Below are 72,089 nucleotides of genomic sequence, written 5' to 3'. Positions count from 1 at the left end.
CCCATCATGTAACAATTCTCCCTCTAGGTGCTGTTTCTATAATCCAGACAGGAGGAAGAAGGGAAGGACAAGAGACTCCAGAGGCATGGCAACTAAATTTACCTACTTTAAAAAGACTTTTTCTAGAAGTCTCCAACAGTGTCTCTCATACATATGTTACAGATTCAAACTGAGTTACATAGCCACTTCTAGCTGCAAAAATACCTAGGAAATTGATTATTTTTAACACCACTGCAAAGAACAAACTCAAGTGTTTTGGTGGTAGTGATTGTTGTTGTTTTTGTGAAGAAAACAGAGAATCATTGTTAGGTGGCAATGAGCAGGTTCAGTATAATTACTTCCAAGATTTTTATGAAATAGTTTTGTAACACCATATCAACTGTAATTATTACAGTGTAAATCACAATAATGAGATTATTATTTTGCTGAAAATGAAAGCATATAAAAATCAACAATTCATTATAATTATTTAAAATATTTTAAAGCAGTAAGATATATACTAATAATTTGAACACCAATAAAAATTTTTATGTATTAGTAATATCCTTGTAGGAATCTGAAAGATAATAAAAATTTCATTCCCTATAATAAAAATAGAATAATGATAAAAGTGTAATGTATATAGAAAAATGAACATTCTTCATGGAGATTTCTAAAAGAAACTTGAATAAATTTAGAATCTATTACCCTCTGGTTAAGTACAAATGAAATAAAAATCTCAGTATCTTCTTGTTGTGGGGGAAGGGAGAAGAAACATTTTAAAACAAAATCATTCAAAAATAATCTGGAGTAAAAAACATGATAGAAAATAAAATGCCCAAATGTGTTAGTAATACTTAGCAGGTATACTACCAAATCTTATAATGCATTATAAAATATGGGGCACCTGGGTGGCTCAGTTAAGTGTCTGACTCTTGATTTCAGCTCAGGTCATGATCTCAGGATCATGAGGTTGAGCCTTGTATCAGGCTCTGCACATATTGGGGAGTCTGCTTGAGATTCTCTCTCTCTTTCCCTCTGCCCTTTCTCTGACTGGTGCACATGAATTCTTTCTCTCTCTCTCTCTCTCTCTCTGTCAAATAAATAATATTTTTTAAAGATTTATTTATTTATTTCAGGGAAGGGAAAGCAAAGGGAGAGAGAAACTAAAATAGGATTAGATAGGAGATAGGTCAACACAACACAATGGGGCAAAATAGAAGGAAGAAGTTAATATTTATCAAGTAAATATTGTTTGATAAATGCCTGATTTTAATTGAAGTACATATTTTAATTTTACTTTGTCCTTTTTCCAAAAATCTAAACATTTTAAATGCAGTTGTGACCCTCCAATTAATGTAAGTGTGTTTGTAGTTTATTTATATGGAGTTTCTTCTAATCTCTTATGATGTTTTAAGTTTTTTGCCCAAACGCTGCTCCCTTGGCACCTGTAAATTAATATATGGCAATTCCTAAAATGAGCAATAGTGGTGGCAGCTTTAGAATTGCTATATAGGGAGAGCAATCTTGTTGTAAGAAACAATCTAAAGAAGTGTTTGCATAGAACTTTATATAAAATTAATTTTAATACAATCAATTGCCCATATCAAAAAATGGAAATAGAACAATAAAGATTAAGGTAGAAGGAAGGCTAAAATCTTTCCTTCCTAAGATATCACTGTAGTGACACTTTCACTGCTGATTCAAACTCTCATTTACACAAATCGCAGTGCCTGGACTTCTGAATTCCAGATTGTTAAAATTAGGATTATTGACAACCCAACATGACCTTTCTTTTACCTGTATTGTGTCCCTCTGCTGCCCTCATCTGGTAAACAGTGATTCTTCCTCTGTATTGATCTACGGTTTATTTGGGGAGTAGAGAAGGAAACTGATATTCTGAATTTGGAGCATTTTTGTAATTTGTAACTTTTTAATCAGTGCATATTGAGTCTTTAGAAGTGATTTAAAAGGGTAGATTTTCTCAACATTCCTTGAAAGAAAAATATTTACAGGAAATGAACATAGCAATCGACAAAACATTTCTGCTCTTGTCCTGTGAACCAAGAACATCAAAACTATGACCCCCATTATATTGGCAGAAATAACTTTAGCCCAACTCTACTTTCTCTTGTGTATAAAAAAAGAGGATAAATTTAAGATGGATCAGTATCAATAGTACATTCTTATTTTCAAATTAAGTCTATATAGATATAAATGTCATAAGTTTTGTGATTCTAACTCATCCTCCTGGGCTTTAGTTTGATATGTTGAACAAATTTTGGATTTATTATGTTTCTTCTAAATTTTGACAAGAAATCCCATTTTCAATGAGATGAGTATCAATTAAATTTCATTACAGAAACATAAAGTATCCTCACTTGCCATATTTTTCTTTGCTTATGCATTTATTAATGATGACTATTTTGCATCAAAAATACAATCGTGGAAGATTTTAGTTCAGTCTATATCTTTGAAGTAGTTGGAATGAGAAGCTCAGGTTTCTTTGTGAAATTTGGTAGTTCAACTATTTAGTATCAGATGTTTAGCAATATCTCTGTGAAACCACTCATTGCTTTGGAGAAAATAAAACATCAGAATTTAAAATGTAGAAATATTTATATCCAAATATCTGGTAGACATTACTATTCTAGGCTTCATAGAAATAAAGTTTGAGAGATTCTACATTATACTATGTTTGAATTGTTAGGGGATCTGCATTATCTTTGGGATACTGTGCAGTTCACGCTTCAAAAAATATACATATTTTTTGGTTTATAATCCTAAGAAAAGGCAGACTGTCATCAACTTCTTCATTATCCTCAATTAATACTTTCCTAAGAGTTGCAAAAGTTACAGCCTCGCTCAACTTTAATAGGTTTCTACAGTAGTAGAGAATGGATTTGTTTTCCTAGCTTCAGTTTTAACATAATTACATTGGTCTACTAATACAATAAAAAAATCTTGAGCTTCTAAAATGCAATGGAATGCAATATATTTTGCATAATTTATCCAGATTTTCTTGTAGTGCCCACTGCAGATACTCAGAAACAGTAGAGAAAACAACCGAATCATAATGCCATAGTGAAGGATCTCAAGTTCTGATGTAGGAGAGACTGGTGGCACTGTCAGCTCCTTGAGAGACAAGCAAAGCACATTTTCCCAGGTAGGAAGGCATAGGAACGGGAGTCCAGTTTTGCAAATTGTGAAAACACATGTGTTGAAAGGTGAGTAGAAGCAGCAACCTACTTACATGACAAAGTCTGTAGAAATATTTATATCCAAATATCATGGAAATACGCTTGATGAAAAAGGGGCAGTGTTCAGTGAAGTAAGCTGCTGTACTAGGAACTGGGGCTGAGGGGCACCTGGGGTCTTGATGGTTAAACCTCTTAATCTTGATTTTGGCTCAGGTCATGATCTCAGGGTGATGAGATGGAGCCTGATGTCTGGCTCCACATTGGGTGTGGAGTCTACTTAAGATTCTCTCCCTCCCTCTCTCTCTGCCTCTCTTCCTACCCCTGCTTGCTCTCTCTCTCTCTCGTCTCTCAAATAAATAAATCTTTAAAACAAACAGAAAAAACTGAGACTGAAAGGGAGAGATCTTATCTACAGTGGACAAGGAAGTCAAACAGGTTAACGTAGGCTGACAGCAAATGTGAAAGCTGAAGAACTACAGGGGAATTCCCGAAGACTCTAGTGACTCCGCATAAGCCTTTTCCTGCGTATTTCTCAGGGGCAGTTTGGATTTTTTTGACTCTATTAGTTTCAGTCCTAATCTCTCTGCTTTGAAAATGGGCTTGCTACAGCTACCCAAGGCACAGTATATGTTCTAATAACTTTGGAAACTGTATGCATACCAATAAATAAATAATTTGTATTTTGCTTTGGTTTCTCCTCTTTTCTTTTTCCACCTCTTCTATTATCTTTGGATATAGGTATCTTCCCTCCCCTGCTTTTCTTCCCCTTTTATTTCCTTCTACCTCTCCTTCCTTTCTTCTTTCAACTAACCGATGCACATCTACTATGTCTATACTGACCCAGGTCCTAGTTTCCCTGCTGATCATATACTCCTCTGTAACCTCCTTTAACAATGTATCTTGCATCATCTCCTCACATTAAATTTACTACAATAATATTCTGGCCTTGTAAATTCATTTCCCAAAATACATTATGAGATAGTTTTATTACCTATTGAAAATATTTCTGAGATTTTGGACTTTCAAAAGCCTCAGCAATTTACCCTCAATTTGTTTTTCAGATAATCATTACTACCCTCTTGCATTTACTATATTTTAATGAAGTAAATATTTTATTATTCTCAAACCTTTCCATATATCAATGTTTCTAGAACTTTTCTTCAAAGTCCCACCAGTGACAGAATTAAGAAAGTACATATTCTTATTGTACTGAAGAGAATGAGAACATTTAGAAGACTTATGTTGTTTGTATTACAATTTACATTACATATATATGTAATACATATGTCTACATATATATATATCCATTTTTAAAATAAGAATTTTTTTTTGGTATCAGGAAAAAGGTAAAAATCTCAACACTTCTCATTGGTTAATGCAACAAATAGTTTTCTAAATCTATCAACTGTTGAAAAGGAGACTTAAAAAGTTGACTGTGATTGGTACAATATACCACTTATTTACATTCTTTGTGTGGTTAAAATATTTTGAGAACCACAATTCAGTTAAATCTCTGATTATTATTTTTATGTTATTTTTTCACTGTTTGACAAGTTGATAACTTGTCATTATCACAGGTACACAAAGTTCAGTAATATGTCAAAGATAAGGTATCCTGAAAATTAATCGAGCTACTGATAGTAGGAATCCCAAAAAGTGAAAGCTCCAAATGAAAGGTCCAAAAACATTTTATATGGCAGAATGATGGAATCTCTGACCATTAGTTTCTCTGACTCCCTTAGGGAGATCTTTGTCAAGTAATATTTAATTGCAAAAAGATGACTGATGATGGTTTCTATTTAACCACTGATACTGTTACTTTTATCACATGTAATTAAACTGTCGCAAATGACCACTAGTATCTATGATCTATTTTGTCTGCCAACTCATAATCTTCATCTTAATGACTTTGATGATGACATATAGCAAAACCATTAAAAGTGTTGATCCAAGGGTTTTAAACTGAACTTAACTTCTAGTGGAGTTTTTGAGCTATATAATAATATGCAATCTATGAATTAATTAATCTTATGTTCTGATTATCAATTTCAGCATAACAAAGCAGCCCAATGCTTAATGACTTTAAATAAAAGTTTACTCTTGTCTCTCATAGTTCTATAGATTGACTAGGCTCAGCTAAGCAGTTTTTAATTAAGATTTTCATAAAATTGCCAGCAGACAGTAGCTTTAGACATCTAGACCATGGCTGGCAGTTGATGCTGACTGTTGACCTAGACCTGAGTTAGATTTGCAAATGAGGTCCTATTAATGGTATTTGCATTGCCTTGTGTTTCTCAACATATTGTGAAAGAGCATCTCCAAATCAATATTCCAAAAGGCCCAGATAGAAACACAGCCTTGAAAGTAAAACAGCATAATCTCCGCTGCATTCTATTGCTAATAGCAGTCTTAGGGCCAACCCAGATTCAATGGTGTGGAGAGTTAGACTCTTCTTGTTTAGAGAATCGCAGGATCATTTTGCAGATTATGTATAATAGGATATCTTGTTAAATCCTCTTTGCAAAATGCAATCTGAAGCAGTCTTCCCTCTAACAGTAGCAACTCACATCTTTTTTACATTTAAAATACATTCAGTCTATCCTCCAGAAGATGATACCATTACATCAGCAGTTGAAGTTTAGGCATCAGCTAACAATCTAGGATCGCATGTTCTGTCGCGTCCAGGCACAGATGAGGCTCCTGGGGTTCAAATCTGCAATCCTATGGTCTCTTTTATCTGAAAACCTTTGGGCTAAAGAGACAAATTACCTGTGTCTCCTACCTTCACCATGTAATGATGAGGCAGGTGTATATTTGGGTATTCCCATTAGGAAACAGGAAGAATAGGAGGTAGCTGAAGTCACTGGTTCATTACGGTTCTGACATTCAGCCAGTTATATGTACCAGTCCCTTTAGTAAGTTCTAGTCCTTTACCTTGGGGTTGGTTTTCTATGGTTCTGGTTTTACCTTCTGCCACATGGTTCTGACTCTGAGTCATTTCTCCTTTTACGTTAGAAATAACCTCTGTTTGTAGCTGAAATTTTGCCGTCTGCATCCTAAGCATAGAAAGTTTAAGAAGAGACAACTCCTTTTGTTTTGAGCTGCTTTTGTCACTTTTATCACAACATAAAGGTGCATGTCCCAGTACAGTTCTCTATAAAACAATGTGGTTTTTGCATGTATGTGAATAATATTGAGACTTGGGCAAGAGGAACACCCTTAACTTTCTGTGAGACAGGCCACTCTCTGATAAGGAATGAGTCAGGGTCATACAGGGCAACTTCAGGATTTTTTTTTAAGATTTTATTTATTCATTTATGAGAGAGAGAGAGAGAGAGAGAGAGAGCGAGAGAGAGAGGCAGAGATATAGGGAGAAGCAGGCTCCCTGTGGGGATCCCAGTGTGGAACTCCATCCTAGGACCCTGGGATCATGAGCTGAGCCAAAAGCAGATGCTCAGCTGCTGAGGTACACAGTTGCCCCTAAGTTTAGGATCCTTAAGGCCTTTTGGTTTATCAGAGAAGGTCTAGAAGGCATTCCGTTACAAAATTTAGATATCTTTTTGTCTAGTTCAGGGTTAGAAACTGTGGTCCATGGATTAAGTTTGGCCTACCACCTATTTTCTGTATATATTTATATTGGAGAATAGCCATACCCATTCTTTCATGTATTGTCTGTGGCTGCTTTCTCTTGACAATAACAATTGAATGTTGCTGCAGAAATCATATGGCCAACAGCCTAAAATATTTTACCATCTGGTATTTGGGGAAGAAGAAAAAAAAGTTTGCTGACCCCCTGGCCTAGATGATATGGTCTACAAGGCGGTGCCTTAAATCTTTCTGATGTCTTAACAAAGGATTTACAATCCTCCTTCCCCCCCCACCCCCGGCCCTTGATGTCAATATTATCCTGAGATATGTTTTGGTAGCAGCATCCTGGAATTTACCTTTGCTCTGATGTTATTTCCCATCTTAAAAACTTTTTTTTCCCTGATTGGAAAGACATGCAGTGAATAACATTATTTTCTAGTTCAGCAAGTCTTGGTTCCCTTATATTTTGACTAAATTCTACTTACAGTGAAACATTTCAAACATTACCTTATCTCTCTCTATTCCTTGCTACCACACATAACTAAAATTCTGTTTGGAAATCTCCTTAAACTATCCACCAGATCTAAAGTAAAATTTCTGTTTTCCTCTATTAAACTTTTTGTTACACGTGTCATTTTTATTCCAGTTTCTTATAAGAACTTTTTCAGTGTCTTTCTTTTTTCAACTAACACTGTTCTTAATAACTTTCTGGCTTTTACCCACAGTATGGTCACAAAGCTGATGTTCTACTTCATGAATTCATGAATTCATCTAGATTTAGTACCTGTTTGTGAATTAATTAAGAAAAAAAATTTGGCCCATATTTTTTCCTGAGACACTTGAAAGAATCCATACTTATCAAAACATTGATTTCATATAGGTTTTAAAATATATGATTAAATATATAACATTTGTACCCTTTTTTCTGTTGTCCTTATTCTTATTGTGTTTTAAAATGATTCCTTAGAGACTCATACAAGAATTATATTTATTTTTTTAAACACAGTTCTTTGATTTCTCAAATTTGGTATATAGAAGAGGTGATTCAACTATTTAAGCTTTCAACTCTGTAAGTTCCCTTTTCCTATGTATGTTAGTTTACTTTTGTGTTTCCATGGTGTCCTAATTTAAATTCTGGATTCATTTATTTTTATTATTTTTTTTACTAAAATGTAACTGCTTTCATTTTATTCTACTGCCTCATTCAGCATTATGAAAGAGGATTTTAAGTATTCCTGAATAATATTTTAAGTGAATTACTGCTCAGTTTTTCTGGAAGAATAAATAGTAAGGTTTATGCCAATGTATCTCTCCATGATAATAAAATACATGATGCATTTTGAGGCATTTTTTAAATCTGTACTTTATTATTTGATTGATGCTGCTTAAGACAGATTCACTGGGCATAGTTTGGATAGTGCTTTGATCTTACTGTCATTTCATCATTGAGAACCTTAGGGACAATGCTGTTACTGTCAAAATTAGCATGATTTCAAGTTCCTATAATTTCCTTTCATTTAAAATCATTTTTAAAAGTCAAAAATGAAAGTAGTAGATACTAAAATTAAAAAAAAAACACTTCAATTATTTGTTATAGAAGAATACATAGCTAAGACTAAGCCTACACTTGTAAATTATTTAAACATACTTTCTAAAGGAAATTTAATGCATATTATTTGTATTTGTAATTTAAAATTTGAAAACTACAAGCAATGCAATGTAAAATGATACTTAAAAATATTACCATACGTGCTAGCCTGCTACCCTATGGGAACTCATCTCTCTGATTCTATATTTTGAAATACATGAACTCACTGCGTGATCTATATTTATACGTACACTACATGATTTCACACTAATATCACAAATTTCAGTGACGCATAATTTGTGTTACTTTTGCTTCTCCAAGCACAAACATCATGCTGGTCCATTTGATCAAGCTGAGTTCTACAAACTGTGCATATGCATGACAAAGCCTCTTAAGAAAACACAACTTCAGTGTTTTCCAAAATTGGCATCTTTTATTCTGACCTCTTGTCTGAATCCTGCTCTCATGAATGTGTATTGCCTGCTTCATGTGTGACTGCCACTGTTCTCAAACCCGTGGATATAACGTAGGACAAAAATACACCATAGGCTGATAAAGTCTTTGTGAGTTATTGTGAAAGGAGCCAGCCAGTAAATGCATAAATCTCTAATACTCTGCCAGGGGCAAACCTATGAAAAAAATGAAGCAGGGAGAAAGCTCTACTTCCAGAAATGGTAGAAAACATCTTTTTAACCAACTCTCTTGTTGAGATTGACTAGGAAAGCAAGAAAAATTGTTTTGAAATATCTATGTGAAGTACCAAGGGAGTAAGGATTGTGACACCAAGATCCCAGAGAGAATGGAAGTCCAGCACATGATCCCAATATTCAGTATGGCTTTCTCATCAAGACATTCGGAGAAGGACAAACAGTGTATGTTCTCATTCATTTGGGGAATATGAATAATAGTGAAAGGGAATATAAAGGAAGGGAAAAGAAATGTTGAGAAATATCAGGAAGGGAGACAGAACATAAAGACTCCTAACTCGGGGAAACGAACTAGGGGTGGTGGAAGGGGAGGAGGGCGGGTGTTGGAGGGGAATGGGTGACGGGCACTGAGGTGGACACTTGATGGGATGAGCACTGGGTGTTTTTCTGTATGTTGGTAAATTGAACACCAATAAAAATTAATTAAAAAAAAAAGACATTTGATGATTCCAAATCAGAGACTAGAAATCTAAAGAATGAATAAAGCTTTCAGCAAAATTGTGGGGCTGGAAAGCGAAAAATCGTGTTGATGGCCTATTAAAGATGATGGATCCTGAAAATCACCCAATATTTCAATTGGGCTATAAAGGGCTACAAAAAAGATAAAGGTTATTGAGGAATTGGCCAATCCTAAAAGACACTGAGGCCAAGTTCAACTTATTGCAAACTGTGTATGGATAAGCTTGTCCATGGCCAGCTGCCCTATAGGAGAAAAAAATATGTCCTCTTCGGAGAAAATATTACCTTGAGATTCTTTCATCAATGATATTATCTAAAAAAAAAAAAAAAAAGCCCCACATATACAAAAGACAATAATTGATCATAAAGCTTGTGCAATAGCAGACAATAGAAATAAATCCATAGTATATCCAAAAATATAATTAGGGGTTCCTAGGTGTTTCACTAGTTAGTTAAGTGCCCAACTCTTGATTTTAGCTCAGGTCATGATCTCAGAATCATGAGATCAAGCCCTGCATCAGGCTCCACACTGAATGTGAAGCCTACTTAAGATTCCCTCTACTTTTTCTTCTGCCCCTACCAGTGTGTGTGCTCCCTTGTTTGCTCTACCCCCCTCACTCCCTCTCTTAAAGAAAAGAAAATTAAAAAAATAAGATAAATATAATTAAGTTGTCAATAAATTAAATGACATGGCTGGGAATTTCAGGAAATAATCCAAAAGTATAACAAGCTCTAATGGAACATCTAGAAATTAAATAAATAAAAATTGAAATCGAAGCCTATCTGAATGATAAAGAATTAGCCAATGAGAAGGTAAGTCAGTAGAGAATGTATACACTATAGTGCAGGGCAGCCCGGGTGGATCAGTGGTTTAGTGCTGTCTTCAGCCCACGTGATCCTAGAGTCCTGGGATTGAGACCCACTTAGGGCTCCCTGCATGGAGCCTGCTTCTCCCTCTGCCTGTGTCTTTGAGCCTGTCTCTCTCTCTCTCTGTCTCTCATGAATAAATAAATAAAATCTTAAAAAAAAGAAAGAAAAAGAAAGTGCAGAAAGAAAAAAATGGAGGAAACATAGAGCATAGGAGACATTTGGATCAAAGAAAGCTTTAACATGTATACAATCAGAGCGCATAAGGAAAAGGGAATGAGAATGAGTTCAAAGGAACAAATGAAAAAATAATGGCTGAGAATTTTTCTGAATTGTCTAGAGCCCCAACCATGAAAAAAAAAAAAAGGGAAAAAAAATACCAGGAAAAAATGCAAAAAATCTAGGTACATTATAACAAGTCTACTGAAAACCAAAAGTCAAAGGAAATTATGATAGTATCCAAAGATTAAAACATATTATCATCAAAAGATTAAATCTAAGGTAAAAAGCTAATTTATTAAGAGAAACACAGGTAAGCCAGAAACTAAGGAATGATACTCTATTTAATAGAAAATAACTATCAAATTAGAATGCTACCTCAGAGGAGAGAGTTCTTTTTTGGGCAGGTGGAAAATCTAATGTTTCATATCAGAGATATAAGGAGAAATGAAGAAGTGTGAACTGATAAGCATGTGTGTGAAATAATTCCCTATTTGTGTAAAACAAAGCAATAACATTTTTTTACATGTTAAACATACAGAATTGAAATAGATTAACAAAATGCCAGAGGAAATTAACTTGAGTTATATGGCCTAAGATGCTACATTATTTGAGAAGTGATAAATATATCCTAAGGAACGAAAGCCTAAAAATAGAGAAAAAATGGAATTAAATGAATCTTAAGGAATTATTATTTTTTTTTTTTAAATAGAGGAGAAAGAACAAAGAAGAGGTACAAAATAACACAAAGTAAGTGGTAAGACTTGGCCTAAATTCCAACTCATCAGTATGTAACAGAACAAAAAATACAGCTAAAATATGAACTTTTTCATACAGGATAAAAATGAAATTGCATGCTACTTACAATAGTCACATGAAAATATATGAATATTTTCTAACACCAGTTTTAAATCTTTGTGACAGAAATCTGTAAAACTAAGAAGAAAAATAAATCTAAAACTGGTAGGGTATTTTAAAAACTACTCTCAGTAATTAATACAGCAGCATAAAAAATCTGTAAGGATATAGAGGATTTGAAAAGCATAATAAACAAAATTGTTTAATTGCCATATATAACAATTAAACTCAACAATTGCAGAGCATACATTCTTTTTAAGTGCCCATGAAACGCTGACAGAAATTATCCATATGGTGGGCCATAAGCAAGTCTCAATACATTTCAAAGCACTGATAAAATATGGAGTTTGTTCTCTGATCATAGTAAAATCAAGCTAGAAATTAATACAGAAAAACAAGCACAAATCCCCATATATTTAGAAATGAATACACTTTTAAAATTGTGCATGAAAGAAAAACAATGGAATGATAAAGTATTTTAAGTAAATGGAAAACAGTATATTAGGTATCAGAACTTAAAAGATGCCATTGAAAAAGTGCTTAAGGAGAAATACAGAGCTCAAAACGTATTTTATATACGAAGAAATGCTGAAAGTCAGGGATCTCTGCATCCACTTTAATGAGTTAAAGAACAAACTGCAAATTATGTTTATAAGAAGAAGGAAAGAAATAATAAAGATCACAATTACTGTAATAGAAAACAAACATAGAATAGAAAAAGCTAACAAATACAAAAGTTGATACTTTGAAAAGAGCAATTCAATTCTAAACTTGTAAGAAAGCTGCATAAAGAAAAAGAGAAGTACCGCATCTATGCTAGGAATGAATCAAGGACATCAGGACATCATAGAAGCAGTCCAGGATTTTCAAATATACCCTATTCTCATCCTATTAACTTCTTTAGTCTCAATTAGCATTACATTATTACGTTTGCAGAAGTTGAAAACAAGGCTGCAAATTCTTTGACGCTTTTTCATTAAGAGTTGCAGAGTTGTGTCCTTTCCCTTACAATTTGAGTTTGTGAATACTTTGGGAGGGTGGGGGGAAGAAGTGATGCCATGTTATTTCCAAGGGCAGGTCATAAAAGGCCTCGAGGTTTCCTTCTTGCTGATTAGAAATAGTAATGCTTGGAGTTCTAAGCCACCATGTTAGAAGTCCAACTGGTAGGAGTCTGCCATCCTATAAGGGAGGCAAACCCAGATAGAAAGGCTCATGTGTAGTTGTTCTGGCCAAATTCCCAGCTGGACCCAGCCTCTAAGTAATCCCATTCCAGACGTTGGTGAAGAAGCCTCCAGACGAGTTCAGTTCTCAGTTCAGGTCACCCTCAGCTGTTTTTCCAACCCACAGAGTTTGTGAGCTTAACAGAATGGTTTTCTCTAAACTTTGACATGGTTTGTAATGAAGCAGTAGACATACAGAACCCCCAGCTTCTGAGAATGGTCACTTAAATGTTCTCCTACTTGCACGTTTCCTCTTGTTAGGCCATTTCTCTGAATGGAAACAGAGTCAAATTTTATTCTATTTTTTAATATTTTTTAAGATTTTATTTGAGAGGGAGAGAGAGAATGATAGAGCGAGTGCACGTGCGAGTGAGCAGAAACTAGGGAGAGGGAAGACGATGGAGAAGCAGACTCCCCTCTGAGCAGGGAGCCAATGTGGGGCTTGATCCCAGGAACTTGGGATCATGACCTGAGCTGAAGGCAGATGCTGACTTACTGAGCCACCCAGATGCTCCAGAGTCAAATTTTAAAATGACAAATCTGGTTCCATTTCTACCTTGTTTAAAACATGTTATTTAAAAAAAAAATAAAAAAATAAAAAAAAAATAAAAACATGTTATTGAGGGACGCCTGGGTGGTTCAGTGGTTGAGCGTCTGTCTTCTGCTCAGGGCGTGATCCTGGGATCCAGGATCGAGTCCTGCATCAGGCTGCATTCGAGGAGCCTGCTTCTCCCTCTGCCTGTGTCTCTGCCTCTATCTCTCATGAATAAATAAAATCTTAAAAAAAAAAAGTTACTGAATTTCCAGTGCTCTTAGCAAAAGAGAGTCAAATCTTTGTGGCTCAGCCAGCTCTCTTAGGTGTCTACATTTGCCTAATATGAACTTTGGGGGCAGGTTAGTTTACCCCGTTGCATCCTATTATGCAATATATATTTTTTCCATTACATTTGCTTTATTTATTTATTTATTTATTTATTTATTTATTTATTTATTTATTTATTTATAAGATTTTATTTATTCATGAGAGACAGAGAGAGGAAGAGACATAGGCAGAGGGAGAAGCAGGCTCCCTGTGGGGACCCCAATGGGAGACTCGATCCCAGGACCAGACCTGAGCCAAAGGCAGACGCTCAATGACTGAGCCCACTCTGGTGCCCTCAATGCATTTGCTTTAAACTGATTTTGTATAATCTTGTGAGATTATGTGCTTGGTGATTTACTTTCATTAAACACAAAATTTCTTGAATGCAGGGGGTTGTATCTAGTTCTGATGATCATTTTATTCCAGGTTCAAAAAAACAAACGTTTTGAGATGCTGGAGAGAGAGAGGTGACACAAGAAAAGACATAGAGTAAAATAAAAAAAAAAAAAGAGGCAGTTTTAAATAACTATTTGTTTGCATGATTACAGGGTCACCTACTTTGAGATAAGTGGGTTTATAGTTCCTTTTTTTTATTTTTTATTTTTTTATTTTTTTTTTATTTTTTTTATTTTTTTTTTTTTAAACTATCTAGTCTTTTTTTTTTCTAATTTTATTTATTCATGACAGTCACAGAGAGAGAAAGAGAGAGGGGCAGAGACACAGGCAGAGGGAGAAGCAGGCTCCATGCACCGGGAGCCCGACGTGGGATTCGATCCCGGGTCTCCAGGATCGCGCCCTGGGCCAAAGGCAGGCGCCAAACCGCTGCGCCACCCAGGGATCCCCTAGTTCCTTTTTTTTAAATAAAAGATGATATTTTTATTTTTTTTAATAAATTTATTTTTTATTGGTGTTCAATTTACCAACATACAGAATAACACCCAGTTTCATTTTGACAGCATCTCTGTGAGAATATTGGGATAGGGCCAGATAAATTAATTAATGAGGAAATATAATACCAAAGCCACCCCCCTCCCCCCAAAAAAATACCAAAGACCATTAAAAAAATGTAAGTGGGAACACAATTTGCCAAAATTTTTTGCAGGAAAGGTTTTAAGATGGAATTTGTAATTTTGGAGAAGGAAGGTTTTGACAGCTGCTGCAAACTAACAAGACTCCAAAACAAGACTCATTTTGAGACTGTCATTTACATGCCCATCACAATTACAACCATATAAAAAGAAGCATGTATAGCATAATAAAATACTTAAACTTGCCAAATAGAATGAGGCAGGCATGTCAATCGAAGCACTACTTCCTGTGACTTTTTTTTTTTTTCCTTTCTGTATCAATGACTATCTTAGTTTTGAAGGACAAACCATGGAATCTGTGGAACTGACTGGATTAAACTTGGTTCATTTTTTGGTGCATATAGTGCTAATTTTTATTAGGCTGTAGGAGATAATGAGTATTGAACGTGAGTCAGTTTGTAGTTAAGGAATGTGTTTTGATGCCATTTAGAACTAACACATTCGGGACACCTGGGTGGCTCAGCAGTTGAGCGTTTGCCTTTGACTCAGGGCGTGATCCCAGGATCGAGTCCCACATTGGGCTGCTGCAGAAAGCCTCCTTCCCCCTCTGCCTATGTCTCTGCCTCTCTCTCTCTCTGTCGCTCATGAATAAATAAATAAAATATTTTTTTTAAAAAGAACTAACACAATATAGGTATTTTAAAAGTTAGTAGAAATGACAATGGAGTTAATAATTTAATATCACTAGCATAAGGCATGTGTAAATAAGATGTTGTACTTAGAAGTTGGGTGTTTTTAGATGGAATTTATTTTGAAACAATAGTTAATTAAATGATAAAGAAAATACGAAAATAATATAAAGAATTCATGCTGTTGAAGAAGATAATACACTCTATTTTTAAAAAGAATGTTCATGGTGTGATAAAATGTTAGCCAGTGTCCCAAGAGATCAAATTCCTATAACATTAGTTCACCTACTGATATTTACCAGCATTTAGCCACCTAGAAGGTTCTTGACAAATACACATAGGTAAGGCCTGCGGCAGTGATAATTTACACAATGCAGAGTTTTCTCAGGACTAGTTCCCCCCCCCCTTTTTTTTTTGCTATTTTTAAAAATGGTCTTCGTTTTTTTGAAAAAAACATTTCAGTACAGTTGACAATGTCACACTAGTTTCAAGTGTACAACACAGCGATTCAACTTCTCTATCCATTATGTTGTGTTCACCACAAGCATATCTACTACCTCCCGTCGCCATTCAACGTATCACAATATCATTGACCATATTCCCTATGCTGTGCCTTTAATTGCCATGATTTATGTCATAACTAGAAGCCTATATTTCCCACTCCCCTTCACTCATTGCGCCCATCATCTCACCCCCGCCTTCTGTGGCAACCATCAGTTTGTTCTCTGTAGTTATAGGTCTCATTCTGCTTTTTTTTCATTTCATGACTTACATTATAGAAGGAGTTGATCCAGTTCTTAACTTGTCCTTACTTTTATATAAAATAAGACAGGTCCTGATGGAACCACACTGAATTGAACAGAAAGAATGTGTGATGGGTGTGACGTCGTGTTTCACCTGTCACACTTCATTGCCATTGAGCATGCCTGATATCCTTGTTACTCTCTTGCCTATGATGATTTCCTGTCTACAGTTACATTACGTAACTTCTTTGATTCGTTTGTCAGGTAAATAAGAATATGAAACTAATGTGTCAGATGATTTCTTTGTTTTGTGGAATGAGCTGTGGTTACGGGGCTAGAAATTTAGAAGGTAAGTCAAGGTTAGGCGGTTATTAAAGAGGAAAGAAAATGGAAATTGTTACCATGACCTTTGGGCAGTGTAGAGGAATAAATGAAACTAAGAGAAGGAAACCCTACATTTGAAAGATATGGTGCTGGAATGCTTTAATTCATAGAAGGAAATAAGTATAATTTGTCCTTCCACTTCATCCTCATCTTAACGTGGTGACATTGATATTATTGCTGGTATTATTCTACTTCCTGTAATGGTAACAGCAGCAGCAGTAGTAATAGTAGTAATCATAGTAATTGCTATAGTAACAGTACCAGTAGTTTTAATAACATCACTAGGCGTTTTGTAGCAGTGATGGTGGTGATGTGATGGCAGAGGTGGTAATTGCTATTACTATTTTAGGTTCCAAGTGCCTAGCTGGGAACACATAATACACTTGAAAGGCTTGATGGGAGAAAGGTTAATGTAGGATTATTTATAGATTCGTGGAAAGAACAAATGGAACCAGCAAGAGATAATGAGGAGACTAGTGACACTGGAAGCATCCCTGAGCTGGGGCTGATGAGTTAAAAGAATGGAGTGAGAGTTGTAGATGATGATGTCAGGCCATGGATGATGAGCCACCTACAGGGGCCACAACTGAAGACAATTGACATCAGCCATTCATAGAGGCAGCTCGGATGCGGGAGCACTAAATACCTCAGTAGCCCTGTCCTGCCCTCTGCCATCCTGCAGCGTCTCCATGGGCAGCAGCCAATAGGCAGCCAGAAACAAGGGTGCCCTGAGGAGACATTCCACAAGAGCAACCTTCCAGGGCATGGAACAGGGCAGAGAAGGGCACACGATGAGTCTGGAGGGACACAGGGTGAATGCCCAGCTTACAAAGAGCAACAACAAAACAACAATGGTTGTATTTACTTTTGCACTTATGATGTACCAGACACTGCTCAAGGGCATTTACATGCAGCGTTTGCTCCTTAATCAAAGTTATTATTCCTGATTGACAAAGAGTAACAGTTTAATAAAAACGAGTTGATCATACCCTCCTTTCACGTACAGGGTAGACATAGATTGCCTTGTATCAGAATTTAAGCAACAATATCACCTCCCATAAGCACTCGTGCCTAAAAATATGAAGTTCATCATTTTAAGAGAATTGCTCTCTCCTTTGTATGAGTTAAGGATGATACAGACATGAGACAGCAATGACCAATCCTTTCCTTGGATTAGAGGTTGGATAAGACTGCATAGGTGGTGGGGGGCAGAAATAGCACTAAACTGAATGGAAAAGAGAGTAAAAAACTTCTTAGAGACAAGTTGAGTCACAGCAAGTCTTCTGACTCAAGGTTCTTTACTCTTCTGTATGGAAAAAAAAGAGAGCACATTCTCAAAGTTGTTTCTTAATCTGCCACCAAGGTACTTTAAAACCTTGATAATCTAAAAGTGAAACAGAACATTACAAGGGAAAGGCACACCCAGCAAGCAATGTTGCATCAACACACACAGTTTTCTAACATCAGTAGTAACATCAGTGGCACAGAGTGCCTATTTTTCCCGGAGCTGTGTACATTAATGGTTTCTGTAGCCCTGGGAAAGGCACAGCCTTCTGCACTTTCCTTTGAACACCAGGATTATTTTCCCTCTACTTTCTTTATCCTATTTTCCTTTTGATTCAAGGTACTAGGGAAATGAACTCTAGTGATCTGCAATGGTAACCTTCTGCGGTACTTGTCAAATATGATTTGGTAGTTGAGAAACCAAGAACAAAAGCAGTAAAATTCAGTAGAAAGAGCAGTGAACTAGAGAGCAGGTGACCTAGACACCAGACATAACCAGTAACTAGCTATGGGATTTCAGAGTAATTTTTTACTCTCACCGTGCAGTAAGAATTTCACCTCCAGGCAGTCCCCCTTGCCCAGAATGACTTGTATTCCAAAAGTTCATTTTGTCCGTGTGCTTTCAAGAGCACAAAACACATTTTCCCATAGCAGCACTCTTCTCAAGGAAGCCCACAGTGTCTTATTTATGTGTGTTTCTCCTTGTAGCCACCTGATTGTATTGTGTGGTGTTTAGGAAGTGCCTTTTATGTTGTGTTGTGCTTGGCGATGGCAAGCGAGTTTCGAGCTAGCTAGAATGCAATCAACTTACTAATCAACACTTTGTGACATGCATGTGTGCATTCACACTCACCAAAGGGGTTGTCTTTTACCAATTTTGATAAAGGCAGACTCTGAATTATCATTATTAAATCAATGGCACCCTTTTAGGGGCATTAGCATAGGCTTTTAATCATGATAACATACAACCAATATACCTCCCTGTGGGCAAGGTAATGTGAAAAAACAAGGATTATGCTTATTGAGGAGAGCAAGAAAGAAGCTTTTTTTTATGAAAACATAAAAGTTGTTTTAAATTTTTTTTTCTAAGACCAGAATGCAGTGAGAAATATCTAAAGTATTTTTTTCACAGTCATGTCGATAACCAGGTGATTTAGTAGTTTTTTTGCAGACAGTTAGAAAGTCAGAAAATATAGCAAGCTTAGTATGAGCTACAAATTCTTTCCACTTCCTTTCCCATGGGATTCCCCATCTGTGTACTAGCTTTGATCTGGAGTCACAAACAAAGACTATCTGTTTATTCAAGAGATCAAATGTTACTTTTGGTACAGACCCTAGGGAAACTCAGAAGAGGGACATAAGCTTTGGGAGTACATTGATTTTCAAAGTGTTGATCTGAATAATCCATGACATACTTAGTTTCTTTGACTGTTAGAAGATATACACGAAGGTGATGAACTCACAGGGCTTTGTTCTCTGAGCATAAATCCCCTTCTTCCCTTTGCAATAGTCTTCTATATATTCACAAAGAAAATATTCTAAATGGAAAAGCTAGAGTTATATATCACTTGTATTCCAAAAGCCTATAATCCAGTAAACGTTCTTGGAGCTTCTCTGATTTTCCTGTTTTAGATTTTTAAAAACTAGATACATACTCCTTAGATGGTTGCTTATTCTTGTATGTCATACTTTGAGCTATTTTTTCCCTAAAATTCTTAATAAAGCCCATTCTTAAAAAAAGTCTTATTATTTTTTTTATAGAAGTTTCAGGTTTGCAGAACAATTGAAGAGAAAGTTCAGAGAGTTCCTATAATCCCTCTGTCCCCACACGTAGTTTCCCCTATTATTAACATTTTGTATTAGTGTGATATTCTTCTTTTTACGATGGACCAATACTGATAAATTATTTTTAACAAAAGCCTGTAGTTTGTATGAGGATTTGCTCTTTGTATCGTAGAGTTCTATGAATTGCGTCAAATGCATAATGTCTTATACCTACCATTATAGTATTATATAGAGTAGGTTCACTGCCCGAATAATCCTCTGTGCTCTACTTATTCATCCCTCCTTCCCTTGCCTCAAACCTTTGCAGCCACTGGTCTTTTTATTGTCTCTATAGTTTTGCCTTTTTCCAGAAAGTTATATGGTTGGAATCACACAGTGTATCTAGCCTTTCACACTGGCTTATTTCACTTAATGATATTTATCTAAGGTGACTCCATGTCTTCTCACATCTTGATAGCTCATTTCTTTATACTTCTGAATAATATTCTATTGTAGGGATGCATCATGCTTCGTTTCATTAGTCACCAATTAGCTACCAATTTAGGGCAATTATGAATAGATCTGCTTTATACAATCTGTATATAGGCTTTGTGGGGACATAAGTTTGCAACTCACTTGGGTAAATATCCTGGACCACTGTTGCTGAATTGTATGGAAAGACTATGTTTAGTTTTTAAAGAAATTGCCCAATTTTCTTCTGAAGTGGCTATCTCATTTGCATTCCCACCAGCAATGAATGAGGGTTTTCATTCCTCCACATCCTAGTCAGCATTTGGTGTTCTCACTGTTTTGGATTTTACTGGATATATATACTTTACATTTTTTTCTCCTAATCTGTGATTTGTCCTTTCATTCTCTTAATTTTTGTGTCATTTCATCACTTTCAGGACAACAGTTTTTTTTTTTTTTGATGAAGTCCAACTTGACCTTTTTTTCTTTCAGGAATCAGCACCATATATTAAAAAAATTGTCATCAAACTCAGGAGCACCTGGGATCCTTCCTTTTTATAGAAATTTTTATAATTTTGCATTTATATTAAGTCTGTAACCCATTTTGAGTTAAGTTTTATGAAAAAGCATAAGGTCTGTGTCTAGATGATGATGATTGGCATGTGGTTACCCAGGTGCTCCAGCATAATATATTGAAAAGACGATATCCTTTCTTCATTGAATTGTCTTTTCTCCTTTACTGAAGGTCAGTTGACTATACATGTGTGGGTCTATTTCTGGGCTCACTATTCTGTCCCACTCACCTATTTGTCCTTTCTTTCACCAATACCACATTGTCTTGCTAATTGTAGCTCTATAGTAAGTTTTGAAGTTGAGTAGCAGCAGTCCTCAGGCTTTGTTCTTTTTCTTTAATATGGTTGGCTCTTCTGTGTCTTTTGAATTTCTGTATAAACTTTGGAATCAGATTGTCCGTATGAACAAACATCTTGTTGAGATTTGGATTTGGATTGTGTTAAATCTATGCATCAACTTGGGAAGAACCAACATCTTAATAATACTGAATCTTCCTATCCATGAGCATGCAAAATCTGTTTATTTAGATTTTTTATTTTTGTTTTTTTTAAGAGTTTGTAATTTCCCTCATGTAAATCTTGTTTTGTTAGATATATATCTAAGTATTTGTTTTCTTTTGTTACCAATGAAATGTACCTATTTATCATTAAGACTTTCATCTTTATATGTACTGATACAGTCTTAACAGCCTGAAATTTAAGACAAGTTTGCCTGTTTATTTACTTATTGTAAATAATTTAAGGATTGGAAGTTATATTTTGAAACCAAATTTTTATCAACTCTACATCTGTTCAAATCTTTGTATTTATAATTGAATTTATTATTTCTGTGTTGTGAAAAGTTAAATCTACTTATATATGCCTAGAAGTTCTACTGCGGTTTTGTCTTATGACAGTGTAGGATATTAAAGATAGATTTAAATTTTTTTTTTTAATTTTTATTTATTTATGATAGTCACAGAGAGAGAGAGAGAGGCAGAGACACAGGCAGAGGGAGAAGCAGGCTCCATGCACCGGGAGCCCGACGTGGGATTCGATCCCGGGTTTCCAGGATCGCGCCCTGGGCCAAAGGCAGGCGCCAAACCGCTGCACCACCCAGGGATCCCTAAAGATAGATTTTAATAAATTAATGCATCATAGTGAAGTCTCAAACATTAAGCTCTTTAAAGGATTTTATAAAATTTCTCCTAAGTGTGGTCTTTACTATTATCTGAGATAATAGAAAAGGATGCCTATTCAAATGTCCACATTCCTAGAGTTAGGTATAAAATTAAATTACCACAGAGATAGAAGTAAACCTTAACAATGATGAGTATTTAGGAGAACACAACTGAGACTAGAAATTTGGAGTGATTTTGATAGGATCATATAGAAAGTTATGCTGGAGAACATCATATAAATCAGTTTTCTTTACTTCTAGACCCGTTCTTTTTCAACAAGTGGTACTCTCAAGCTTTTTATACTTTCTTGTCCCTGTGCTTGGAAAATGATTTAGCATCATTCTAGGCCACTGGAGAATAAGTCTCTGTAAAATAATCATTACACTTTCTATATGATTTCTGGGTGCCTTTTTACCACCAGTGACTGTTCCAGAGAGGCCATGATTTGTATATTTAGTTTAAAAACACAAGGATATTCATTTAATCAAGGAGAAGTAATAAATAGACACTGTGATTATACACTTTTATTTTAGCATCTTCGGAGATCTTAAATGGTTGCTCTCCTTAACATATATGAAAACAACTCAGGAGGACACTGCCATATGTTAAACTTGACTTGGAGGGCTCTCATTATTCTGTACAATTTGCTTAAACCAAATTAATTCATGGGAGCATTTGATGAGATAAAGGCACTCAGAATGTACTTAAACCAAAATATTGAAGTCTTAGATTATTTTCCAGTGAATAGAGAAGTACCTACTATTCTCATTCAAAAGAGGTCCTGGTTTATTTCTGGAGAATTGACACGCTAAAATATGCTGTGGGTGCCTGTAATATTACTCCATTAGATCTGTTGTCAAAAAATTGCGCTTTACATTATCTAGCTGCACACACATTGTATAAATTGCCGGGTTTTGAGATGACTTCTCTATTTGTCTTTGTGGTGTTTCGTAATACTGTGCTAATATAATGCACTGCTTTGTCTGCCCAGGTCTGCATTTAGAACTTTATTTGATCAGATTCTGGAAGAAATGCCTTGTATAACATCACGTGTGTGTTTCCCAAGTAAACTGCTTGCATTTGTACCTGCATATTTCTTATCCACTTCCTTTTTGTATGGCTTTGGCATGCTTCAGAGAAAAGACAGTTTATAGTGTATTTGATTACACAGTTAGACATAATAGTTTAGCACAATATGCTGTAATCAGGACTACTCAGAAAAGCAATTTAGTTCTGATCTTGTCAAATTAAGTGTGGTTTGAATATATAACTCACCCTCACTAAAAAAAGAGCTATTCTGAGGCAGTAGAGAGCAAAAGACAACTATTATTTGTTGTCATTATTTTCTTTTAAAGAAAAGATTGGTTGAATCAGTTGAACTGTCATGGGACTAATCTTTCAATAATATACTTTTCTGTAAGAGTGTAGAGGGGGTGGGTTGGTGGATAATACTATCAAAGTAGTATGAAATAAGATTAAAATAAAAAATAGAAGAGAGAGATGATGATGTATAAAAAAATAGGTATTTGTGTGTGAAGCCACAATATATATTAGAGGAATAAAAGAAGGAAGAAAGGAAGGATGGGCATTGAAAGGAAGACACCCTTCTCCTTTGCTTGTCAGTGCCGACATGACAGCCATTCCAACATTTGACCCCTTGATATCTGTGTTCTCAAAACTAGAGCTTATTTCCTTTGAGCTTCATACTGACTGAACCACGAATACCTGCTCTACAAACTCCAACTCCCAATGAAATCATCTGGCTGTGATCACAGGTGGCTTTTGATAGTGGTGCATTACATAGCTTGTGTGCTTTTCAACCGGGTTCCTCTTTTCTTGCACTTTTTCTGTTACCACTCCTTAATAAAGATGAGAGGTTTAAAAATAAAGTTTATTTTGTAACATATTTCTGACATACTATCAGAAGTTTCTTGGGAAAGAAGAAAATAATAATGGGCTCAGGAATTTTCCTATTTAAACTAAATTAATTTTGGTGATCATCAAATTAACAAGGTCTTGGGGAAGTAGGGATTTTTGCATAATGTTAGGAGACTTGTAAAACGGTCTAAAGTTTATTAAGAGTTATTTATCATTAATTGCGCAAATTGAAAAATGTACCTGCCTCTACTTTTGATAAAAACAGCCACATTAATTTACTTCTAAAATATACTCATAAACATTTGCTGAATATATGTGCAAGCACACACATTATTAACATTGCTTTATTTGCCTTTTTTTAACATTGCTTTAATGCCAAACAATAGTAAAAGTTTGGTACAACACAACTACCTACTGAATGTGTATTAATTAAATAAATGATGGTACATTCTTATCCTGCTACTTTTGGAATAAACGAGGTTGGCCAGTAAAAGCTGTTAGGAAAATGTGTAAAATATATTATTCAGTGAAAACAAGCACAATTTATAAAGTATGAAGAGTTTGTTCATTTTTATGTAATTATGTGGCACGTCCTCAGAGATGTCATAATAGTCAGATCTGAGGGGTATCTGGGTGGCTCAGTTGGTTTAGCATCTGCCTTCAGCTCAGGTTATGATTCCAGGGTCCTGGGATCAAGCCCTGTGTTGGATTCCCTGCTCAGTAGGGAGTCTGCTTCTCTCTCTGCTCCTTCCTCTTCTAGTGTTCTCTTTCTTGAATGAATAAATAAATAAAATAGTTAAAAAAAATACTCAAACCTGAGTTTTTATCATCTATTTCAACTTCCTTCTGTATCCTGCCACAATTTAATATAATATGCTGTTTAATATGATTTATTTTTATAACTATGTAAATATATGATAGACACACAGACAAACATACCATGAAAGAGAACATAGCTGAGGAGGAAAACTCTAGGCTGTGATCTGCAAATTGTTCAATTAAATTGTAGAGACATAATTGTAGGAATTGGGAAGTATAATTAGTCTTGAACTACATCAAACCCTGGTGTAAGGTACCTGCCTTATTACAACTAAGCACATGTAATTTCTGTTAATCAGTGGTGGAATCTTCTACAAAGCTTTTATTAGGAGTCAAGATGGTCAATGATTTTTTATAATAAAATAAATGTTATTTTGAAAAGAGTAGACTAAAAGTATAGGATAACCCACATGGGCCCAATAAATATACCATACATCTAGGAAATAATGTAATAATATTTAGCATTTTTATCTCACATATTTATAATATAAAAGATCTATCTTCTTTCCTAGATGGGAGGATTCTCTAGGGCAGAACATGCAGTTGTTATATCAACTCGAACACTACTGACTCTCAATAAATATTTGGAGAAGGAATCTTTTGATGATTAAAAATAATGCCCTTTGCAGCTAAAGGACAAATATCTCTCCAAGTGATCAGCTATTAGTTTGTATTTTAGAAATTCTTCCCTAATATAAATACACAACCAACTTATTTGTTCAACTGTTTAAAATAAATTGTGTTGCTTGCATTGTTGAAATATTCTAATTTATTCTATTTATTGTTTCCCTTATCTTAGGGGATTCCTTCTAGATTGACTCTTTGGAGCTATCTCAACCTTATTGAATGTAAATATCTTTCATTTTCATCATTTTTTGGAAAAGCTTCAGTTGCTCTATGTCTAATAGTATGCAAGTCATTGCATCGCCTAGGGGAAGCTCCATATGATTTCTGTCCTTACTTCCATGTAGATACTTGGATACTCAATTTTCATGGAAGTAAATGGAATTCTGCTTTCTTTGGCAGACACGTGTATTCACTGTTTATATTGAGATTCCATGGGTCCTAGCATGCATTTCCTCAGCTCCCACCCATGAGAGAGAAGACTAAATCACTGGCAAGTAATAATGTTCTATGAATTGTGCTTTTCTTTCTCACAGTCAGCCTCTCAGTGGTAAGCTAGTTTTTGAGAGCAAGTTGGACTATTTTTGAAGCCACATAAACTATTTTAGGTGACAAGAGGACCATTTGGTGCACTGAAGTAGTAATTTGCTAGTGGCCTAAAAGAATTAATGAAGCTTTCAAAGGCATATGACAGACTAGAAAGGATTATGCACCCAAAAAATTGTTTTAATGTAAATGAAAACATCAACTAAAAAGACATATGGTCTGTTCAGAGGATGCAAATTAGAAAAAAATTTCCAATGGATAAGAAGAGACTTGGAAAGAATGAAAACACAGAAAACAAATTTATAAAGATAAGCAGAATTTTTATATAATTTATATAACATGATATGATGTAGTATGATATATGATATAATAGAACCTATAATGCCATACATAATAAGTCCACATAAAGTCATTGACATGTGGCAGGAAATGAGTGTGGCATAAATCATTTAAAGCTGGTATAAAGTTTTCATGAAATTTACATTACAAATTTCAGAAATCATAATGGAAAACTGCCATTTTTAATACCATATAGACATATAGCTATGTAATATAGAGCTCAAGTATCGCATATACAATTATAAATGTAAAAAAGGGATTTTTTCTAAATGAATGAATTAGCCTTATCGATAGACAAGTTAATATTATTTGAAAGTTGTCAAAATGAATAAAAAGGGATATACTCTATAGAGAAACCATTCTGGTATATTAAAAAGATTATGCCCACTTAAGTTTAAAGAGAGAGAGAGAGTTTTGCTCTCTGTAGCGCTTTCTCAGAACAGAATTCTGCTTTTGTATGCAGAGCTGTGCAAGTTTGTGCCTGCAGAGGTGATGTGTGCAAATATCCTCAGCCTTCTTTACTTTTTTGGCCAACCAAGGACTGGATAGGAGCTTTGAGGAAGGGAGGAAAGGAAGTTCAAGATATTTAATTTTCTTGTTCCTCCCTCCTTATGTATTTGCCACTTCTCAGGGAGGTGACCCTCTCTGTTCAGGGAACCCTCTCTGCAGAGGGTGCCCTCTCCCCAAAGGGAATTCTCTCCACACAGTCACCTCTCTTTCTGGGGTTTTGGGAAACACATGGCTCCCTGCCTTACCTTTTGAGAGTAGAGGCAGCAACGGCACCAACTTTCTTCAACCTCGGGCGCAGCCTTCTCTTTTGAGGTCTACTTATATTTTGATTGTAATTTAAAAAATGTTTTCATTGATTGCTCCTCAGATAATGCCCACTTGAGCATGCCATTTATTTCCTTGCCAGGACTCTGACTGATTCAAGTTATGTTTCTTTGTACCCTAGCGGTAGGAGAATTTACAGTGGAGGTAATTGAGGCCTCATAGAGAAAATGAAAAAAATCAAGAGTAACCAATGAAAACCTCAGTAAGCTTCAAATTCGTTTTACTAAGTTAAAAAAAAAAAAAGAAGAAGGAAGGAAGGAGAAAAGGAAGGAAGTAAGCAGGCAAGCAGCACACTAAAAGAAATACTAAGGAATTCTTCCTAAAGGTCTTCAAGAAGTAATAGACCCTGTGTTATATTGCATTTACAATCCTGATATATAGAGATGTGTTTGTAGTACTTTTTTTTCCCCCTCACTTCATCCCTTCTCCCACCACCACCCCCTTTCAAACTAATATTTACGATATTGTTTCAGTTCCTGCAGAAAAACTAGTCAAGGTTTTAGTTGTCTGAGGTATGGGGTTTTAGCTGTTTTGGACTCTGAAAACATTGAATCCTGCCTTTCCCTCTACTGCTCCCACAAATTCAGTCTACCTCCAGTTGGAATGGTCACGTTCACTCAGCAGCTCCCTTCTGCACAGATGCCAGGGGAGAATGGTTCTAAGATCTAGTCTTCACTTATCATTTCCATTTACTTTTTTTATCCAGTCATCATGTAACATTATTCTTCCCTAAAGTACTCAAAGTATATTGATTTTTAACAGCATTTATCAGGATTCCAAAAAGTTACATGCAGTAAATTTACAAGTATTGAAATTTTTCCATAAAGACAATGTAAATTTTGGGTGTGATATGCCAAATAACTACTTTGAAGGAGAAATGGAGTTCAAAATGAGTAACTGGTATATGTGAAAAATTATGGATATTCTCACTGAAACTAGGAGACAAAAAAAATCCCTATTACTTAAAATAGTTGAAAAATTAATAACTGCAATTAGATGTGAATTAGAAATAAGAGATAAGAATATGAATCCAGGAATGGAAGAGATATATAGGCGATGTCTACCACTGTACCCGGTATTCTGTTTGTCTTACCCATTTTTCCTCTTTCCTGGCTTCTCTTGGGTTAAATAACTTTTTTAAAATCACATTTTAATGTATAGCATTTGTAATATAACTCTTTGTATTGCTTCCTTAGGGATTTCTGTAAAGTTTGCAAAATATATTTTTAACTTTCATGTTCTGTGTGGAACTAATATTACACCCGTTCAGAGAAAAACGTAAGAACCTTGCATCTAAAAGATTGATTGACTTACTTTACTTACTTCCCTTTTTATATGCTTTACTTGTCATATGTATGACATTTACATACATTACAAACTGGACAAAACTATGTTTTTCCTTTGGCATTTAACAGTAATATATATATTTTAATTGTGAAGAAAATAGAGTGTATTTTTATATTTATTCAGATATTTATCATTTCTACTGTTCATTTTTCTTCCTGCAGGTTTGAATTTTCACCTAGTGTCCTTTCCTTTTACCCTAGAGTTTCTTTTATTATTTCTTGTAGTGCATCTCTGATGGAAACATGATCTTTTAGTTTTATTTTATATAAAAATATCTTTATTTTACCTTCATTACTGAAGGCCATTTTCACTGGACATAGAATTCTTAATAACATCTCTTTTGATTGTTTCTGTTGACAGGACAAAGGTCATTTGTATCCTGGATCCACTGAATTTAATGTGTTATTTTTCTCTGCTTTCTCTGCCTGCTTTCAATATTTTTTCCTTTATTTTCAGTTTACTTAGATTTGATTTATGATTTACTCCGTCTGCTTAGAGTTTTCAGATTTTCACTATTTCCTTATTTCTGGGAGGTTTTAGACCATTTATTTCAAATCTTTTTCAGACCCATTTTCTCCTTCTCTTTTGATTGTTTTTTCCTTTTACACTATTATCAAATCTTTGATATTATCTTGTAAGTCACTGACACTCTATTTTTCTTTTTTTTTTTTCATTTTGTGTTCTACCTGTAGGATGATTTTTATTGATCTGTTTTCAAATTTATTGACTCTTTATTCTGTTAGGTTCAATCTCTATTTCAGCCCACCCATTTCTTTTTTGCATGTTCTATAATTTCAATTTATTTATTTTTACAGGTTTTACTTTTCTGCTGAGATTTCCATTACAGTCATTAACTATGGCAATGTTAAACATTTTATTTTGCTCGATATAGTTGCCACTTTAAAACACGTGTCTGCTAATTCAGCATATAGATTATCTCATGATCAGTCTTCATTGATGACATTTTCCCTTAGTAGGAGTCATGTTATTTTTTTAACATGTCCTTTAAATTTGGATTGTATTCTTACTTCTGAAAATAACATTATATAGAGACTCTAAATTTCCTTCCATGCCTCTGAAAAATATTCATTTAGTTTCTCCCGTAAAAGTTACCATGGCTGGATTCAAACTACAAACTCTGTGCCCCTTGAAAGGGCAGGAACTAGAAAGTCTCTTCAGTTATTTTGGTCTTATTGCGGCTATTTATTGTCTGCCTAGTGCATGCCTAGTTTAGGGATCAACTGGGATTTGAACAGGATTTATATGTCAAGGCTCTCCTATGTGCCAAAATGATCCTTAGGAAATATCCTGTTTTAGTTTTCTGTTGCTGCTATAACAAATTACCACAAATTTCACTGGCTTAAAACAATACAAATTTATCATCTTACAGTTCTTAGAAATCCAATAAGGTATCACTGGGTAAAATCAACTTGTTGGCAGGACTGACTTCCTTTCCAGAGGCTTTATGAGGAGAATCCATTTTCTCGTCCAGTTTCTAGAGTCTTTCCCACACTCTACCACCGGAGTCTCCCTTCCTCCATTTTCAAAACCAGCATTGCTACATCTTTCTGACCCTCCTTCTGTGGCCATCTCTCTCTCTGACCATCACAAGGAAAGCCTCTCCACTTTGAATAACTCATGTGATTAGTTTGGGCTCTTCTGGATAATCCAGGATAATCTTCCATGGCCAGCTTCTTAATCACATCTACAAGTCCCTTTTGCTATATAAGGTAACATATTCCCAGGTTCCAGGGATTTGGATCTGAACATTTTATCAAAGGGTCATTATTCTGGCCACTACACCACACTACTCTATAGATATTTATAACAAGATGGTGTAGAAACACACTCATCAAGAGGTAAGGATCTCCTTAAATTTGGGCAGGGTTGAGATTCACATGGAAGTTGTGAAGGTTAATTTCATATGTCAACTTGATTGGGCTAAGAAAGGTGCAAATAGCTAGTAAACATTATTTCTGGGTGTAGCTCTGAGGGTGTCTCTGGGAAGAGATTAGCATTTGAATCAGTAGACTGAGTATAGAAGATCACTCTCACCAATGCTGGTGGGTGTCACCCAGTCTGTTGAGAACCTGAATAGACCAATAAGGTAGAGGCAAGGTGAATGTATTCTCTTGGCTGGGACATCTGTCTTCTCCTGCACTCAGATCCTAGTACTTCTGATCCTTCTGGCTTTGGACTTCAACTGAATTACACCATTGGTTTTCGTGGTTCTCTAGCTTTTCCGCAACAAATCTTGGGACTTCTAGGCCTCCATAATCAGGTGAGCCAATTCCTATAATAAATCTCTTCATGTGTATGTACTTGATTTTCTTTCACCTGAGCAATCCTAACACAGAAGTGATGCAACATAATTTCCAAGAGCAAGTGATAAAGGTTAATACCGTTTTTGTTGGTTTTGGACAACAGTGCTGAGATTGGCATTGGCAGCTAACATCAACCAACAGCTGTGTAAGTGACAGCCTTAAAGATGACATTAATCCCACCCTCCATCTAACTGAAATTATATGAGAGATGTCTAGAGAGTTGCTTAGGTTTACTCATTCAACCCATAGAACTGTAAAGGACAAATTTCATTGATTATTGTTGGTTTTAGATATTAAGATATATATTTATTATTCTGCCATGGACAACCAACACTTTCACAGGTTCTATCCTTTCTGGGATTTCTACTCTTGATTTTTAGCTACTCTGTTTACCCCAAATCCTGCCCTCTGGTTCTTCACAGTAGTAACCTGTAGGATTCTGTGTAGTTCTAGCCATCTGTCCTCTATGGTGCTAACCACAGCCTGCATTCGAGCCAGTGTTTATGACACTTCATTCCTTTGTTTCAATCATAGAATCTTCTCAATATCCTGCCCATTTTCGTTAATTTTCTAGTGGTTGTTTGGTTTGGGTTTTATTCAGAATTTATAGCTGTTGCCCATGTCCATTTGAAGCATCTATGTCATTGCCAGAAACAGAACCACTAATATCAATAGATTTTTAAACATACTAATTTCTCAAATCAGTATTTTAGATTATTTCACATATACAGAGCAGTATGTGTGCTGATGTACCTTAGACCTATACAACCTCCATTTCAGTTTATCAAGTCTTAATAGGTTTATTAAATCCAAGTTATGATGATTTATGCTTCAGACATTTTTTTACTCTTAAGAAATAATTCACTGAAAAGGCATTTGGATCTATCCTTCTTTGACTGGACTTACATTTCTAGCATAAATCCTATATGATACATTTTGAAATATAGTGTTAGATTAAAGCTGTTAGTATTCTATTGGGAATTATTCATTAATATTTATAAATGGAAAAAGCTTTTAATTTTACCTGTGTGTATGCATAACTAATTGGGTTGTTACAAAACAGATGGTAGATTTAGAAATAAATTAGATGATTCCAATTTTGTGAAAATTATCTCTACAAAGATTTAAATAAATAGTAGTTAATTTTTCCTAAGAGATTTAATAGCACATGACTTGGAAGGTACCTTGGCTCGGTGCTACTTTAGTTAGTACATTTAGTTTCTATTTCATTTATTTTCTATCCATTTTTGTCAACTGCTCTTTGTTTAAAATATAGATATCTTGACCACAGATTGTTTTATAACTCTTTCATTTAGTTATAAAGCATTTGTTGAGTCTGATTTTTATCCTGTTATTAATTTATTTTTCCGTTTTGGTCAGTTATTTATGTTAATCTTTTAAAATTTATTGAGATTTGTTTCATTATCATCCATGTGTTCAGGTTGTTGAATGCCCCATATGCCCCTGAAAATAATGTGGACTATCTTCTTGTTGGTCATTTGGTGGAATTTTCTAGGGATATCAATATGTTAAGCTGTTTGATACTGTTATTCAAGTCTTTTATACTCACATTGATTTTGTGAGTAATTTTTGTATCAATGAGATGATTAGAAATACATGTTGGCATCTCCACGTATACTTGTAAATTGTTTATTTCTTCTTTTACTTCTTTGAATTTTTGCTTTTATGTATTTAGAAATTCAGTTATTAGGGATGTATATATTTGGAATTGTTACAGTTGCTTGTTGAATTGACTCTTTTATCATAGTGAAATGCCCCTCTTTATGCCTGTGTTGGTTTGAAACCCTCTCAGGAGCTTCCCTGGGTGTAATCTGAAACTGATCTCCATATGCAGAGGATAGGGAGAGAACAGAGAAAAAGGTAGAGCACTCCAGGTTGGTAGGTGGCGGTTTTAATAAGCAAAGGAAACTTACATCTGAGGCTGGTCTTGGGCAGCAGGAAGATGAATGTATCTCTGCATCTGCCTGCCAAATCTTAAAGGTTTCTGAAGAGGCTAACTGGGTTTAGTCGTGTATACTGTGCAGGTGTTCCCTATACCACATCACTATCTAAAGGCTTAAGTCCTTGGAGCAGTTTCTGGGAATGGGAAGGCAAACGAAACTCACATTCCAAGGATAGGGGAGGTGGTAAGGAGCTTCTAGTCACCTGGGTCCTGTTCAACTGGCAGTCACATTTTTTCAATGACCAACAGGCTGGTGATATTTTTTCTTGTGAAGTCTACTTTGAATGATATTACACAGCAACTTTCAATTTCTTATAAATAGTGTTTGTGTTATGTATTTTCCATTGTTCATTTTTAGCCTATTTTATTTTTATATTAAACATTATTATCTTACAGAAAGAGTATAACTAGTTCTTACTTTTTATTTTTTTTTATTTTTATTTTTTAGTTCTTACTTTTTAATACGATAAGGCAATGTTTACTTTTCAATGAGGATTTTTAGGTCATTTTACTTAGATTATCAGTGTGGTTGGTCTGAATGCTATCATTCCAACCATTATTTTCCATTTGCTCTCTCTATTCTTTTTAAGCTATTTCTCCTTTTCCTGTCTTATTTTAGATTGAATATTTTGAATTAACAGGGTTTTCTTTTTGATCAAGTGTTCATAAAATATTTTATTTGACTTTATCTTCACTAAAACTTGTTATCGATAGTGTTTCGAATATCAGAGTTGTATTTTTTTAGTGATTAGTCTAACCTTTAAACTACGCATCTTTAACTTATCACAGTATTCCTTCAAATAATATTATGCCATTTTATGTCGAATGTAAAAATTTTACGTCAATATATTTCTTCCTCCTTTCGTCATGTTGTTTGTTTAATAGAGATTTTAGTTCCACATATGATACATCTCTATTCTATATAGATACACTGTTATTTTAAAATTTATTTTTAGGGATATCTGGGTAGCTCAGCAGGTGAGCATCTGCCTTTGGCTTAGGGTGTGATTCTGGATTCCCGGGATCGAGTCCTGTATCAGGCTCCTTGCATGGAGCCTGCTTCTCCTCCCTCTGCCTATGTCTCTGCCTCTCTTTCTCTCTGTGTCTTTCATGAATAAATGAATAAAATCTTTAAAAATTATTTTTGAAAGGAATAATATTTATTTCTTCTTTTTGAAAACCTTATCAGTATCACTCATCCCCCTATCACTTCCCCTTTGGAGCTACCAGTTTGTTTTCTGTGTTTAATAAGAGTCTGTTTTTTTGTTGTTGTTGTTGTCTTTTTTTCCTCATCTGCTTGCTTCCTTTCTTATGTACTACATATGAATGAAATCATATGGTAAGTGTCTTTTTCTGTCTGACCTATTTTATTTATTTCATTTAGCATTATACCCTCTAGGTCATCTATGTAGTTGCAAATGGCAAGATTTCATTCTTTTTTATGATTGAGTAATATTCCACTGTATGTATGTGTGTATTTTTTCACATCTTCTTTTACCATTTATCTATTGATGGACACTCAGATTGCTCCATATCTTGGCTATTGTAAATGATGCCATAATAAACATAGAGGTGTGTATATCTTTTCAAATTAGTGTTTTGTTTTCTTTGGGTAAATAACCGGTAATAGAATTATCAGATCATATGGTAATTCTATTTTTAATTTTTTACAAAGATTTTATTTATTTATTCATGAGAGACACAAAGAGAGAGAGAGGCAGAGACACAAGCAGAGGGAAAAGCTGGCTCCATGCAGGGAGCCTGATGTGGGACTCAATGCCAGGACTCCAGGATCACGCCCTAAGCCAAAGGTAGACACAGACTCTTGACTGCTGAGCCACCCAGGCGTCCCTATTTTTAATTTTTTAAGGAACCTCCATGCTGTTCTCCACAATGGTTACACTGACTTGCATTCCCACCAACAGTGCCCAGTGGCTCCTTTTCTTCACATGTTCACCAACACTAGTTATTTCTTGTGTTTGATTCTAGGCATTTTGACAGATGTGAGATTAAATCTCATTGTGGTTTGATTTACATTTCCCTGATGATTAGTGATGTTGAACATCCTTTCATGTGTCTGCTGGCCATCTGTATGTTTCTTTGGAAAAATATCTGTCTATTCTGGTCCTCCACCCATTTTGTAATTAGATTATTTGTTTAAAATAATTGCTAAAAACAAATTATCTTTTAAACATTGATAAGTGAAAAGGTACTTTTGTATATATTTACCCAAATATTTACCACTTATATTCTATCCTTTTGCATAACTCCATATGTTAATCTGCTGTCATTTTTTTCTTTAAGGTTTCTTGTCAAAATTCAACATTTTTCATAGTGAAAGTCTGCTGGCAAAAACTTCCCTTAGCTCCGATCATCTAAAAAAGGTCTTTTTTCTCTTCATTTTAAAATATATTTTAATTGGATATAAAACAAATTTTATATCCATAAGAATAAAAATGTATTATATTGACAAGTTCTTTATTTTATCCTTAAAGATAATATTGCTATCCCTTCTGGAGTGTGTTTGTTTGTTTGATTGTTTGTTTTTATTTCTTTTTGGCAGAAGCTTCTGTTAACTTTTATGATTGTTTTTCTACTTATTTTGCTTTCATATTGTTGAATTTATTTGATGCATAGAGTTCATGGTTTTGATTATTCATCAGATTTGAAAAAAGATATTCTCTCTCTACCCTGGCCTTCTTGGGCTTCAATCCCACATATGTTCAACCACATGCTACAGGCCCACAGATTACTAAAACTTTTCATTTTTTTCTGTCCTTTTCCCTATTTATGCTCTATGTGAATAATTTCCATTGCTTTTCAAGTTTATTAATAATTTATTTTTCAGAGTGTACTATGCTATTAATCATACCCAGTGGCTTTTTTGTTTTATTCATTTATTTTTTAATAGCTTCATTGAATTTTAGCTGATATCCAAAGAACTGTATATACTTAATGTGTGACATTTGATGAATTTGGACATGCAAACGCCTATAATACCATCACGTCAATTAAGGTAACAGATATATCCAGCTTTTCCTAGAAATTCTTTCTTTCCGTTAGTTGTAGCTTTTCATTTTGGATTTTTTTGGTCCGTGTGTGTGTGTGTGTGTGTGTGTGTGTGTGTGTGTGTGTGTTTGAAAACAATGTGAGATCTGTCCAAGTGGCTTCTTAACAGTTTTTGAAGTGCACAATACTGTATCATTAACTATAGATACTATGTTGAACAGAAGATCTATAGAACTTACTCAGCATAACTGAAGCTTCATAGCCACTGAATAACAACTCCCCATTTTGTCACCCTCCAGCTCTGATAGTATTGTATTCCCTTCTGAGTTCGACTACTTTAATGAACTCATGTAAGTGGAATCTTGCAGTATTTGTCCTTCTGTGATGGAATTTATTTGACTTAGTAGGATGTCCTCCAGGTTCTTCTATGTGTCACAAATGACAGGATTTCCATGTTTTTTTTTTAAGAGCTGAATAATATTGCTAGTATATGTGTATATATGTTTTCTTTACATCTGGAAGTGGCATTAAGACAGACATATAGACCACAAGAAAAAAAATACAGAGTTCAGAAATAAACCTATGCATATATGTATGGTCAATTGATCTTTGACAAGGTTGCCAAGAACACACAATGTGGAAAAGATAGTCTCTTCAACAAATGATATTGGAAGAACTAGTTATCCATTTGCAAAAAAAGTAAAGTTGAACCTTTATACCACATGCAAAATTAAGCATAAAATTGAAGACTTAAACTTAAGATCTGAAACTAAAACTCCTAGAAGAAAATATAGGAGAAAGCTTCTTGACATTGGTGTTGGCAATGGTTTCTTGAATACGACACCACAAGCATAATCGACAAAAGCAAATATAACAAGTGGGACTATAGTAAATGAAAAAAAGATTTTTCATTTTAGATAGTGAATTTGGATCTTTTTTATATCTTTCATTTCCCTCCTCATTATCTTCATGTATTTTTGAAAACCTCGATTTTACTTTGAATACCTTTATTGTATTGTAAACTTATTCTACTATCTCTATCATCTTTGTATTTCTTTCTACTCTTCTAGTTATTTTTCACATGTTCCCATTTCTTAGCATGTCTAGTAACATTATTGTTGAACGTCTTTTGGACTTTTTAGACTTGCTTTAAATAAATGTTTGTTTTTTCTTTCTGGTTTGCTCTTGAGTTACTTTTTGTTCTGCATGATCATTTTGAGGCTTATTTTAATGTTTTATTAAGATTATCTAAAATAACATTTACTCTCTGAGTAATTTATCTTCATTATTTAAGCATGACCCTCTGGAGTTTCTAGTAAATGTTGTATTTGATTACTGAAGACTTTGTGATCTGGTGGGGACAGAAATAGTTTCCAGCTCTTTGTGACTTCTGGGAACAATTCAGCTTCTAGCTACTCACTCTTACTGCATCACCCTGTGGAGTTAGATCCTATACATGAATATCTTAATATTCAATAAAGATTTAAGGGAATGCAGACTTTTGAAGCTTTTTTGACTATTTCCCTCTCTTTAGATCTCTATCCCACCACCTGCAGCTACATCTATGAACTCTGATCTGTGTCTCCTCAATTTAGTAAGACTGTCACACTCTATTGATCTCCTTTCCTGCCCTATGATTCAGAATATGCCTCCTGGCATGAAGCCTGGACAATCTTAGGTTCACCTCATTTTTCCTTTTCCCAGTATTACAACCCCACGCTCCCTGTTGTCTATTGTCTGAACACAGTTAAATACATTTTGTTTAGATGTTTAAGACAGAAGGCCAAATTTCAGTTCATCTTACTCCATCATTGTGAAGATGAGAAGGAAGAAAGTTAAACATTTTTAGTTACTATCATAATTTGAAAAATCTCAGACTTTTTCAGTTTGAAAATACAAAATCCATGAATATTACAAACAAATGGTCATAATAAGTTCCAGGAAATAAATTGATGATGTATGTTCTTGAGATCAAATACTCATTTAAAGATTAAGATATCTATGCATCTGAATATTTCATCTACTAGATAAATGCAAACATAGCAAAGTAAACAATGCTTGTAAGATGTATGGATTACTCCGTTATTCTAATATGTAAGCCAGCCTAAGGCAATTAGAAAAATAGTGAGATGTAGCCGAAGGTTTGATTTTTTCTATAGAGAACTACATCCCCAACTGGCAATTGTCTTATTGTATAGACAGAATTCAATTATAACAAAAATGCAGCAAAATTAAAAAATGTGTTTTCTTAAAAGCTTCATTTGAGAATTCAACAATACCAAAATTTCATCTGTCAAATAAGATATAGCAGCATGTCACACCCTTCAGAAAACTCTTATGCCTGTAAAATAATTAAGTGTGAGGTTTAAAACAATATTGACCACATAAAATTAATTTGCCCATTAACACACAAGCATAATTAGTTTTATCTTGTTCTAAGAGAGCACATTTTCAAACATCTAAACTGCACTCTAGCCACTGAATAATAGAGATGGGTTAATTTAGATAGGTTAATTTTTCTTCATTAATACATAATTGTGATAATTAAAGACTTGTTACTGAGGCTGTTTTAGATATCTATCAATTTGGAAAGAAAATACTAAAACTTTATAAGCAAATGTTATGTGGATTATACAGAATGAAGCTAGACTTTGTTTAAAAACTCTCAAATGGGGGCAGCCAGGGTGGCTCAGCAGTTTAGTGCCACCTTCAGCCAGGGGCCTGATCCCGGAGACCCAGGATCCAGTCCTACGTCAGGCTCCCTGCGTGGAGCTTGCTTCTCCCTCTCCCTCTGTGTCTCTGTGTGTTTTTCATGAATAAATAAATCTTTAAAAAAACCTCTGGAATGTTTAAAGAGTAATATTTTATATTAACTTATTATATAATTGTGATGTTCACTTGATGATTAAGAAAACACATCTTTATCTTTTATTTCATTAAATGAAATAATCACTTTTATTGTTTTAGAAACACAACATAGTGCTGGACCTTTTATGGTCTTTTCCTCCTCACTCCTTCAGATTTCTATGGGGGAATTGGTCATTCCCCTTCATACCTTGTCCCCTTCATATCATATGGTCTCACCCCATACACATTCTCCCACTCTTCTAAGAAATATACCCTACTGTTCAATCATGCTTCAGCTTTATTATAAGGATCTCTTATTTCAAGTAGGAAACATTCTATTATAAACAATAACCTTCACTTCTTTTAGTTTGAACAATAGTTTTATTTTATGATTTTTTAAAGATTCTATTTATTTATTCATGAGAGGCACAGAAAGAGAGAGAGGGGCAGAGAGACACAGGCAGAGAGAGAAGCAGGCTCCATGAAGGGAGCCTAATGTGGGACTCGATCCCGGGTCTCCAGGATCACACCCTGGGCAAAGCTGGCATTAAACTGCTGAGCTACCTGGGCTGCCCTGTTTTTTTTTTTTTTTTTTTTTTTGTTGTTGTTGTTGTTTGTTTTTTTTTTTTTTTTTTAATTAACATAGGAATTAATGGTGGTCCATTGGCAGGCAGATGTTCAGACTGATTGACTCAGAACTGCCTAATATCATCACATGCTTGCTTCTTCCCCACACTGATGAAAGATGACTACAGCATTTGTAAGTATATACGGGCATAGAAAGCTCTTCACTTTCTTAGATCTCTTTTGAGAAGATGGAAATCTTTTCCCAGAAGCATCTAGAAACTTCTGCTATCTGTGTCAGGACTTGGTCTGCAAGTCCATTGCTAATTCAAACTTTGTCATTAGGTCTTAAATTGTGGTTATTGGGTTCAACTAATCACTAGAGAAAAACTGGTCACTGTGAAAACCTCCAGGCTGACACTATTGCCCATCATTAAGGAAAGAGTATAGGAAGTGAAAATGCATAGAAGCCCAAAGATCAGAAGGATTAAAATCATACATGGGGAGAGTACTAGAGAAAGACAGACAGAGATATAGACAGAAAGAAGGAACTGGAATTCTATTTTGGCTGAGTTGATTGGAGTAGTTTTTGGAATTTAGAAGAGGAGAAAAACATTATTGGGCAGCTGTGGTGTGAAAGAGGAAAAAAGATTACAAAGAATATTGTAAGGAGGGTGGCTGTGATTTGTTTTTGGCTGTGGTTTATAGTTGCAATAAATATTTCTTTGGTGCCTTAGACACTTAAAATTACATTAAAATTTTGTTGAGCTGTTATTTTGTTGTGTTGGATCTCTACAAAATATTCCTTCAATTTGTTGCCCACAGTTGCTTTTCCTTAATAGTAATTATTGATAAATGCAATAAATATAAATATTTGATAGATAAGTTACCACATCTGTAAAAGTGGTATGCTTCAAATCAAAGGCAAGTCTTTAAAATTTGTTTTGTTTAAATTTATACTCCTGAGTTTGTAAATTAAAATGATATAGAAAAAGTCTAGAAAACAGCTTTATGAGGTATGAAGTTTTGCTACTAGATGTGTCAGGCATATGTGTGACTTAAACTAAGAAAGTAAATTATCTTAAATGCCTAGAAGTGGAATTCCTGGGTCAGAGAGTGGGCATGTGTTTAGTTTTAGAAGAGGATATCAAACAGGGGCACCTGGGGTAGCTCAGTCAGTTGAGTGACCAACTTGGTTGCTTAGGTCATGATCTCAGGGTTGTGGGATCAGCCCCATGTCAGGCTCCCCACTCAGCAGGGAGTCTGCTTCTCTCTCTCCCACTGCCACTCCCCCCACTTGCACTCTCTCTCTCTCCCCCCTTTCTCAAAAGTAAGTAAATAAAAATATGTCAAATAGTTCTTTCTAAATAATTAAACACATTTGCATTTCACCAGCAATGTAGGAGGTCCAGTTGTTCCATGTTCTCACCAACATATAGTATCACAGCTTTTTAAATTTAGACATCCTGGTTTTCTATATTATCTCTCCATTTTTCATTACATTTCCTGGATTTAATGATGTGAAAGGAGCATTTAACACAAGCTCTTGGATTTCTTCTTTTATGAAATGCTTATTCAACTATTTTCCCGTTATTTGTCTTCTTACTGATTATTCCTGTGTGAAGATTGTGAACATACCTTCTTTAAGCTTGCTCCTTGAAGCTTTACAGTTTGACATTTACATTTACGTCTCTGATCTATTACACACTTTTACACATCTTCTGAAGTAGATGCAAAGGTTCATGTTTTTCTACATATTTATTTGGTTTTTTTTTCCAGCACCATTTTCATAAAACATTCTATCCCTAATATTGAATATATAATTAAAATTTATTTAACCTAAAAAAATACAGATTAAGATGTCCCATGATCTAAAGCGACAAAGGCTGAGATGAGCCAGATTTGAGATTAGCAGATAAAGCCTTAAAACAGCTCTGTTAAATGTATGCAAACACTTCAAGGAAAAAATAAATTATGACATTAGAAAGCCTGAGTGGCTCAGGCAGTTAAGCAACTGACTTTTGATCTCGGCTCAGGTCTTGATTTCAGGGTCATAAGTTCAAATCCTGCATTAAAAAAAAATATTATGACGAATTACTATATGAGGAATACTAGGTCAAAATAGAAACTTAAAACCTGAGAAGTACAGTATGGGAAATGAAATGTTCCTATAATGTTCTTAATAGCAGATTGATGATAGTAGAAAAAAGGTTCAGCAAACATGAAAGCAGGTCAATAGATATTCTTCAATCTGTAGAACACTGAGTAAAAAATTAAAAAAAGGAACAGAGCATCAGTGAGGGACAATACTGAGCAGAATGATGAGAAGGTAGAAAAGAGTTTTGCATAAATATCACCTCAATTTACTAAATATAATTAAGTAAAACAAAACAAAACAAAACAAAACACATAGAGGTATGGATCTCAGCAAACTTAAAATAGCAGAGAAGATGCAAAGAAAATCAAGGGGCATCCTAGTGAAATTGGTAAAGGCAAAGAAACAGAGAATATTGAATGTATCCAGAGAAAAGAAAACTTCCATTTAGGGAAGCATTGATATTATCACATGATATATAAAGTCTCATCGTAAACAGGGGAGGCCAGGAAACAGTGGACTAACATTTTTAAAGTGGTGACAACAATTTTACAGACTTTATCAACCCAAAATTCTACACCCAGTGAAAATTTATTAAAAAATAAATAAAATTTAATAATAAAATTTATTAAAAACACATGTTCAGATAACTTTTTTTTTTCTTAATGATGGAATTCAACTCTATGGTAAGTAGAACTGTGCTTCCACGCCCTAATCATGGGGATTTTGACCATATTATTTTACAAGGTAAAAGGGGCTTTTGCTGATTTTATAATCAGGAGGTTATCTTGGATTATATGGGTGTAGCCAATGCAATCATATGTGCTTTTAAAAGCAACAGAAGAAGGCAGAAAAGGAAGGTAGAGAGATTCAAAAAGAGAAGGATTGATTGCTTCTTTAATGATGGTGAGAGTCTCAAGCGAGAACCAGAGAGATGTCTCTAGTAGCTGAGGGTGAAAGAGGATGTCAGTCACCAGGAACAGGATTCAGCCTGAGTCTGGAAGTAGATTCTTCTGTTGAGCCTCCAGAGAGTACATCCTGGCTGACACCTGGAATTTGGCCTCGTGCAACTCTTGCAGACACTGCAGACAAGCTTACTTGGCCTTCTGAAGCCAGAAGTGTAAGATAGTAAATGAATGTGTGTGTGTGTGTGTGTGAAGCAACTAAATTGGTGATTTGTATGGCAGCAACAGAAAACCGATATAACCCCAAACAGAATTGCATCACAAGGAAGAACTAAAAGTTCTTCAAGCTGCAATCATACCTGGTCTAAACTCAGATTTCTCCAGATTTAGAAAGTCATAAAGATCCCTGGAAATGGTAAATGCATGAGAAAATACACAGAACTGAGGCACGTGGGTAGTGAAGGTGGTTAAGCATCCGGGTCTTGATTTTGGCTCAGGTCATGATCTCAGGGTTGTGAGATAGAGCCCCAAGTTGGGTTCTGTGCTGGGTGAGCAGCCTGCTTGAGATTCTCTCTCCGCCTCTCCCTCTGCCCCCTCTCTCCCTCTCCCTCTCTAATATATATTATTATATATTATAGATATATATTATACATACATGTTATAATTATTATGCATCTATATTAGAGGGAGAGGACTATTTTGTAAGTTTAATTTTTTTCAATGAAAATGTACTATTTACATCCAAGTTATAAATTTTATATGAAACTTATAAAGAATACATATGTAAAATATGACATAAATTCCACTAAGGATAGAATAGAATATATTATACTATTGTCATAGAAGTTCAATATCTTTTTATTTCTTTATTATAATTTGCAGGATTATATCCTTTTGCCTGCTTAATTTAAAGATCTTTCCTTCTTTTTATCTTTAGTGTTCAGCAGTTTTATAATGATGTTCCCTGGTGTGGCTTTATTTATATTTATGAAGCTTTGGGTTAGTAGGACATGTTGAAGTAAAGATGGATGTTTTTCATCACTTTTGGAAAACTGTCATCCATTATTTTAAGATACTGCATAGCCTCATTTCTCCTCTTTTCCTCTTTTTTCGAAGATTCCAATTCCCTACAATTACTGCAAACAGTCTCCTTTCACATGTTGTTTACATATGATACTTGCTATGGTTTTACTTTTGTATTTTTCTCTTCATGCTTTCTCTTCATGCTTATATCTATTATTTGCTTCTGGTCCATATTCAAGATTATTAAATTCTTTCTTTTCAGGAGTACTGACTCTAAGCCGTATGTGTTTAACCTATGCATTTTATCAGTTTATGAATTTCATTATTTTTTAATATATAAAGCTTTTTGTCTTTTAATTTGGTAAGCATGATTATCTATCTATCTATCTATCTATCTATCTATCTATTTATTTATTTATCTATTTATTTATTTATTTATTTTATTTAGAGAATAAGAGAGTACACCTGTGAGTGGAGGGATAGTTGTAGAGGGAGAGAAAAAACTTTCAAGCAGGTTTGATGGCCAACCTGGGGCTAGATCTTACAACCCTGAGATCATGACCTGAGACAAAATCAAGAGTCTGATCCTTAAGTGACTGAGTCACCCAGGTGCCCCAAGCAAGATCCTTTAAAGTCTGTGTCTAATATCATCATTACCTGAATGCTGGATAATTTTAATCATTTTTTCCCTATATTTTTGGCTTTTAGTCATTTTCTTTGATCTAGTTTTGTTTCTCTGTGTTCCTCATTTTAACTGAAAAATTGTTTACATACTTTGTGGATTTTGATAATATTTATTCCAAAAAGTATGTACTTGTTTTCTAACAGGTAACTAGGCTAGTGGCACAAGTACTTTTGCATCACCATAGACTAAACAAGAATCTAGCTCATGGGAAACTGGGAGCCAGTTCTTGACTCCAAATATTATTTAAAGCTTGAGTATTTGCCAGGTACCCCCTTGCTGGGCCGATAACGTCAGTGTTTGTCTTGTTAGTATGGTGGGTTAACTATAAATGCGCACACTTCTCAGCCTTCGGGTCATGCCATTGGAATGAGAAAGTGTCCTCTGGTGTCCAGCAGCTCCCCATAGTCTACTCACCTTCCTACTTTACTCTTTTCCAGGTTATGACAGCTTTCTTATGCCCTGAGATAAATATAATTTTTATATTTAAGTCCAACTTTTCTGGTTGTTCTCAGTGAAAAGTTGATGCAGGCCACCTATTCCATCATTTCTGAAATGACCAATTGATTTTTACATATATTAATATTTGCACAATGTTATCATGGAAAATATAGACTCCTAAAAATTTGACACACACACACATTTAAATACTTTTAGTAACTTTGGACACAGGTTATCAAGTGGTTAGAAAGAACACATAAATAAAATCTTTGCAGTTAATAATTTGATGTAGAGTATTGCAAAAAATAATGTGACTTGACTGTATAAACAGGGTTTGATTATTAATTTTCACATATGAACTCACTGACATTATTATTTTTGTTATTTTGTACATAGATGCATAGGTGACACGGTATAGAGAATTAAATTATTGTTCATGGAATTTTAGTTTTGTAGAAACCAATAACCACTGTAGAGCATCTTGATCTCTTAGTTTTTCTTCAGTAATAGTACAGCATTATCTACAAATAAATTTACTATGAATAAGTCCACTATATAAAAATAATTTGCAGTACTCTCAAACTTGTCATCTCATAAGTCTAATATACACTTATTAGAATCTCTATTCTATACCTATGACTTGAGAATTCAGTGTTAGTTTCATAGCATATGCAAATATGCAAGTTCATGGACATTACAAACCCCTTGAAAGCCCCTATGGGAGAACTCAAAAGTAATGAGGCCCTCATCTGTTCCAAGGTTATATGTGCCTCGTACCAAGAACTGCAAAATTAAAATAATTTGTAAAACACTTGTATCTAATTTCCTCTTCACTGACAGAAAAAAAAAAAAAGGTAAGAAAAGAAGTGGAACTTTAAATTTGTCCTATGAAAATTTATAGTGGGTTATAGTTTATAAAAAGCAGATAGAGAATGTTGTTACTAATTTTGCATTGTTAATTTATAATCACCAGGAAAAGAGCAAAAAAGATTGAATTCTATCTTTTAAGTTGAAAATATATTGTGTTTCCAGAACTGAGTTTCTTACTTACATGTCATCAAATACATTAATCTTTTTCATTTCTAGCTTTATCTTTTTATCACTAAAAATTATAAAAATATTATCCTGTACTTTTTAATGCAACTATAGTTGACTTTATTATTTCTCTACTCTTAGAATAATTGTTTATATAGTTGTGAATGTATATTGAAGTGTTTTTCAACTAAACATAAATTCTATAATTGTGTAATTCAAAAGTAATGTACATGGAGATGCCACAAAACCTGTTTCCACTAATATTCAAAATTCATTCATACCCTGGCAATAAGACGACTGATGAAGTATAAATATTTTCTTCATTTTAAAGACATTCTTGTTGATTAAGAACAGAGTATATGCTGAACACTTTATATCTTTTCAGAATTTCTTTTTCTAACAGTGTTTGGAATGAATTCAATGAGGGTAGATGAGATTTGCATAAGGGAGATATAACTGATTACATTAATATATGCCATTTGGTTAAGAGACCACTAGAGTCATGAAGATATAATCTATGCAAAACAGAATTACTCAATATTGCATAAGAGAACAGAAAACATTCCCAGGAATTTTTAATTCATATAACTGAAAACCCTTCTTATAAAAACCTGGTAATGGTAAACTAAAAGCAAAATTGTTTATATACAGTTAACATCTACAATTAAAAATATCTATTGATGCCAGCTTCATACTAGTGATTACTTTTTATGTAAGTACCCAGGTGGCATTTTCTGTGGCCTCTGGTTAGGAACCTCTGTTTGTAGCTCTCTGACTGTGAGCACAATGATAGCAAATCATTTCTACACACTCAATGCAAACAAGATGTCAAGAAAAGAACTCTTGCATATGCAGTTCCACTCAGATTCAGAGGATTTAAATCTATTTGCTTTTTCAGCTGTGATCTAAATGATAAATTCTAAGCAAATCTCTCAACTGTGATTTAACTGAATGATGAAAACTTTTCTTGGGAGGAATCCATGATTTATAGAGCTTAGCACCAAATAAAATTTCTTGGAAGCTCGAGAATTAATCATTTTTGGTAGAATTTTTTTTTTGGTATAAAAATATGTACTTCTCTTCTCCCTTACTACCCCCAGGCAGCCTCTCATTGCTATCCATTACTCACTGCTGTGTACAGGTGCCTCCTGGCTGACGCACCTTTCACAGCATTGGCCATAGAAATGGTAAACATTCAATGACTATTGACTGAATGTGACGGTGAAGAGCTGCGTGGAGTTAATACGGTGGGAAACAGTATAAAATATATTCTCTCTTTCTGATCACTGGTGTTTATCATTTTGTGCTACTTTTTATTCCGAAGAACAGTTTTTCTGTAGTGGGAGAAGTTTTTATCGTTTCTTTTCTTTCTTTCTTTCTTTCTTTCTTTCTTTCTTTCTTTCTTTCTTTCTTTCTTTCTTTCTTTCTTTTAAGTCAAAAGGGAAGGAAATGGGTTCTAGATCACATGAGACCTCTATTTCTATCTGATATAATGAATCAAATAACTGAAGTGGTAGATTGAACAGGCGTTTTCCTTTTGTGTGGTTTGGTATTTTCAGCAGATGTCACCTTCGCCATGGAATAAATAGCAAATCATATACAAACTCGGGGTTAACCAGACGAAGTGGCTTAAATGAGATGAATTGTGGGTTGTTGGGAGAGCTCCATGAGCAAAACGTCTCTCAGGCTTAGGCTCTCTGTTTGACCTGTAGTTTTAAAGATAAATAGCATCTCTAAAGCTACACAGACATTATTTATTCTGATGCTAGCATTACAGATTAAGAAATTATGCAGACTGAGAAAGGTTAAAGATTAATTATTTGAAGTAACCAGTAATTATACGAAGTACCCAAATTCATCCACTGTGTACCCAGGCTTCTATCTACTACCTGTTAGACAACTTCTCAGATTTGGGTAAAATAAATTGATCATTTACTCTATATGCTTTTCCATTTGTCTTAAAAATTATAAGCTAACATTTCAATTTACAGCCAAATACTATTGAAAGGTTTAAGGCATTGCAGTGGTATTGTAACCGATGCCCTGTGATGACATGTTTAGGTTAGGAAGTAGTTTTCCAGAATACAGCATCCTGAGAGCAAGCCCTTTAGGGCTTAAGAGATGAACTTGATGTTGGCAAGTGTAGGTAGTGCTGAGGGATAGCGGTGGATCAGAGAGCAGCCCTGTATTGAAGAGTCAGCCAAGGGAAAGAGGGGAGCGGTCAGCCAGTATTAGATAAGAACTGGGAGAAAAAAGGAAAGACCAACAAGATATCCCTGCAAATTAGTATCAGCGTGGTCAGTGTTTTCAGAGACTGTCAGTGCAATGTCGTTTCATGGAAACTCTTATAATAGAATGAGTTGTTAACAATGTAATTTAAGAAATACTCTGCTTTGCTATGAAGTAAGACATATATGTTAGAAAATAAAATGTACTTCCAAAGTAGACTAGGAGTGGCATCATTCACCAAAAGAGACACAGCATTCTAAAAGACTGTGGGCAAGGAGTATGAGGAAAAATAGTGCCAAGATATGAGGACCAAGAGATCTGTAGCCGCAAGATTACATGAGAATTTATAAACTATATTAAGGTATTTAGATTTTTTCTCCTGAAGATACTGGGGAAGCATCATAGTGTTTTAAAAAGGGATTCATATTTATATCATAAAAAGATCACACTAGCAGCAGTTTGTAGAATGCATAAGACAGGGGACAGGAAATGGTCAGGAGAACCAGACAGGAGTCTCTATAGCAAGACTGCAAGGTAAGCCCTGATGTCAGCCTGAACAAAATAAGACAAGGGGATAGAAAGATGTGGTTAGATTTAAGAAATGTGGGGATCCCTGGGTGGCGCAGCGGTTTGGCGCCTGCCTTTGGCCCAGGGCGCGATCCTGGAGACCCGGGATCGAATCCCACGTCGGGCTCCCGGTGCATGGAGCCTGCTTCTCCCTCTGCCTGTGTCTCTGCCTCTCTCTCTCTCTCTCTGTGACTATCATAAATAAAAAAAAAAAAAAAAAAGATTTAAGAAATGTTAAAATAGGACAATGAATAGAAGTCCATGTTTAAATAGGTATAAAGAATAAGGTAGAGAGAGTCATTATAAGTAACTCCCTTGTTATATTTCTGGTTTGATGGTAGATAGTGGAATTATTCACTGAAGAGAGTTCATGTTAGTTTGTGACCATCCCTGGAGCATCCAAGGGATGGAAATGATAGAAAAACACTGAATATTATTTTGGAGCGCTGAAGAGATCTTTAGCCTCTTAGTTTTGGGATTCATTAGGTTTGGGAGCTACGATTAAAGCTACGGATACTTGTTTTCTATGCTGAAAAACAAATCATTAAAAATGCAAGTGTTTGAAAAATATTCATATGTAATCTCACAGTTCTGTAGGTCAGAAGCATGTGCCAGGCTCAGCTGAGCTCTCTCTCAGGGTTTCTATCAAATCTCTATCCAGACTGGAAAAAGAGATGTTGGTTACCAGGGCTGCAGTCACTTCTGTGTGTCAGGGATGTCCTCTAGTCTCACTGGTTGTTGGAGTAATTCAGTCTCGGGAGGTTGCAGGAATGAGTTACCCACTCTCTTCCCAGCTGCCAATGGGCCTGCTCTCAGTTCCAAGAAGTCATCCTCCATTTCTTTCTATGTGGTTTTCTCTCTAGCAATATAATTTCTTTCTTCAAGGCCAGCAGGAGAATCCCTCTCATTCTGAGTTCAATTGATAAGCGACCTGAAATATATCTTCAACATTCGGGGAAGTGATATCCCATGATTAACAGGTCTGGCCTACACTCAAGGGGAAGGGACTCTGTAGGGTATACACACCAGGAGGCGGGAAGTTTTGGCACCATTTTTTATTCTATTTACCATGGTATGGGTGTAGGCAAGTTCCCTAAAAGACAGAGAGCAGAGTACAAAAGAAGAGAATTTAGAGAAGCATGAGAACAATAACACTTGAGGATTAATAGGAAAAAATCCATCTGCAAAAAAAAATTATGAACTGAGACAACAACATGAGAAATGTGTATGATTGGTTAGAACCTTTGGCCCTGCATTCTTAAGGCTATTAATTAATCACTGTTACTGCCATGATTTCCTGCCTCATTTTATTGCACATTCCTTAAAATACTTATGGTCTTCCCACTAAATTATGACCAATACATGATATTATCGCAAAATAATACTTTGGTTATAATTTATAAATTAACTTTTAGAATCCAAAAGTGTTGTCATACCAAATAATGACTTCAGTATCATTAGACCATGAAAAGCCTGGGGTTTCTGACAATTTATGTTAAAGGAGTTCTGCAAGGGGAGGTGTTTGTCCACAGAAAGTATACATGGGCTTGAGCAATATACTCAAAATCTGAAAGGCATAGAAACTGTATTAATCCCTGTCACTTGTGGATCAGTTTCCACAGGTAATATATATTATTCTCTTTTGTAAAAATTGCCAGATTGTATGTTTGTGAATATATTTAACCTTAGCTCTTGGACCAAGATCCCAGAGACCACATTTCAAATATTCATCTTTTCGTGCCTATATATAACACTATGTCAAAAAAATATTGAGTATATGCTTGTGGAATAAACAAATGAAGGGAAAAGAAAGTGATTTTACTTCATAATAAGACCTCTAATATATTTTTCCTTTTAGATATTTTTGTAGAAATTAACACAATACTGATTTAATTTTAAATAAAATAACACGGATATGAAAGTGGACTATTTCCTATAGAATGCTGCCACTGACAATATATGGACTCTTTAAAGCAGAGATGGATTTTGACATTTTATTGAGTTGGTCCCTGAGAAAAGACTGACCTGAAAAAGTGTCCATATAAGCCCAGGTCTGCTCAGTGCTTCACTTGGGAAAGAAAAGGTCCATTTAAACTGACAGAAATGGATGCAATGACCCAAATTAGTGAAATAAGGCCAACTTTAGCTCAGGTTAAAAAAAAACATTTTTTTTTATTCTTTCTAATATAAAAAGGACATTCTAGAAGTTAAAAGGAAGAAAAAAAAAAAGGAAGTTTAAGCAGTAGGAACCAAAATACAATTAGACTTACATCTAAAGGTTCACAAGAAGCCAGAAATGAAAATTTCATTATATATCCCTAGAAAATACAAAATATCAGAATCACTACAGTGAAACTATACTGATAGACATCTGTAAGAGGTCTATATTTCACATTCACAGAAACTAATATCATATTTATAACTAACATTTTTTAAAATGCCCAAACATAAACAAAATAAGTATATTTATTGCTTCTGGAGTTCTAAAAATTTAACTTAATTCACTCAAGCAAAATGTTAAAAAAAAATTAAGATAATAATGTCATTATTAATTTTAAATTCTATGATTTACTAATTAAAGTAATGGCCTAATAGGTAAAAATGACTAGTGTTGCATTTTCTGCTTCATACGTACTAGCCCTGTGTATATTCAAATATATGAAGAAATTAAATATGGTGAAGTGATGGCTCAAATAACACATTGAACTACTTCTGAAATTATTATTCAGTTTTATACTGGGTAAAATCTGTTTCTTGTAAGTCTTATTTAACAGGTCTCCATTCTTCTATATCAGTGTCAAAAAACATATAAAACTATCATTTACTTCATATGCCCTTGATTTATATATTTATTTTGTATAGCAATTGGTTTATTTGTTTTTATTTCTTCATATTATTCCTACAATAATTTTGCAAAAAATGTGATGCTAAACTGTCTACTTCAGTTTCATTGGCTCTTTTTTCTTTGAAATACACATACTGGTAAAAGGATCAATTATTCTCTAATCTGTTCTCTACATTTGCAATTATGCATGGAAAACAAGAAAAATCGTGGTTTGGAATTTCTCCTTGAAGTCTGATTTCATATTTCTGGACAATAGTATTTAAAATAAAAGTTGCAGATTCTGATATAAGGGTGTGTTTGAATCCCTATGGGTAAAGATTTATTTTTCTTCATTGAAAAAGCCAATATGGTAATTAATGTACATTCATTGGTAGCTATTTTTCAGTGATATGCATAATTGAAGAAGGATATCATTCAACTCTCTTCAATTTCTCATTTAGAAATGCTATCAATTTTCTTCAAGAATTGTAAAAAACAATATTTGTTTGTGATTCTGAAGGATTGTGTCTTCCCCAGTAGTTAAGAGATTCTTTGATCTCAAAGATTAATCCTGAGGTCAGGTTTTGGCCAGCTTCAGTTGTGTTGTGTCGATGGATTCTATACTGCGATATAATCTATTTAATCAATGGATTTGCATTTCATAACAGATCAAATTCTGTATCATCTATAATATATGTATACATTGTACCTACATATAATGTGCTGATGAACACGAATTGTTTTTTCGTAAGCAATACCTCAGATGCAGTCAATTTATAAATATACTTAGAGAATCAATGATAAAATTTTCATTTTAAGGCTATTAATATATTATCTCATTATGTGCTATTATACTACTATATATTACATTGTAATATAACTTAATTTATATATTCCTAAAGGGATAAAAATTTTCAATGAACTTTAAATAATTTCAAAGAAATTGTGACATTTTATATATTCCTTCATGTGTCTCTTTAAAAATATTCCTTTCTCTCTACATAATATTTCAGAAATTTCAGTAATTACAAACATACTTATGGTACTTAAAACACTGATGACACTTTATCTTTGATGTTTACTTTTTCCATAATTACATGTTTCGTGTATTTTATCTAAGAACACATTGGCCTTTAGTTCTATAGCTCTGTACTCATACTTTCTGCTCAATTTGTTATAAAATATAGCACTTCTTAATGCCACAGATAGATGACTTTTATTGATAATATCTTATAAAATGTACTCTCAAATTAGATGTTTGTAGGTTAAAGGGCTGCAGTGGCGCCTGCGCAGCTCAGTTAAGCGTCCAGTTTTTGGTTCCAGCTTGGATCATAGTCTCATGGGTTATGTGACTAAGCCCCTTGTGGGGCTCCACACTCAGCAAGGTGTTTGCCTGAGATTCGCTCTCTTTCCCTCTGCGCCTCATCCCACTTGTGCTTTCTTTCTCTAAAATGAATATTCAAAAATAATTGCAATTTGATGAAAAAAATTCAGAGAAGAGCTGCTTTTAGACCATTCTCTGTATTGCTGTGACTCTGTGTTCATACAATTTCATGAAAAGCAGAAAAATAAACCACTGTAAGTTCAGTGGAAGAAGTGATCATGCCAATCATATAACATAAAATTGAGTAACATTTTGGTCACATAAAATGTAACTGCAGAGATTATATTTTAAAAGACAAATTCATATTAGAATTTGGATTCCTGTGAACCCTGAAAACAGGAGCTCTTCTATTGCATTGATCTTTCAGTGGTAAAGATGAAATTTATGAGTTTACAGTTTTTATGTCATTCTATAGTTGGTATGGATGAGTCTTTAAAAACGTGTTTATAGGACCTTAAAAGTGAATCACACAAGTAGTACTAGTTTTTTATGGTATGATTTCCTTCCTCCTCCTCCTTGTGACATTGTTTAACTTTTACATGTACTATGAACGATAAGCATTGTTACCATTACTGCTTTGGACAAAAATGTCCTTCACATCAATTAAAATTAAGAAATATAAAAGAGTATGTTTTGCCTTTATGTATCCCTTTTCCAATACTTACCCTTTCTTCATCATTCTGCCTGGTAATTCCATCTAAGATATCATCAGTTCCAGATTCCAACCATGACTTAATTTTTTATTCTTTTTAAAGATTTTTATTTATTTATTCATGAGAGACACAGAGGGAGAGGCAGAGACATAGGTGGAGAGAGAAGCAGGCCCCATGCAAGGAGCCTGATGTGGGACTCGATCCCAGGACTCCAGGATCACGCCCAGAGCCAGGATCAACTGCTGAGCCACGCCCTGAGCCAGGATCAACTGCTGAGCCATCCCCCAGCCATGACTTTAAAATAAGAAATTTGCTTAGAAAAGAGTAGTAAACCTTATTTGCTCTCTGCACTTTTATTGTGCACTTACTTGAATCTTCTCCAAGAGTTTCTTGGATCTTCTAGAGCCAGGTGACATTTGATGGCAAACATACTATAAAATTTGTATGTAGATATCGTTGAGTGAATTCAGCTTTGAAGGTAAGTATACAATCTGCTCTGTCCAATCTATTAGCAACTCTAATCTGATTATTTTGAAAATGCGCTTTGCTTGCTTTCACTCAAATTACTTTTTTATCTTGCTTACGAAGCCTCTTTCTCTGTTTCTTGACATTCTTGTTATATTATTCTGTATCTTTTCCTTACACTTTTCTTTAAATATTTGTCATAAGTAAGGCATGATTTTTCCTATATAAACACTCTATGATTAGGGAACCCTCATTGTCTTTAACTGCTAAAGGATAATAATCATGCTTTACTAATTGTTTCCCTATTTAAGTTCTTTCATACTGATTGTGTGTAGTTCATACAGCACACATCACGATTAAATATTCTATTTTTTCCTTCTCCACCATTTCTTAAGATGAAAGACAGAAATTGATAAATTCTATGCTTTTCCACTGATTCTTTGAAATTATCATTAATCCTCTTAATACTTAAACACCCCTTCTTTTGGAGTTCACATCAACAACTTTGATGGCAATGTTTAAAATTATTTTGATATTATCTAGTCACCTCCTTTCATTATACTCAATTATTATTGCACTTAATCATGATTTCCACTCTATATGCCTTTTAAGGGGTTTTTACTTTTGAGAGGGCTAATCACTTGTTTTGGGTAAAACCCAACTGCTTTATTTCATTCTTATTTTAGGTGACTAGATATTGGAGGCAGAAAAAAGTAAAGCCTTTATTAGATTCAATGACAAATATATTCTCTTATCATATTTTGGCTCTTGTTACCTTTAGGGAATCCTTTTGTTAATTGCAAAATGATGGCTAACATTCCAAAAATGCTTACTTTATAAATTTCACTTTATAAATTTGTGGGTCCTCAATCCCACAAATCTGTCCACCTTCCTAACAAACAGTAAAAAGTGTTGAATTTTGCTTTGCAAATAATAATGTGTCCATTATTATAAAGTATAATGAGGGGCACCTGGGTGGTTCAGATGGTTAAGGTCATGATGTCAGGATCCTGGTATTGAGCCCAGCCTTGGGCTCTATGCTTAGCCAGGAGTCTGATTCTCCCTTTTCCTCTCCCTCTGCTCCGCCATACATACACACTCTTTCTCTTTCTCTCTCAAGTAAATAAAATATGTAAAAAATAAAAAAGGATAATGAGAAAATACTCTCAAACTATACTTTCTGTAACTTATCAGTATATAGAACTTTCATTTATGGTCTCTTCCACTAGATCTTTCCCTGGGGAAAGTAGTGGTTAAATTTCTTCCACATAAACCATAGTAATAATTCCCTATTATTACTCTGAGTCAAATTGCTATTTTCCAATCATGGTCTATGCACTCCTTCTTTATTAGATTATCCATGTTGTTCCCTTCAGGTGGAATATTCTTTTTCCCTGTCTAATTATACAAATCACACCATCATAGGACTAATGCCACTTGCATGATGCTTTCCATGATCCTTCCAACTGAAAGATTATTCTTTATTTTGTGAACATAGATTGGATATTTTTGCTTATAATCTTTTACATTTAAAAATTCATATAAGGCTTATATTTAAAATTAAATTTAGAAGTCTGATTGTATCCCTATCATATATCCTTTATCAGCTGGTATAGTAATTTCCCTTCAGCATGCTATGTACTTTAATCAATAATGTGCGAATGAACATTATTGTGGAATAGTGTTTCCAGATTGCTTTTGACATGTAGAAAGATCTTAAATATTTGCAGTTATATAGACAAAGTTATAGCTTGCAAATGCATATGCAGTAACCGTGGCTTCACATTTAAAATGCACAATGAAATTAGTCCAAATAAGGTTAAGAGTTTGGATGATAATTGGACTGATGATTATTCTTTCATTTTGCAGTTCTTAGTAACTACTCTTTTCTTGAGTGATAGGAATCACCTGATTGCTGTTCAAATTTGTAAAAAAAGATAAATGACTGTAATTCCTTTTCTTTAGTTAAGTTCCTTCTGGATTTAGTTCCAGGGAATTACATAAGAGCCAAAGATTATTATTTTAGGTTAATATTTGGCTTGACCATAATTTTATAGTGTATAAAAGAGAAGCTCCATTATACTTCCTATGTTCTGCCATTAACAGGAATAGGAGCCAAATAATGTGTCTATTATGTGTTGGACTTTAACTCAAGTGCTTTGCATTGTGCTTTGCATTGCATCGCTTTGCTTTAGAGACCAGTAGAGTTCTACCAATGAGTCCATCAATGACATATCTTTGTATAGTTCCCTGTCTTTAATTCTCTGAATGTTGAGTCTGTGAATATAATGGGATTTTTTTATTCCGGTGATTACAGAATTATCTTATCTGACAAAGATGAGGGAATTTTGATGATGCAATTAAACAACATTATGACTAGAACTGGGCTAGCTTTCTGAAAGGCTTTTAATATGTGAGGTGAGGAAAGTTAATCTAGTTAAGAATTGGGCCAGGTTTGAGATTTGTGATTCATACAATTAATCTACATTCTCTATAGTCAAGTTGTTCAGTGATATCACATTTAAGGTGAAGGCTGGTTTGCCAAGGTTTGTTTGTTTGTTTGTTTGTTTGTTTGTTTCTTTCTTTCTTTCTTTTTCTCTTTTCCTCTCTTCTATCCTTTCCTCTCTTCTTTCTTTGCCCTTCCCCCCGCCCCCGCCTTGTCTTTTATTCCTACTCTTCTCTCCAAGCTTTTGGCTCTACTTTATGCTGTGTTTCTGATTAAGCCTTCATCTTAGAGATGAACGTGATCCTGGACTGAGGTGGTGCACCTGTTCAGTGCTCCTGCCCCTTCCTGGAATAATTCAGAGTAGAACACATATGCCTGCTCCGCCCCTAGAGGTAGAATGCTGTTTTTTCTTGCTCACTTGATGTGTAACTTGTTTTCATCGGTGCCCTAACATGACAATGTCATCACCCTTCTACCAACAGTTTAAGTCTTTCAAGTTGCTCACATTTTAATAAATTGTTCATGTAAGCTCTGAGAGCAATTGATAAGAGTAACAATGATCTTGCCATTCAGAGGGTGATAAAATGGCTTCTAGTGATACGGATCGTAGGAATTTTGTCTTAATGCGATTTATTTGTGATTTCAGCTTTTATGCTGAAGGGAATACTTTACGCGGACTTCATCTGACATCCAGTTTTTCCTGTTAAGCAGAATTCTAAGAAATGTTATCTCTTTAAACACTTCTCCCTAATAGGGCTTATCTTTATTCTAAATCTAGATATGGTGTGAATTCAGCAATGAGCCATCCACAATTACTTGATTTTGATAAATTTTCTTCATTAAATCACCAGCTTTTATCCAAGGAGCCCCCCATTTTCAAAGGAAAGAACTGATAGCTTTCTTTCAAAATCTTTTTATCCTTAACTCAATCCTGAATGCACAAAGGAAACAACACATTCTCCTGAGATTTTTGTTCTTTGAATTTTAGGACAATGAAACTTCGCTCCAGGGGTATTGCCGCCCAAGGCAATGAATCAAATCATATATTATTACCTTAGGATTTATGCTGGAGATACTGTCAATGACATACTACGAGATTCAATGAACAGTACCAATAAATTAGAACATTAGAAAATTGACAATAAGGTCAAACTATTAATCAATTTTTCCTTTGTCACCAAGAATGAAAAGTAAAGAAAGGATTTCCATTATAATTCTGAATCAATTCAGCTTAGAGACATTATTTTAAACCATCTAGATCTCTGAGAGACATATTGCTGCTGTACTTTACCAACAGTTAAAATCAGAAGATGTAATGGAATTCATTTAGAATGTGTCATTATCTTGGCTCAAGCTTCTGACTACTGGATGAGCTGTTTACACCACTTGTTCAGTGGTTGTTGAGACACATAGTTACTTATGACAATCAGTCACTGGAGATTATACCCAGGGAGGGAAAGAACACTTTGGACAAACCTATCCACCCTATCAAGTAGTTCGCAATACAGCTTCCTCTATTATGACCTTTAACAAATAACTTATTTTTTAAACATTTTGTTGGATTTATATTTTTCCTGACTTCATTTCCACATAATTAAAGGTGTAATTCCTCTTGTCATTTTCTTATAATGCATGTTCTTCAGACATGGAAGGGGTAGGGAGTAATGAGGGATCAGCAATGAAAGTCAAAGATATGTAATGTTTACATTTCTTTCACTTAAAAATAATTTACTTTCCCTTTTGAATTGCTTTCTATACAGTAAAATGGGCTATCCATGTGTTCCGTCTCATAGTTATTATTAACTAGTATTGCCCTGTTCATTTATATTTCCTATATTCTATATTTATAAGGAGATTAAAGGGTGTTTACTAGTTATAAACTAAATAAGTCATGAGAATATAGCACATAGCATAGGCAATAGAGTCGATCATATTACCATATTACTGACAGATGGTAAGTAGCCCTATGGAGGTGATAATTTCTTAAAGTCTAAAAATATCAAATCAAGATGTTGCATACCTGAAACTAATATATTATTCTATATCAATGATAAAGCAACACATTGTCATTAAAAAAAAGAACTCAAGAAGACTATCTTGAAAGGACATGCTGGTTTTATTTTTCTATAGATTATATACAGATTTGCTTGTTGATTCTTATTTATCTTGGGAAGAAACGAGAAGAAATGGTTTTAACAAAGATATATAGATTGCCCTATTTATATTATTATGTCTCCCAGTATCTTATTTTTTTTATATACAAGGTTATTGCCACCTTTATGGTTCAGTAAGTGACTGCAGCCTTATTGGGAATTTCAATAAGGACATCAAGGGAACATCTAGACTCACTTGAAACCATAGTTGCATTCATCTTGGAGTAATAGACCATCCATCATAGAGGCTTGTCCTGCCTGACCTAATATATGTCTTGTCCCGGGAATTTCAGAGTGGCCTGGTAGTTTGTCTGAGTCACTCGCCATTCTTAGGCAAAACTATGAGGGCAGATAGAGTTACCATCTACCTAGAAGGATATATAACATAAAATTAATCTTTACCTACTTGTTGTAATCTTTTTGTGTTGTGATTTTAGAGGTGAAAATCATGACAGAGAATACTAAATATCTATTAGAGAAGAAAAAAAAGTAAAATAGAGTTTAAATTACGTAGTTGAATCTAAACTGTATTTATAGATTACTTACCTTATTATGGAATTAAATCAGATTATTATTGTCTTCAGATATAGTCAGTTTCAGTGTAAATTTTTAGTGATTATCAAGGTTAAATAAACAGACAACTACTGTGAGGTAAAACAGTTGGAGTGTCTAAATTATTTGGTGTGATCACACCCACTGACAACAAAGTTATCTTTAGATGAAAAATTAGACAAGATGCCATTAAAACTACTCTGTGCTAAATGAAATGGACTTATGTTTTTTCTCTCTGGCAAATGTAATTCAAGTCAGATGATTTTGTGATGAACAAACAAAATAAAAAGACAAAAAAAAATAACAGTTATGATGCTTTAGTGCCTATGTTGTTTGTGGTAGTTCCCTTCATCACATTGTGGTTAAATCTATCAGAATATCCCTTCATTTTGTGCCATGAGAATTGCGGCTAATTTCCTTTACACAGAACAATTAGAGAAACATGCCATACTAATCTCTGCTTCAGGATAACTGGAAGAGACTTAAAAAGCTATAGAAAGAAACTCCATTAGATAAAATGGTTATTTGTAAGGGGGGCAGACAGTTCAATTGATTTATTCAATGTAGTGAAAAAATTGAGTTCAGTAGGAGCATGAAGGGGCTGTGTTTCTTCTCACACAAAAATAGTCTAGGATTAACTCTTTTAAGGTCATGAACAGAAGAGAGTCATCCCATCCTAGCACAGAGTGACAGAGCAAATGTATATAAGTTGGCAGATTAAGGAAGAGAAGCTCAAATACACCAATCAAAATTCTGGATAACTTTGTTAAAGTTCAGTGATAAATGTTTAAATCTTTAAAAACATTGTCTAAACAAGTAAAAATCTAACTGTCTCACCCATTTAGAAAAGGCTATTCTGATTGGAAAAGAAAAAATGTTTTTACCAGACAAATCTAGGGCATAATTAATGTATTCACAAACCTTGATCAATTTCTGTTTAAGAGTTAAAAAATAAGAGAAGACATGTGATTCTGTGAAGTGATACTTCAGGGATCAGGAGGTTTGTAATGTTTTGGAACACTTTATAAACCACTAAAAATCATTAGTTTTAAAACTGGGGTCAAGGAGGTATAACAATTGCATGAGCTTTTTATAAATGCATTCAAATAAATTTTAGCCAAAACTCCAAATTTGCCCCATGAATGCTTTAGTTTTGTCACCTTCAGAACATGATTTTACAAGAAATGCCATTGTCGATATAGCACTTAGCAATAGCATATACGCTGAACATTTCATTTTGATACTATATTAACAGTAACAGTTCTTAAACCATATGGAATATATTTTATATCTTTGATATTTTGTTTGAAAGTTTAGATTTCCTAAGTCAAAGGAGGTTAAAAATAACTATGTAAATAGGATCCAGCTGAATGTTATATGTTCTCTCTTTATTCCCAAGGGTCATATTCATGACATAGCACTGAATTTATGTTAAAATATTGTTCTGAGAGGAGTGTTGACATAAGATAATGTGATTTATGCTTCCCATCCATCATATTGACAGATTTTAGACAGATGTCGCTGTTTGTCAAACATGGTACAAAACCAGGCAAAACCCCATAATATCATAAAAACTGTTTGCCTTTATCACCATCTCATCCATCTTTCATTTCTATGAAAATTTTAGTGGTAGAAATAATGATTGATTCAATAGGAAATTTCAAAATATGTTTTTGTTAAACAATTTTCCCCTGAAGACACTTAACACTTGTCACTCAGTTGTCATTCCAGTAAAATGTGGTATTTTAATTTCAGTCAAATAAACATATAAAATGTATTACATATGAACAGAATGAGCAAGGTTGAGGGATTTTGTTTTAAATAAATGAAACAAAGCAAATACTAGGGAAATAACGTCAAGTGAGTAGTTTCTTTTTCTTGACAAACCTTAAATACTGGTGATAGGAACCTTTGCAATTTGCTAAAATGCTTTTCAATATGTTCAGACTGCATTCTACATAGATGGGTTGAATCTTTGTCATATGTGCAAATGTGCATTAATCAATCACGAAAGGAGTGGTATGGTATCAAGCCTCTGGTGGCAGGTGAGAGGGTACTCGAAACCACCCTCTGTGAATCGCAAATATCTGTGTTATTTATTATGCAAGATAACGTCATTAAGGTCATCCATCGGATACTTACCAAAAACTTTTCCTCTTTTCAACTGACATAACTTTCACCTTATAATATTTTTCTGTTTTTTTCCACATAGTTCATTACTTCCACATGTGTAGAGCACGTGTACAAATGCTTATGTATCTCTTCTGTGTTTTTTTTTTTTCTTGCTGCAGGTTTGAGATTGGATATTTAGCACAGAGAATTTTCATTATACTAGTTGAGTGTTCAGAAATTTGTCAGATAAAACTCATAGGGACAGAGTATTTTCCTACTCTCTAGGAGGGCTAGCAATCTTGGAAACCCTTATCAATTGCTACTTTCATACAATTCTTAGTGTAGAATTCTTACTTTATTGATCTCTACAGATCATACAAAAAAGGCTTAAGACTCGGACCCAGTATTTCAGGAGGTTACATTTTATTTGGAAAAAAAAAAGTGTGAAAAATGTCCAAATGTCCAAATCATCCAAAGCTTTTATACCACAGTTCAAGCTAGGATATTATCAGATGGTAAATATACAAAAAGTCACATTAAAGAATTATGTCCAAATGTGATCCACAGAAAGCTCCATAGTTTTATCTAACATGATTATTCAAATGCAGATTTCTTAGAAATTGAATCAAATAACCCCAAATTGCTGTTTGAAAATTACTGGGTAAGGGTTGGAGGAAAGGAAAAATATAAATCTAATATAGTTTGATATTTAGTTTCTTCGTGGATAGGAAATTAGAGCCTTTAAATTCTGAGTAGCGATCTCAGAGGTTTATTTTATTTTCTTGTTGTTTTTTGTTTTGTTTTGTTTTTTAGTACATAGGTATGAACCCAGGAATCTTCATTTTAAACTAGTATTTCAGGTGCTTTGGTGCAGAAGTACCTAGAACAAGACTTTGAAAAATATTGAAATAAAATTTGGTAAGAATGTTCAACAGGACGCGATATCTAAATGACTATTAGAAGGGACTGAGGGTACGTTTTAAAGGCAGAAATGTGACTGATTGCCTTACATAACGGGGACTTGTATGGATGCTAGAAGGTACTGGAAAACAGAAATATATCCAAAGACACAGAGCAAATTATCTTGAATATAGAATGTAGATCAGGTCATGGGGAACATCAGGCAAAATGATGAATTTTTTTTTTATTTTTCTAGAAAATAAGTTGCTCTTAACTCTGTAAATTCAGCATTCTGGAGCCCACCCAAATCACATCTCTTCCATTGTTTCTATTCCACAAATAACTTTCTCCAACTCAAATCTTAGCTTACTCATGGCTCCTGCTGCCTCAAAATATCACTCCTCAGTGTGTGGGCTTGCTTTTTCACCATTATTGTATTTATTAAGAAAATGAATGGCATGCAATGAATGCTAATGTCATACCAAACATATTTACATGCATGATCTTATTTACTTCCCACAGCAAACTTGTAAGGTGAATATCAGTATCATTAGCGTTTTGGAATCAGAAAACTAAAGCTTAAAAAAAATGAACATACTACAAATCACAAATGTGGTCTTGCTAGAGATACACTGATGATTCTGGATTTAGTTCTTAACCTTAGCCAACTCTTTTTCCCAATACAGTATATTATTTCTTTGATTGACGGCATACAAGGGTAGAATCTGGACCCTACTCAGAACAGAGTTGGTTGTTAAAGAGACTTTGGTTTTTTTGTTGTTGTTGTTGATTGTTTTGTTTGTTTGGTTTTTTTGAGACTTTGTTCACTGAACTAAACTTATTGGCCAGTGATGACTTCTCCAGTCCAAATAGTTGACACCTAGCAAGTAAGCTCACATGGTTCAAGGCATGATATTCCATTTGCAAAGTTCATCTTCATAAAGCTGTTCATGGATCACATCCTCAGAAGAAAATATAATGTCAGACCTTGATTAGAACTATAATAATTTAGACATTAGAGAAAAGACTAATACTCATAACTCAACCAAAGGGGCAATTACCATGTTCACATTAGCTAATTTCTTCTAATATTTTCACATTTATATCATGGCTTTATGTTCCACAGTTGGAATTTTTCTGGGCATGCAGCATTGTAGTACATTTTCATTAAAGATCCAGGAGTAATCTGATGTTTAATTTTCCTAAAACTTCTCCCAAAATAAAGGACTAATGTGTAAAATATTTTAAAATTTTATTAAAATATAAGAGCCATACTGAAACAAGAAGGCAAGATCTTCTGCTCCAGAAACAAAGAACAAATATGTGTATTAGCTTTTTCCTCACTGAAAGGACCTCAAACTAATTCAGACTCTCACGTAACATGAAAACTTACACTTTCACATTCAGAGCAATGGTACATAAATTCACATTCAGAGCAGTGATTTGTTCCTTTTGGGTCTAGTTTAAAAATCTCTATATCCAAGATTCTAAGTCTATTCTCATAATTTTTTTCTATTAATTCTAATTTTTTTCACACTTGGGTTTTTAATGCTTTCCAAATATATTTTGTGCAGGACATTATTTGTTTTTTCCAATATGTTAATTATAAACCCAGTTTTGTCTATGTTGAGTCTTATACATCTATCTTCATATCTTTCTTTTATTCTCATATATTCTGTCTTTTCTTCATCAGGTATAGCTACCACTTCACAGTATTTTCAGGTTATTCATTGTGTTTTTCTTGTTTTTAATATTTAATTCCCTTTATTAAATTTGTTTCCTTTCTAGCTGCTCTCTCAGCTCCAGTAGCTCATCTTTTTATATATTCTTAAAATCTTTTGTTTTAGACCTTCTGATTAAAATTGACCAGCAATTCTAATGTGTTTATTAATCTGGTTTCCAATTTAGTTCTTTGGTTCTTTTCTGTTTAAGCATTTTGTTTTTTAGCAATTTTTCTGAATCAGACTATAGTTCAATTCTTTCTAATCAAGCCTTGGGAAATGGTTTTCCATATTACCTTCTAAATAATTATGGTGTGTGTGTGTGTGTGTGTGTATGTGTGTGTGTGTGTGTGTGTGTGTGTGTGTTGTGGCTGATAAGACAATGGAGTGATGAGAATGTGGGCTATCTCAACCTGCCACTTTCACTTGGATTTCCCCTTGGCTTTCACATTCACATGTCCGTATGTTTTACAGAAGAATCTTCATGTCTCCTTTTTCTTTATTGAGCTTAAACTGTAGAATTTTTCCTATGCTAGTAAGTTAGGCTATAGGGATCTATATTTCATTGATTGTGATCCCTAAATCAGCCATATCTTTATTACCTAGAAATTTGTTCTAAATGCATATCTGTGGGTCCCACATTACATCTAATGAATCGGAAATGTTGTGTTTGAGTCCTGAAAATCTGTATTTCAATAAGTACAAGAGATTTTATTGCTCAGTAAAATTTGAAAATCACTGGTAATAAACAACATAGTAGTACTGCCAGTCCCTACTTGTCTCTTCTCTAATTTTACCTCTGTTCTAGAATGCTTAACATCCTTCCTGCTCTTGAACTCTTTCATGTACTCAATTGATATCCCTATCTTTTATTGTTCTATTCAAAAATAGATGGCTATACCTTTTAAATCAGTGCAACCTACTTTGAGGAAAACATAGAGCCTTCTCACCGTCTCAGGGGAAATGTGTCAATCTTGGAATAGCAACATCATCTAGGTCTAGATTCTCCCAGAGTCCATGTTTGGGTATTGTAGCATTTCTGTTGTTTCATATGTGATAAGGGATTTTTTGTTTGTTTGTTTTTTGTTTTTGCCTCTGTTTCTTATTCCCTTCTAACTATTCTGTAGGTTAAACTAAAAATCCTAAAAAAAAAAAACAAAAAATAAATAAATAAATAAATAAATAAATAAACAAACAAACAAACATACTAAAAGTCCTTGGAGACAAAATATAATGAAAACAAAAGAAAATAAAAACAAACTTTAAATGCTTGCCATTCAAATCCAAAGCTACCAAGGAAAGAAAACAAAAAATATATATTTTTTTCATAAAATTGAAATAAATAAGACAACTTTAAACAAAGTAGAACATTAGAAAGAGATATTTATGAACTTTTGTATAAACAAAACATTTGCAAAACTATTATGAACTTTTGTATAAACAAAAGCATTTGCAATCTACCAAGTTGTTTAACTGAGTTTGTCAATAATAATTTAGAAGTATATTTAAAATTAAAATATGTTAATAATTTGTAAGTGTATATCCTCAGTATAGAGTTTCACAATAGTTAAGATAATAGATCTCAAATAAAACCATAAATAAAGTCATTGAATAACCTTTATTTAGCAGAAATAAAATTTTAATGGGTAGCTTCATTATGCACAGAAACAAGAATCATCAAACAGGTGTTCCAGGAATAATTTCTTCTTAGCTAAGTCAAGAAATGAGCTTAATATCTAGTAGTACCATCTAGTCAATGAATTTTAGAGACTGGACAGCCTGGGTATTATTTTATATATTTATGAAATTAGCAAGTAACATACATATATAATAATCAGCAGGTCAATAGATATTAAAAATTGTTCAGAAGCCTGATAGTTCTGGTGTGATAGTATGTTAAATGAAATAACTTTGATGTTAAAATGCTTTGCTTTTTGAATCAAAGTAAAAATGAACTCTGACAATGCTACAAACACTCTTTAATAAATAACCGTCATCATAAACTTCTTAGCAGTTTATGCTTTTAAAGCTAATGTTTTCTGGCAACAGAAATCTTCATAGTCCCTTAGCCATTGATTAATTTCAATAATTAGTAGAGACTTTGATAGTTAATCCTCAAAGCATGCATTTCATATTAATATTCTGATTCTTTTAAGCAGAAAATTAACAAATTTTGTAATCCAAAGGGAGAATGAATTCATAATTATTTGGCAAACAAAATGTCTTTCCAGGAAAATATCCATGAACTTATCTCTAAGCCAAGAAGATCTTTTGTTAGCCATTTATCATTAATAGCTTACTGAGTTTTAGTTTGGTCTCCATGTTCTTTCTCTTTCCCTTTTTCTCTCCCATTCTCTCTCTCTCTCTGTATCTTTTTCCCTCATATTTTCTCTGATTAATAAGGATTTGTTAAGTTAGGTTTTACATGAGACACTGCTCAAATCATTGGAAAAAATATATGACTACATTTATGTAGAAAAAGTTAATTTGTTTCTTAACCTTCCTCCCAAGAACAACAAAATCACTCCTCTTTTTAGACTTTTCATATTAATAGGATGCTTCTAGTATGCACTAGACCCTGTGCTAAGGACTTAACTTACCATCTCATTTTATCCTACAATGTATTTTTAAGGAATGAATTATTTTATCCATTTATGGTGGTGAAGTATTTCATAGTGATTAAATCGTATAACTCAGAAGTAGTAAGTGCTGTTTTGAGATTTTGAGTGTGGATCTATGTCAAAATCCCTCACTGAAATAGACAGATAATTTTCTCAGAGAAAATTCTGTACATTTTTTTAAAGGAGTAGATAAATATTTCCAAGTCAACTACTTTTCCCATCTTCACTTTTTTTTTTTTTTTGATGAGCATGGGAATAGTTAGCCACTGAGGCGATTTCTTAGAATATCCACTACCCTCTGAAAAAAGACACATTCCTACTTAAAGCTCTCTTTCATGATAATCTTGATTTGGGATCTAAGCTGTGAGACTATTTTTGATAAGGATGTATTAGATTATACTAGAAAGGCTACATTAAGAATGTCCTCAAGGATGAAAAGTACTGCAGAGGGAATATGGTCAGTATTGTAATACACATCATGGTGAAAAAAAATTGAGAATGCTTTACACTATCTTAGGGATTTTGCATTTTTCCTACATTAATACAAGGTTTTATATGATCGAAGATACTCCAAACTTAAATACTAAACTTGGATTCATTTAAAATATGTATGAAAAAATATGTATGAGTATGTTTTTATTGAAATGAGAGGCTTGAGTTTCAGCTAATTTTTTTTTTTACTTTATCAGTTAAAACTTGAAATTGTCAATAAAAATGCTGGAGTAAATAGAGCTCCATTTAAAATGGACAAATAATTTTCTGTGCTCTGTGAATAGTATCACATCTGAATATTTTGTGACATACTACTATTGCTATTTTCTGTTCCACATACATTCACTGAGTTAAAGTGTATTTTTAGTTCTTCTTGTGGCTTATGTGGGGTCACGGTGGTTCATTATTTAAATGGCTAGAGGAAACCTTATTCAAGTTAGTGGGAATATGGACCACAAGAACATGGGATAGAAGAGGAAGACATTGATGTAATGTAGGTACAGGTCTCTTAATGCATAGACTATTTAAGAGATATTGGCTATGTTGAAGATATGCCATATACTGTCAATATTGGCTGACATTGTTATGGGAAGTATTGATTGGCTTAATTCTAGATTGGGGACAAGGTTCTTTCTCATCTTGAGCAGGTGATTGAGGGAGTAAAATAAGCTATTCTTTCTACTGGTTCTCTATATTCACTTCTATGCTCCACTTGTCAGTTGGATTATTATTAGGAATTGTATCAACTTCTGATTAGACAAGGCCTCTCCTATAAAACCTTACATATTCTGGTGATAGATAGATAGATGATACATAGAATAAATGTCCAATTGCTAATATACTTTCTTGGTGTTTAAAAAAAATTAAAGGGAAAAAACACCCAATAGCAAAATGAGGCATCTATATTATATATAGAAAACTAGTTTTACTGTAAATATAAAATAACCATTTTTGCTGATATTATTAGCTATTTTTTGATACATGTCATTGCTAATAATACCAGCAAAAATGTTTATGTTGTTTAAAAGAGTAACTTTGGATATAATTTCATTTTGAAATTTCAGAGACTATTTACAAATTGAAAAAAAAAAAAAAAACAAACAACCCTGAGGTCTACATGATCGAGCTTTAGCGACTGTTAGCATTTTGTATCATCATCACTTTGCCAAAAAACTGATGTGATCAAAAACACCCAGAAATCCAACAAGGAGCTATTCTTGTTTTTCAGTAAGTGTGAATGTACAAAAGAATGTAATGAAGTTTTCTAGTATATCCCCAGAGATTTTAATCATGCTAACATTCTCTTTTATTCATTTCAGATTCCCCAAAGGGGGTTTAGTGTAAGTGAGCTTTCATAACCATACAGCATTCCACCTGTATTGCTTAATGGGTTAGAAACAATATGAAATTATACATTATTACAGTGATTAAATTTAGGGTTTGTTTATTTCAGAATACAGTATATTCTTGACACGTGGGTAAAAGGAATGTTGAATGTAAGTAAATGAACCTAGTAAGGGGATTGTTTAATATTAAAGGCATCTGGAGTCTCTTAGAATAATTCCTAACTAGGAAGACAGTGCTGTTTGCTGGGTATTGTATGTAAGCAATGAGTTACTAAATTCTGTGCCTCAAACTGATATTGCACTGTATGTTAACTAGCTGGAACTTTAAAAAAAATAACTTAAGATAAATAAGTAATTTTCTTATTATCTTGGAAAAAACAAAAGAAGGTAAGGCTGTTTGGAAGACAGGACAGTAGCTAAATTATCTCAGTATGTTTGGGCTGCTACAAAAAAATGCTATGGACTGGGTGGCTTATGACAAAACATTTCTTTTTTTTTTTTTAAGATTTTATTTGTTCATTCATGAAAGACACATAGAGAGAGGCAGAGACATAGGCAGAGGGAGCTTATGTAGGACTCAAACCCAGGATCCTGGGATCACACCCTGAGCCAAAGGCAGATGCTCAACCACTGAGCCGCCCAAGCAGCCCCCAAATTTTTATTTCTTATCACATTGGAGACTGGGAAGTCCAAGATCAAGGTACCAGCAGTTTTGTGTCAGGGGAGGGCCCATTCCCTGGTTCATGAATGGCAGCCTTCTCACTCTCTTCACATGACAGAGGGGAGGGAGCCGCTGGGATCCAGTTAATAAGGCTCCACCGTCATGACATCACTGTCCTGCAAGGCCTATCTCCATGTATCATCACGTGGTGGGTGACGATTTCCACATATGAATTTTGGAAGCCCACACACTCTGTCCAGAATACTAGACAAAGGACATGTTTACTTTATAAAGATTGAGGCTACCTGTAAGAATGTCTGGAATGTCATCAGGGACCAAGGTAGGGTGAAAAATAATGTTTCAAGCAATTAAAAAAAAATGAAACAAAAAGAGGAAATACTTCAAAAGACTGTTAAAATTCACTGAATGTCTATGTTGTTAAATGATTTTCCAGGGCTATTTACTTTAATACTGTTTGTAATCTTATGCAATAAGTATTATATTCTCCATCTTTTAGATTAAAAGGGAGGCTTAGGGAGGTCCAGTAACTTGTTCAGTTTAACAAGCACATCAAGGAAGAGGCAGCAGAACTGTTCTGTCTGCTGTGGACCCTGTTTTTTTTCTTTTTAAAATGTTATTTATTTATTCATAAAAGATACAGAGAGAGAGGCAGAGACACAGGAGGAAGGAGAAGCAGGCTCCATGCAGGAAGCCCGATGTGGGACTCGAGCCCATGACCCTGGGATCTGACCTGAGCCAAAGGCAGATGCTCAACCAGTGAGCCACCCAGGTGCCGTGGGCCCTGTCTTTTTACTCAGTATTAGGCCTCCTTTAAAAATACGTATTTCATCCAGAAAAAAGGAGTTGGGGGAAAGAATGCACACTGATGGGAGATCCAAGTTAATAATACTAATTCATTAATTTATCAAATATATTTATTGAATATGTAATGATCACAAACATGATTCCTTTTGTAGGAGGCTTGCAGTCTTGTCAGGAGAAACAGACATATAGTTTGAGTATGACAATGTATCAGGTGCACCAATTATATAGTTTACATTTTTATTTATATATTTTTTTATTTTAAAATGACCACTCAGTACCTTTAGTTTTAGTGGAGACACATTGTTTTATTGAACATGAGGTCCATGGAATCAAACATATTAGTACCTATTATTGATAGGAAAACCACTGTTCTATTTAATGTGATTTAATAGAATGACTTCATTGATATAACCCCTGGTTTCCACAGGAAAGAGCTAAAGAAGCAAAATGGAAAGATGGGAAATATGTGGCAAAATTGTGGTAGCTCTTTGCTTCCAAACTACTCCTCAGAGGGAAAGACACCAGACATCATTCCCTACCACTCATACAGTGGGTTGTATTTGACATTTGCTTGGAATCCGAATGTCCATTTAGCTTTCAGGCAAATTTTGCATTCTCTTCCTCTCTGTTTGGAAATTGAAACATTTATGTTATTACATTATTTAATTATAGTGTATTACTTGGTTGAGTGAAGAATAAAAGAATATTCTTGCTCAAGTGAAAACCAATGTACCCACTTACAATTCTTCTAATTTGAAATAATTATACCACACAAAGTGTGAAGCTACTTATTATATTTGATTCATCACATCAATTTTCTTCTAAACAGTTTCAGATATAATATACCTCGGAAGAATCACTTCTGCAGCATGTGACAGAATTTCAAGAGAAAAACCAATACTGTATGGACATTATTTACCCCTAAGCAACTATCCCAAACAATCTAAACAGAGAGAGTTCCTGCATATTTATAAATGGAAAAATAAAGTAAGAGTTGAAGGGAACATTGGAGAAAGAAGATGTATGAATCCATTAGGAGCACAGCAGATGGAGAATTTGGTAATTCTCCTAATTACTCTCTTTTCAGTTAATTCTACACACCTTTCAGATTCTAGTAACAAAAAGTCACACTTAGCATGACTAATTTGGCTTAACTACTCTATTCTTAGACTGGACATAGTTGCAGCCCAAGAGAAAATTACTGAGGTGGAGAATTACAAACCTTTTCTTATCTCAGGAAATACACATTGTCTAATTCTAAACGGAACATGTAAATTGAACAACCAAAATGTTTCTCTCGTAAGAACTTATATTTAAAAGGCATTTAGTTTGATCTATGAAACATTTTAATAAACATCTGATTCTGTGACATGAATTAAGTAACATTAAGTGACAAACTTTATTAACAAATACTCTCTAACATTGAAACTTAAATCATTACAGTTAGAGGCAAAGAGAAGATATAACCCAATTCTCCTGGGCCTCACCTAAATTATTTCACTGTCATCCTTGGAAAATCAGCACCATGGTGCACTGCCTAAGAGCGTGGTGTCTACAGTGCAACCACCCTGCCTTGGCTCTGATTCTTAGCCAGCTGTGCTCTCTTGGGGGTGTTCTTCATTTCTGTTAGATAAAATGAGCATAATAATGATATCTATCTCCTAGGGTTTGGGGGAGGACAGATAATGAGATTTGAACAGCATCATTTATATGGCAAGCACCCAGGACGTATTAGCTATCAACAGCCATGTTGCCTATATTTTACTGAAAACGGAAGTCTAAGACTTCTAAACACATAAGCAAACAGTAAAATAATTTGTCATTTTCTTTCTTTTTTTTTAAAGATTTTATTTATTATTTACTCGAGAGAGAAAGAGAGAGAGAGAGCATGAGCTTGGGGAGAGTCAGATGGAAGGGAGAGGTAGGCTCCCTGTTGAGCAGGGAGCCCCATGCAAGGCTAACTCCCAGGACCCTGGGATCATGACCTGAGCCGAAGGCAGGCGCTTAACCAACTGAATCACGCAGGAGTCTCCTCATTTTCAAAATGTACTGTAACATAGCTCAGCTTGATTACTGAAGTCTTTTCTAACATTATGTAATTTTTTTAAACTTCTTGGAATTTAATTACTGGTCAGAGATTCAAGATACAATTTGTAATCAGGTCCAGGCTTCGATAGTGTGGAGTTTAGATAGTGATGTTTTTCCATGTTTAAATTGAAAAATTTCTAAGAAACTTTAATATCTAGATTATCGAGTGATTGTGTGCTTTTTAAGAAGAGGCACCCTTATGCTGAAATATGTAATGTTTTTTGCAGCGGCGCAGGGGATAGATATATCTAAGTTTAGAGAAGATATATCCTGATGACTAAGACTTCTCTTGTCCTTTCTAGTGTAAAAATAATAACTCATCTTGGGAAAACTAAGAGAAGAAAGTGTGAAAATTAAATATCATTTCGAATATATTTTTCATCTTCTTTAGACTATTTTATATTTTATTTAGATTAAAAATGAATCAATGAAACAACTGTTTTTACACTTTTACTAGAAATCATTTAATTATAAAAATTATTTTTATTATAAAAATAAAAAATGGCTCAAGAATTGGAATGATCACAATATATAATTAGAAATGTATTTTGGAAAAAAAAAAGTAGCAAAAGTATTGAGATCTTGACCATTCTAAAAAGTGACAGGCCATAATCCAGAGTCCCATTCATATGAGTAACTCTTCCATTTTTTTATATAATACTATTTTTTAAGTCAAAAAAATTGTTGTAAAAGAACAATGAAAGATTTCCTTAAGCTATGTAATTGATTGAAATATAAAATAAGTTTTGAATAGTCTTCAGTAGAGAACTATACAATTATATTATTTTCAGCTTTAAAAACTTCAGTCTGATAGTTTTGGTTATATGAAATAATCAGTATGATCTTCTCCATCTGACAGATAATTCAACACTCATTAGTTTTTGCTTTGAAATTCACTCAGAGACACCCATGCAGATGTATAAATACTATGAAGCATCTTTTTTATACAGAGGTAGAAAGTCAAAAGATTTTTTATATACTCCTACATTCTTCTCTTCATTTGATTAAAGAAAAAAATTGATTTTTTTTTTGTATGGGGGCTATAGAAATCTGAAGGATGACAAATTTGCTACTTTATTTATTTATTTTTTTAATTTTTTATTTATTTATGATAGTCACAGAGAGAGAGAGAG

At 34.1% G+C, this 72,089-nt stretch overlaps 1 long non-coding RNA gene across 1 annotated transcript; it reads left to right on the top strand.

Moving 5' to 3' along the window:
- The first annotated feature begins 34,618 nt into the window (after positions 1–34,618).
- On the top strand, positions 34,619–39,239 carry LOC121487208. Its single transcript, XR_005986795.1, has 3 exons — positions 34,619–34,700; positions 35,228–35,332; positions 38,843–39,239. It is a non-coding gene; the product is annotated as an uncharacterized LOC121487208 (long non-coding RNA).
- The last annotated feature ends 32,850 nt before the right edge of the window (positions 39,240–72,089 follow it).

This window comes from Vulpes lagopus, chromosome 3 (assembly GCF_018345385.1).
Source record: "Vulpes lagopus strain Blue_001 chromosome 3, ASM1834538v1, whole genome shotgun sequence".
NCBI classification, from domain to species: domain Eukaryota; kingdom Metazoa; phylum Chordata; class Mammalia; order Carnivora; family Canidae; genus Vulpes; species Vulpes lagopus.
Note: the sequence above shows the minus strand (reverse complement) of the source record. Positions and strands in the feature narration are given on the sequence as shown.